We start from the raw sequence: 60,948 nt of genomic DNA on the forward strand, positions 1-60,948 counted from the left end.
CAATCTGCTCAGCTCCTTCTGCTCTATAAAATGCTGCCTTCAGCTGAGGCTTCATCTTCATCGTGACAGGTTCCCTTTAGTAGTGCAGTCGGAGTAGTGCTTTGTGCCTCAGAATTGGGGTGTCTGATTATCACTCGCTGCTATTAGTATGCATATTATCACACCTTCCACTCAGTGGGGGCTTGTGATCATTATTCTCTGCTATTAGTATGCAGATTTTCACACTTTCCACACAATGTGTATATGTGTGGGTGAGGTGTTGCCACCTTTGGCTTTTAATCATCAGTAAAAGGCACAACATACAGGCCATGAAAAAGAATTAATGTTGTCTGAAACACATTCATTGGGGGGTTATACATGCTGTGATCTGTATATTCATCTTCTTCTTCTTGAATCATCATATTTTAGGTCTTAATTTTTACAGAATTTTCAAACTAGACATACAAATAAAGAAATATCCCAATATGACATCACAACCACATAATGATATAAAACAGTAGTATTCTGTCATATCAACCATGTCACATAGAAGGATAATAACAAACTAAACACAGAAATATAGAATAAGTAGTGGCCGCAATCCATAAATAATCATTGTGTATAATGCTACAGATATGGGACAAGAAGCACAAAGTAATGTGACAAGAGTCCTAAGGATGAGAAATTCTTAAATTTAGTCCACTTCTCCCATTTTATAGAAAAGACAGCACACTGACCCATGCGTCCCAAGACCTTCGATAGTATAATTGTATTGTGCTTTTGACAAAATATTGCCAAGAGTGGACTGGTTAACACTCTTTTAATGCTTATCCACTGAGATTCAGGTCACTGTTATGTAATACTAAGGTAACATCTGAAGTAGGGAGAGTATCTAGTCTTAAAGATAAAAGAGCCACCTCAGGTGCCCAAGGGAGAGGGTATTGTAGGATTTGTCCTATTGTACGTGCAATATTAGTCTAATATTCCTGTATCCCTGCACAGTGCCACCAAATATGCATGAGGTTCCCCACTGCTCGATAACAGCACCAACATACAGAAGAAATAAGAGTATAATACTGCTTAGATCATAATTTGAAAGGAACCTTTATAAAACAATGACTTTTTAACCAGGAGAGTTGTGCTGGACCTTACCTACACTTTTAGAACTGGGAAAGACAAGGGGAAGGTGACTGAGAAAGAAAGGGGCCACCCATGGTTACCATATTGTGTTGTCTGGGATGACTTATGTAGGACCATTACGGTTATATTAGTCCTAGTCTGGGCCTGGTTCTGTGTGATATGTTGATCAGATGCCAAGCATAAATTGTGGCTCCTTCATCATCATTTGTGTTTATTTGTGTGCTGTATGTGTTTGCTGTCTCCCTTAGACATGTTACTCTACATTCTGTATACCTTTTTCAATGACAATGCTGCCCCCATAAAAGACAATTTTTCTGTGAAAATCCAGGTGTTCTGTTCAAAGAGGTTTCGTTGTATGTGGATAAAACTGATAGGGAGGAAGGTAGATAACCTACTACAGATTTGCAGTATCAGGGGTCTAGCAGATGTTGGAATCACAGCCCAGAAAGGCATAATGAACCCTACGCATAGTTATGAATCTGGAATATTCATGAGGGGAGCAGTCCCACACCCCTCTCTCTGGTGATCGATAGCTAGCCGCTATATATCTGCATACACAACAGTCCCTGATTATTGTGAGGAGAGCAGGGGTGGCGGGGGAAGGTTCTCCTCATCATTACACCAGTCTCATAACTATGGGTCTGGTGTATTCTTTTATTAGTCCGTTTTTGCCATGTGGCATAGACGGGCAGTTAAAATCCTATAGACTGCAATAGTATTCTATTGCAGTCTATGGGACAAGCTATCAGAAAATTGCATGTTCAAGTACCCTTAGGGACTAAAAAGCATAGTAAAAAAAAAAACATTTTTTAAAAATAAATAAAAATCACAAAAATATTAAAAATTCAAATCTCTCTTCTTTCCCAATTTTACATATAAAACAAAAAAATCAAGAAATGATTAAAGAATAAACATAAAGCTCCATGCACACGACCAATTCATTTCAGTTGCTCTGTAAAACCGTGTGCTGTCCTCATCTTTATGTCCATTTCGCTGTTTCGCAAAGAGATAGAACATGACCTATTCTTTAACCTGCTTACAATACGCATCCACTGTTGCAACTGGAAAAGCGCAGTTAGTGCATACACATTTTTTCCGCACAAATAATTAAATTCCACTTTGCAGGAAAAAAAATTATGTCAATTCTTGCTGTGGTTTCTGCGGCGAGATACCACAGTGGATAGCCACATATAGATTAGCTCCATTGAATGTCAAAAATATATATGATTTTTCGCCATTTGAACATGCTCTTATATTTTGGGCAAATGAAACACAAACGTTTCAGATGACTTTGGTGCAAAATCTGGAAACTATATGACTTCTGCATTGCTCACCGGTTTCCCATTATTAGGCTCCAACTCTGTCAGTTTTGCGTAAGCCCAGCTCCAGAGTGGGTGTTGATTAGCTGCTTTTATATCTCCCATACACAGTGCTCAGAGAACACTCTACATCAGCATTGAGCATTGCAGCTGTGAATCCTGCACTAGAGTGAGACAGAGCACTTACTAGAAGCAGTAGCGTCCTTATGTGTCTCTCTGCCGCTATCTCTCTGCAGCTGCTTCCTCCTTCTACCCTCTGTATAGACTTCTATGGGCAGCAACTGTATCCTGAGACTCCTGTGTATGTTTATTTTATCATTCAATTTAAAAGGAGTCATCGGTGTGGCAAGCAGAGGGTGAAGGTGGGTAAAAGAGGAGTCGGATAAGTGGTTATTTTTCTGTAATAATATATACTACAAATTTTATTCTCTTAGTTTGTACTATTAATTTATGTAAAGAAAATAAAGTTTACTCTTTAAGTTGGAAGCAGAAGAAAACAATAGTCCTACTGTCACATGAGAAAATCCCAACTACCCCTGAGGCACAAAAATTATATTGATATATACTGTTACCACAGCAAAATGCAAATGCTTTAAAAATTGAATTTTTTTGTTATAAGCAGACTTATTATAATGAAATAAATACTATATTTAAAAATATGTATTTTATAATGGTTTCTTCACAGAATCATCAAACAAGTATCATAAGAGCATCTACTGAGCCAACATTTAGCCACTCAGGCAGCTCACAATATCAAAAACTTGAGAAGTCGCAGAAGGTGGAGCAACAGTATAAACCATCACCTACTAATAATCCAGAATCATATTATACTGGATCTAACCACTTACAACACTCACAGCATCCCCCATCATATGGCTCACTCCTTTTACAAAATGAGCAGCTGTATATGAAAACCAGCTCAATACAAGAGATAAAAAATGTTGGGTGGTCCCAATACAAGCCCGCAGGTCCACTTTCTGGCCATACACCAGAACCGCAAAGGCAACAGTTTTTGGGTTTTTCTGAAATTGAAAGCATCTCTCCTAAAGCTGATTTGAGGGCAACTGGAACACAAACTGACCAAGAAACGTCGGTAAATGGTGCTGCACCATACACAAAATCTCCCCAGGAGTGCACTAATCTAAAAAGTGTTCGAGATCCCTCATTCTCTGCACCAGAATCTGACAGCAAGTCTTATACTCCACCAGAAACTATGAAAAAGGATCTCCAAAGGATACAAACACCCCCCTCAAATTCCAGCTGTTCCACCAAACAACATGCTCATTCAGAAGAACCAAATTATTGTAAACTGAAGGACTTAAACAAATCCAGTGCACCTGAGATCATCAATAATGGCTTTATTAGTTCAACTTTTAAGACGTCCCATAGGACAATATCTTCAAGGTCTGAATCTCAAAATTCCAAACCTGAAAAATCACAAACAAAAGGAATGACAGAATTAAACCAGGAAGAAAATCCTTCTGAAGAAAAAAATATACAACAATCACATCCACCACCATCAAGTTCTTTCCCAGACCAAGCCGACGGTAATCAAGAACCACAATATCATGCAAGTAGGTCTTTGTATAAGCCTGCAGGTCCTCTCTCTTGTTACCGGCCAGAGCCACAAAGCCAAATACTTGTGGATTGGTATAGTGGCACTGACAGCCCACTGTCCAAAGTCGTGCTAAAGTCAACGAGAACTGTCAGGGACGCATCAATGAATGTGGCTTCAGAATCTGCAGAGCAGAATGATAGCAACAACTCAAAAGATATGGATACACCAAAAGAATCTAAATCTCAAAACAACGTGGACGGGAATGAATGTCCACCAGGCGCTAGAAGCAGGCCTCATACTCCATCGCAACACTTGAAAATAGAATCTGCAGAGCTACAAAGAACCCCTGTAGATACTTTTCAGAACTTACCTTCCCCAGAACACATTTCATACAACCTGAAGGAATTAAACCTAGCAGATGCTTGTGAGATGCAATATAGTGATCCATTGCTTCCAGAAGAAAAATTACTGACTAAAGGAATTCTACAATTCCAGCACTGTGAATATTCCCCTGCTGATACTGCAGAATATGAAGAGGCCTGTGACACAGACATGTACCTGACCACCATGGTAGATCACATAAAGGTATGCACTACAACTGATCCCTCATGAAATACATATGCACACTTTATTAATGTATATATAGTACATTGCATATGCCATGTATTTTTATTCAGGTCTTGTGATTTTTTTTGTCTGTACTTTTTTGTCTGTACTTGCATTATTACTAAATGTAAAGTGAAGCCTTGAGTTACTTCATAATTACATTGCTTTAATTTCCCCCAGGTTCTAAGCTAAAGGTCCTATAGCCTTTCCTATAGTCGGGAGCTGCATTCAGAATTCTGCTAATGGAAACAGTCAGAAAGCTTGTCAATTGACACACCTTCATCTCAAATAGGGCTGCCACAGGATAGGTGATAAATGCCTAACAGTTGGTAGCTCCATGACACCATTCAAAATCTATGGGACCGATGGAGAAGCCATGTACAGTGCCCGACTATCTACATCAGTTCCATAATCTATGAATGGAGCCACATCACAAATGGTCGATTAGTTCTCCATTCAGACCCCTCCTCAATTAAATTGTGCAGTGATTAGGAACTGATATCTTTGGACCCCTGTTCTGGTGGGGGTCTCAGAGGTGGGGTCCACAGAGATCAGACATGTATCTCCTATCTAGTGGATGGCTGATAAATGTTAATTGTAGACATACCTTTTAATTAAAGTATTATAATAAAGCAGGAGAGTCAGTTCTTCCAGCATCAAATTACTACACCCTGCCATGTGTAATCATTTTCTGCGCAGATATTACACTACGAAAGCTCTGTTCAGATATTCAGCCTCCAAGAATCCCTTAGATGCGGTCATCTATAGTGACCACCGAATCTAAAGAGCTTAAAAAGAAGGTGGAGGCTTCCTCTGACCGCTCATGCATGACCCCTGAGGACGATGGGTTACCATGACAGCCAGGGTGGGACTGGCCCACCAGAGGATTCTCCGGTGGGCCCAACTTTTGACAATAATTGACCACTAGTAAAACTGGCCCTTAAGGTCCTATATATACAGAGGGTGGGCCCTTAGAATCATTTCTTCTGATGAGCCCAAGAGACTTCAGTCCGACACTGATGGCAGCTGAGGACCTAACAAAAGTCCACGGGTCTGCCATTAGTATCACCCTATTAGCTAGGGCTGGGATTCAAATTTTTAACAGGTTCCCCACATGGGCAACATATCTATCCCACCCTCCAATTACATCATCATTGAGCCACATATGTTTTGGCAGAGCCAGTTTTAGATACATTATAGAACTGGGCAAAGTCAAAAGTGGGCCTGAAATGCTAAAATATTGTACTAAGAATAGTCACATTCAGATGTAGGTGTGTAGAGATCTGATCTCTAGGGCTTTCAGGGGCATTGGTAGGATCTTTATGTCACCTACTGTATAAAAATGAAAACAGATTTTCAGAAATGCTAGCAAATTTATTACAAGGAAAAACTCAAATTTTGCATGGACATAAGTATTCAGACCCTTTGCTGTAACACTTGACATTTAGCCTCACATTTCTCTTGGTCATCTTTGAGAAGTTTTTACTCCTTGATTGGAGTCCACCTGTGGTAAATTCAGTTGATTGGACATGATTTGGAAAGACACAGACCTGCCTATATAATGTCTCACAGCTGACAATGCATATCAGAGCAAAAAGCAAGCCATGAAGAGGAAAGAACTGCCTGTAGAGCTCAGAGACAGGATGCAGATCTGTCTGACAAATGCATTGAAATGCCGGATCCGTCGCTCCTGTGTCATCCGGAAAAATGGATCTGGTATCATTTTTTTTTTGCATGCGCAGACAGGAATGCCGGATCCGTTTTGCCGTAACACTTAATGACGGATTCGGCACTAATACACTTCAATGTAAATTAATGCCGAATCCGGCATTCCGACAAGTGTACAGTCTTTTTGGCCGGAGAGAAAACTGTAGCATGCTGCGGTATTTTCTCTGTCCTGAAATGGCAAAAAGACTGAACTGAAGACATCCTGATGCATCCTGAACAGATTGCTCTCCATTCAGAATACATGGGGATATGCCTGATCAGTTCTTTTCCGGTATAGAGCCCCTAGGACGTAATTCAATAACGGAAAAGAATAACACTAGTGTGAAAGTACCCTAATAGTGCCCACACGCTTCTGTCCTAAAAAAATCAATGGTGTAATGGTGCTCTTTTTAGGAACCACACAATAAAAATGCTCACCTTTGCGAGTAATGCAGCCTTTATGCCCCTGACATAAGAATAATGCCCTCTTTCTGCCTTCTAAAAAATAATAACAACAATGGTGGGTATTTTATTGTGAGCATAAAGGTGGCTGTTATTATTGTTTTAGCGTAGAAAGGCGGTATTATTATTAATGTGACCTCCTCATAGTTAATAGTGCCCCCTGACAGAACATAAAAAATCTTTACTCACCTTAGGCTACTTTCACAGTAGCGTTTCTATTTTCTGGTATTGAGATCTGTCATAGGGTCTCAATACTGGAAAAAAAACGCTTCCGTTTTGTCCTTATTCATTGTCATCGGGGACAAAACGTAACTGAACAAAACGGAATGCTCCAAAATGCATTCTGTTCCGTTTGGTTGCGCTCCCATACCGGAGGACAAACCGCAGCATACGTATGTGTTTTGCGGTCTACAAAAAAACTAACGGATGACATAGGTATGCCATCCGATTTTTTTGAGGATCCATTGTAACATTGCCTAAAACGGACAAGAATAGGACATGTTTTATCTTTTTTGTGGGGCTACGGAACGGACATACTGATGCAGACAGCACACGGTGTGCTGTCCACATTTTTTGCGGACCCATTGAATAGAATAGGTCCGCACCCTATCTGCAAAAAAAAAAAAAAAAAGGAACGGACACGGAAACAAACAACGTTCGTGTGCATGTAGCCTAACTCTGACACAATAGAAAACGGATCCGTGCCCCATTGACTTTTAATGGGGTTCATGGCGGATCCGTCTTGGCTGTGTTAAAGATAATACAACAGGATCCGTTCAAAACGGATGCAGACGGTTGTATTATTAGCAACGGAAGTGTTTTTACTGAACTCTGCCGGATTCAGCAAAAACGCTAGTGTGAAAGTAGCCTTAACCTGTTGTGAACCCTGAGTGGCGCAGCTGAGGTCAGGTGTCCCATGCAGTCAGCTCAAACTAGTGATGTCATGGCGCCACCTGTACAGGGACGCTGATGTCCTGACTGCTATTCTGCAGTCCTCTAGGCCACAGGCCGATTTAGGAGGAGAATGGAAATGAAGGAAGCCTATTGCTCCGTGCCATAGGTATCACCTGTATCAGGTCCTGAGGATGCTGATAGCGGTAAAAGTGTGCATTTCTCCATGGTTCTCCGAACCAGCCACTGATTTACTAACCGGATTGGGAGAATTAGAAAGAAAGGGCCAGATCCTACCCCTGCTATTAGCCCATAGCCCATGGCGAGGGCATATCTAATCGATTACATGCCAGTGACACCCTGACAAGCATAGCTCTTTGCAATACTAAGAATTCCAGAGCATTTCGAAATACAGGTTGGGAAAAATTAAAAGGGTTATCCTGGATAATGATGACTTATCCTCAGGATAGGTTATCATTATCACATCAGCACCCCTGCCGATTAGCTGTTTCAAGGAGCCACCGTGCTCACCGAAGCTCTGGTGAGTGATTTAGGCTCCCGGCAGCTTTCCAAGGATAGCACCATACATTGTATAGTGGCAGGGCTTGGTATTGCAGCTCTGCTTATTGACTTGGATAGGGCTGAGCTGCACCTAGGCCATGTGACCGATGTACAGTGATGTCACTGGCCTAGGAAAAGGCTGCGGCGCTCAAGGCCTCTTCAGCTGACGGCAGGGGTCCCGGGTGCTACACCTCCACAGATCTGATGTTGATAACCGTCATAAATATATTTTCCTTGATAACCCCTTTCAGATAAATCTCTCCTACATAGTCTTGTTTGGCTGAAAAACCTCGGATAGATTTGGAAACGCTTGCATTTCTATTGCACTGCGGTAATTTCCAGTCTGATGGACTTTTTCAACTGACTTTCTAGTTTTTTCTGGGTACCCTCCATACAGCTGGTTAAAGGAGTTCTCCAGGACTTTTATCTTGATGGTCTATCCTCAGGCTAAGGTATCAATTTCAGATGGACAGGGGTCCGACACCCTGCACTCCGGGAGCCCGGCCTTGGAACTACATAATGAAGTGGATGGGAGCAGCGCTGCAGTAATTACAGTGGAAGGAGCTGCGCGGTTCTGGGACTACTAGTTGATCGGTGGGGATGAGGGTTTATTGATGGCTTATCCTGAGCATAGGCTAGCAATACAATCAATTTTCATTGGAAAGACATCAAAACAACTTTTTATGTGGCCGGACCGCTCCATTAATGAGCAGATAAAAAGCAGTGGCACTAATCGAGTACTTTGTGGCTACTTATCTTGCCATTGTGTGAAATTATCTGGGCACCGTGAACCTAAACCTAGAGTGCCATTTATCTGGGCATGGTACTTCCCTGTGCCGTGGCTATCACCCCTTCCCCACCACTTCGCAGCTCACCTGGCCCTGGTCCCGTCTGCAGCAGCTGGCTTCTCTGTGTGGTCCTGGTATCCTCTCTCTGCTTCAGACAATCGTATTTTTCGCCCTCTAAGACGCACCTAGGTTTTAGAGGATAATAAGAAAATAATATTTTCCATTGCACCTCAGGTCAGACCAGCAATCAGACACACAATGTTAATCAGACCTCAGATCAGCCCCCCATGTCAGCCATCAATCCCCCATGTCAGCCATCATGCCCACATTTCAGCCATCATGCTCCCATGTCAGCCATCATGCCCGCCATCAATCATGCCCCCCCCCCCCCCCCCCCCCATGTCAGCCATCAGTGCAAATAAAATAATGGAAGTGCTTCATTAGTATTCGCCCCATAAGACACAGGGGCAAAAAACACAGGGTATTTAAAAAATAAAGCTTCATTTTTTTTCCGCCCCCCCCCCCCCCCCATCTCTGCGCCCTAAGGCAGACGCTTGGTCTTCCTTATTATAGCACCGGCCCTTACAACGTAATCAATAGACATGACGTCTGTGCCCGCAGCTGGGCTCAGAAGACGTGCTCATGCCTGGCTCTGTAGCGGAGCTCGTTCAGTGCATGCGCTGTACAGGGGGGTGCACCATGAAGGGCAGTGAGCAGAGCCTCTGGGAGCAACAAGGTACAATGGTGCTGCCCTGGTTGCTCCTAGCAGCTGATTTGCAGATTATAAAACAGAGCGGGCACCTAGGAAGATGGGACCAAGATGATGTCTCAGGTGAGCGGGTTTTATTGGGACATATCTGATGACATTTATGATGAGGCGCATCCTCCGCTCATTCTGCCGATGCTGCTGTAGATTTCAGGCATCATTTACGTCAGAAAACTGCCATAAATAATGTGGGGCCCATCTACTCCTACTACTTTAATAAATGGCTGTCCACCCAAGACATTAAACAGAAATATGCCTATATTAGGAGCATTTATGGCGCAGATTGCATTGCAGAGGTCCTTTGTGCAGCAATTTGCGACTTTTCCTCGCTCACGCCAGGTCTAAAATAGTGGACGTGGCATGGGCGGGGAAGGAGAATGGCCGGCAGCCCCGTCTCATGTACCATTTTGCATGCCTGTTTTAGGTGTAGACAATGGTCTAAATGGATGTCAAACTCATGGCCCTCCAGATGTTGCAAAACGACAACTCCCATCATTCCCTGATAGCTGTAGTATGCCCAGGCATGATGGGAGTTGTAGTTTTGCAACAGCTGGAGGGCCACGAGTTTGACATCCCTGGATGTAAGACAGCTAGGAAGTTGTGTAGAGCTACTTTCTCACGTGTGGTGTTAATTCTGGTATTGAGATCCGGCAGAGGATCCGAATACCAGAAATAAATGGATCCGTTTTGATTTTACACATCAGGATGCATCGGTCACGTTAGGACGCGGTCGTGTGAAATCAAAACAGAAAAAACAGATCCGTCACTGAATACATTGACTTTCAATGGGTGACAGATCCGTTTTTGTAGGCTCCTAAAAAAAAAAAGATCCGTCACTATTGACTTACATTGTTTTCAGTGCCAGAACCAAGACATCCTGAACGGATCTCTTTCCATTCAGAATGTATGAGGACCATACGGAAATGTTTATTTTTCCGGTATTGAGAGCCTCTGCCGGATCTCGATACCGAAAACAACAACACAAGTGGGAAAGTAGCCTAACTTCTAAATGTAAGGCTACTTTCACACTTGCGAGATCCGGCAGAGGATCTCAATACTGGAAAAAAACTTTTCCGTATGGTCCTCATGCATTCTGAATGGGAAGAGATCCGTTCAGGATACATCAGGACGTCCTCTGTTCTGGCAGGACACAAAACCGCTGCAAGCTGCAGTTTCTTGTCTGGTCATAAAAATGGGGCAAAAAAGGGATCCGGCAATGAAAAAAATGTAAGTCAAAGGTGACGGATCTGTTGTTTTAGGAGCCTAAAAAACTGGATCCGTCACCCATTGACTTTAAATGTATTTAGTGACGGATCCACTTTATTTCACACCACCGCATCCTAACGGAACGGATGCATCCTGATGTGCAAAATCAAAACGCATCCATTTATTTCCGGTATTCAGATCCTCTGCTGGATCTCAATACCAGAATAAGGCTACTTTCACACTGCCGTTTCTGGGTCCGCCAAACGGATCAGTTCAGCCCCAATGCATTCTGAATGGATTCTGGTGTCCGCCTGGCGATGCGGAGCCAAACGGATCCGTCCTGACTTACAATGCAAGTCAATGGGGACGGATCCGTTAACATTGACACAATATTGGTGCAATTGTAAACAGATCCCTCCCCCATTGACTTTCCATGTAAGTCAGGACGGATCCGTTTGACTTAAGACTTTTTTTGACTGAGTTATGCAGACGGATCCGTACTGAACGGATACCAGCGTTTTCATTTATGGGTGCGGATCCGTCTGTGCAGATACCAGACGGATCCGCACCTAAACGCAGGTGTGAAAGTAGCCTTAACAACGCAAGGAGGGACAGTCCCGCTTTGGACCCAAGTCCCTCTGTGATCTGAGGTGTAGATTGGCATTACTGATGCAGAAAGTGTTGTCTGGTCCTCTCTGTATATTGTGATTACTTCATTGCTCCATGCAATTAGAATTTTAGAAAACGCAGCTTTTTACCAAGATTTCGGTGCTGAAAATCAAACGACGCACTAGATTGGAAATCCACACCACAGATCAATTTCTGCGGCACGCAGGTTTTGTAAAATCTCATCCTGTAATCCGCTGTGTATCCGTGCATGTCACTCTTATAAACCACAGCGCACTACAACTCCCAGCATCTCCTGTCAAACTTCAGGTTAATAACCAGGCCCAGAAGCCTTCCCATTACTGTTTTGTCCCTCAGTGAAATGCCGAGTTATACATTACACAAGGCTCTGAAACCTGCAACTACTCCTCCCAGCGAGTGCAGTCTGCTGCATGCTGGGAGCCGTAGTCCCTCAGTGTGCTAGTTCCTGTACAGTCATGTAAACTTCCTCTGTGACTTCTGTGCATTGGCCTGACCCTCCTCCCCGCCGGTACCTCCTTCCTCGCTGGGGTAGTTTTCCTGTCCCCTCCCAGGAAGTTTCTAAAAAAAATTCTAGGAAGAAGAAGGGAAAGGTTCCAATTTGTAAGAAGTTGGGGACTTTTCGGCGGAGCCATAAGAAGAGGCGGGAGGAGCGGGCTGTCCGGGGAGCGAGGAGGAGACATGACGGTGAGCCGGGCGCAGCTGGCAGGGAGGTCGGCTCTGGGGAGCAGCTACCTTCCGGTTCCTCCCCAGTGTCCTGTATCTCATCCGTGTATGGCAAAGCTGGGTGACATGCCCACCATTACAGCTCCTACAGGTGTGCCAGCCTGCTAGTCACCCAGTCCTATGTGGGTGCTGTGACTATGGCCCCTCTGTCATTCAGGTGGGTGCTGTACTGGTGGGCGGATGGTCCGGGAACTGAAGGGAGATCACACCCCCGCGTCCATCCAGTCTCCCTGTGGGAACGAAAGTGAGCGATCACTGATCCCCTCCCGCACTCGTTACCGGCGATTCCTCTGCCTGTGTTGGGCCTCGTTCACACTTTCATTTCTGTGAAAAAGTCTGTCAACCATCTGTGTTTGGTCCGTTTTTTGCCCTCTCTGTGTGTCATCCGTAATCCACGGACACTGCTAATCTAGAAAGTTATTTCTAAGCACCAGTGGTCAGTGAAAAAACGGACGCGCCATAATGCCCTTCGCAGGCTACTTTCACCCTCACGTTTTGGGCGGATCTGTCATGGATCTGCAAAACGGATCCGTTACAATAAGGCTACTTTCACATTGTATTATCTTTAACATAGCCAAGACTATAAGTCAATGGAGGACGGATCAATTTTCTATTGTGTCACAGAAAACGGATCCGTCCCCATACATTGTGTGTCAGAACGGATCCGTTTGGCTCAGTTTCGTCAGACGGACATCAAAGTGCTGCCAAACGTAGGACTTGTTTTGAGGAAAGCACATGGATCATCCATATGTCCGTTCCTCAGAATATATCTGCAAAATGCCGACCATGGACCCAGTGTTACTTGCTGTTGAAGTCAATGGGTCAGCAAAAAAATACGGACAGCACACGGACCGCATCCTGATTTTGCAGATTTGTGATATGTGGACCGTGAGATGGTTAAGGTCTCTGCGCAGATTCTGTGTGTAAACAGCATCTTATCCACATTTAGACATTGCAAGTTTTGGTGCAGAAACGCACGGAAATTTGTTCGGATCTAATGTGCGATCACCCACCCTTGTGTGCAGGTAGCCTTAGGGTTACACCACCCGATGTGACTGTGCGGCAGCTGCCTGAGCCTTAGCGGTCTGCAAATACCTAACTAGGACTGCACTGTTTAGTTGGGCTTTATTGTTAATAGCCAATTGGTTTTGAAGGTGCGGAGTGGGCATTGAAGGGGTTGACTGCCCTGGGAGCTGCTAACATCTAGTGTCCCAACTTGTGACCCTAAGGCCTCATGTACACGGCCGTTGCACGGGCAACATCCATGCGGCGGCCAGGACGGATCGAGACCCATTCAACTTGAATAAGTCCGTGATCCGTCCGCACCGTAAAAAAAAAATAGGGCATGTTCTATTTTTTTGCGGTGCGGAGGCACGGACAGAAACGCCACGGAAGCACTCTGTAGTGCTTCCGTGCCTCCGTTCCGCACCGCAGCTCCGGATTGCGGACCCGTTCAAGTGAAGCACACGGCTGGTGCCCGCATATAACGGACCCGCTGTTTGCGGGCCGCAATACGGCCACGGCCGGGCAACAGCCGTGTGCATGAAGCCTTAACATAAAAACCACCACTTTGGCTCAGTCCCTGCAGGAAGAGGAAGGTACCATGACCGCTGTGACCAGTCACAGGCCTCAGCAGCCGCATCAGTGTAAGGCCTCTTTCACACTTGCGTTGTCCGGATCCGACGTGTACTCCATTTGCCGGAATTACACGCCGGATCCGGAAAAAACGCAAGTGAACTGAAAGCATTTGAAGACGGATCCGTCTTCAAAATGCGTTCAGTGTTACTATGGCAGCCAGGACGCTATTAAAGTCCTGGTTGCCATAGTAGTAGTGGGGAGCGGTATACTTACAGTCCGTGCGGCTCCCGGGGCGCTCCAGAATGACGTCAGAGCGCCCCATGCACATGGATGACGTGCCATGCGATCACGTCATCCATGCGCGTGGGGCGCCCTGACGTCACTCTGGAGCGCCGCGGGAGCCGCACAGACGGTAAGTATACTGCTCCCCCGCTCCCCACTACACTTTACCATGGCTGCCAGGACTTTAGCGTCTTGGCAGCCATGGTAACCATTCAGAAAAAGCTAAACGTCGGATCCGGCAATGTGCCGAAACGACGTTTAGCTTAAGGCCGGATCTGGATTAATGCCTTTCAATGGGCATTAATTCCGGATCCGGCCTTGCGGCAAGTGTTCAGGATTTTTGGCCGGAGCAAAAAGCGCAGCATGCTGCGGTATTTTCTCCGGCCAAAAAACGTTCCGGTCCGGAACTGAAGACATCCTGATGCATCCTGAACATATTTCTCTCCATTCAGAATGCATTAGGATAAAACTGATCAGGATTCTTCCGGCATAGAGCCCCGACGACGGAACTCTATGCCGGAAGAAAAGAACGCAGGTGTGAAAGAGCCCTTACAACATGCGAGGTCCGGAGGACTGACATGGACACACTGGTGGGGGAGATGAAGGAAAACTGGCCTAGTTGTCTGTAGCAACCAATCAGATTCCTCCTTTAATTTTTCAGAGCTCCTGTGGAAAATGAAAGGTGGAATCTGGTTGCTATGGGCAACTAAGCCAGTTCTACTTTACACCAGTTTTGATAAATCTCCCCCAGCACAGACAGCACTCCAGTAATACTGGTGATGGGTTCGCGCATCGACAGGGAAATGTCCAACATCTCTATAGCAATGGATAATCCAAACCAAAGAAAATGGAGGCAGCGCTCCAACTGAAGTCTATGGGCCAAGTGAAAAATCACGGCTGGCATCCGTGTGTGGTCCATGTTTGGTCCATTTTTCAAGTGACAGCTGGTAGGAGATGCTCTGGAAATTAAATTTTAGCTGAGCAGTGTCCGTGGAATAAGGATGACACATGGAGGGCAAAAAATGGACACACAGATCCTTCACGGATGATGGATGGTTTATTTTTCACGGACGTCAGAAATGTGAACAAGGCCTTAGGATGGATGGCATCCGAACAGAACCCTCACCCATTCATTTCAATGGGTACGTGCACAATAGCGTGCTTTTCCACTGACCACCTGTCCCCTCAGCATGTTCACGTAGGACTGGTCCATTCAAGTCAATGGGTCAGTGAAAAAAAAAACTGACAGCAAAGGTACAGTGTCCTGATGGAGTCTGCTTTTCACTGATGGTTGCTGGGAGACTGTGTTTTCTTCAGTTTTTCTTCATGTGTATGAAAAACGGATGCAATCAAGATGGGAAAAAAACTGAAGTGCTGAACACAGACAAAACAGGCTCAACTTGCATGGAAAACGGTCATTTTTTTTCTCTGAACAGACCCTGACACATTGGAGATTTCTCAAACTGGGTAAAGTAGAACTGGCTTACTTTCCCATAGCAACCAATCAGATTCTACGTTTCATTTTGGACAGCTCCTTTGGAAAATGAAAGGTGAAATCTGATTGGTTGCTATGGGCAACCAAACCATTTCTACTTTACACCAGTTTGATAAATCTTCCCCATTCTGTATTGCTTCAGGTTAATTCTTTTTAGGGCCCATTCACATGACTGTATTTTTGGTCCGCATCCGATCTGCATTTTTTCACTTCACCTGTTCACTTTCGGCATCTGCATGTCCGTTCCGCAGCCCTGCAAAAAGGACAGACGTGTCCTATTCTTGTACATTTTGCAGACAAGAATAGGTATTTCTAACAAAGGGCGAAATGGCAGGTCTGCAAAATGCGAGACTTACATGGCCAGTATCCGTGTTTTGTGGCTCTGCAATTTATGATCCGCAAAAATGGATACGGTGGCGTGAATGAGTCCTTAATCATGGTAGTCTTAGTTGTGAGTAAGGCTACTTTCACACTTGTGGCAGAATGATCCGGCAAGCAGTTCCGGATCCGACAAAACGTATGCCAACTGATCAGTCTTAAAAATGCCCGATCAGTCAGAAAAATGCATTGAAATGCCCGATCAGTCTTTCCGGTGTCATCTGGCAAAACGGATCGAGCATTTATTTTTTTTCGCCTTTTTTTTTCGGTCTGCGCAGGAAGGACAGATCCAGGGCGAATACATACCTATGGAAAAAAATGCTGGATCTGGCATTCAGGCAAGTCTTCAGTTTTTTTTGGCCAGAGATAAAACCGTAGCATGCTGTGGTTTTATCTTTTGCCTGATCAGTCAAAATAACTGAACTGAAGACATCCTGATTTCTCTCCATACAGAATGCATGGCGTTATGCCTGATCAGTTCTTTTCCAGCATTGAGCCTTTTTTGATGGAACTCAGTGCCGAAAAAGAAAAATGCTAGTGTGAAAGTACCCTTAGGCTATTTTTACACTTGCGGCAGTGTGATCCGGCAAGCAGTTCCGTCGTTAGAACTGCCTGCCGGATCCGCCGATCTGGATGTGACTGAAAGCATTTGTGAGATGGATCCGGATGCGGATCAGTCTCACAAATGCATTGCAAGAACGGATCCGTCTTGTTTCTTTTTTTTTCTAATTTTTACCGATCTGCGCATGCTGGACCGGGAGGACGGATCCATCATTCCAGTATATTCCTATGGGGAAAAATGACGGATCCAGCATTCAGGAAAGTCTATTTTTTTTTTTTCGCTCGAGATAAAACCGGTACGGTTTTATCTTTTGCCTGATCAGTCAAAAAGACATCCTGAACGGATTAGGGTACTTTCACTCTTGCGTTTTTCTTTTCCGCAATAGAGTTCCATCACAGGGGCTCTATACCGGAAAAGAACTGATCAGTTTTATCCCCATGCATTCTGAATAGAGAGTAATCCGTTCAGGATGTCTTCAGTTCAGTCATTTTGACTGATCAGGCAAAAGAGAAAACCGTAGCATGCTACTGTTTTATCTCCGGCGAAAAAAACTGAAGACTAGTCTGAATGCCCATAGGAATGTATTAGTGCCGGATCCGTCCTTCCGGTCTGCGCATGCGCAGACTGAAAAAAAGTTGAAAAAAATAAATGCCGGATCCATTTTGCCGGATGACATCGGAAAGACGGATCCGGCAGTTCAATGCATTTTTTCGACTGATCAGGCATTTTTAAGACTGATCAGGATCCTGATCAGTCTTACTAATGCCTTCAGTTAGCATACATTTTGCCTGATCCGGCAGGCGGTTCCGGCGACGGAACTGCTTGCCTGATCTCTCTGCCGCAAGTGTGAAAGTAGCTTTACTCTCCATTCAGAATGCATGGGGATATGCCTGATCAGTTCTTTTTGGGTATAGAGCCCCTGTGATGGAACTCACTTTCCACTTTGCTCTGATCCTCAGCTGTGTCATGTTGTCAATCCTCTGACTCCAACTGACACAGTTCCTTATGTGCAGACGGGAAGTCAGTCTGACATTGAGGTTATTATATGAATGAAGAAACTGACATATTGTCAATACTTAAAGGAGTTATCCAGGAAAAGCTAATGATGACCAATCCTTAGGATAGGTCATCATTATCACATCTGGCACCCCCGCCGATCAGATGCCACACTCGCTAGAGCTCTGGCGAGTGGAGCCGGCTCTCGACATCTCTCCAAGCACAGGGCCATACATTATGTAGGCTTCAATGGGGCTGAGCTCCAACTAGGCCATGTGAGCAATGTACGGTGACGTCACTGACCTAGGAACTCTCACGGAGCGCCTAGCCTCTTCAAGCAGCTGATCGGTGGTCGTCCCAGGTGTCGGACCCCACCAATCTGATTTTAATGGGAACCTGTCCCCTCCAAAAACCATCCCAAGCAGCCAGCAGCGTGTTTCCGATGATCGATGAAGCAAAAGCTCAGAAAACGTCCTTTTATCCCCTGCCCGCTTAATTTTCTAGTCATGCTTGAAGTCAAGGGGACAGCGGCCTCCTTGCTTCAAGTCACGGTAACCATGCCCTCTTCCCTGCCCCTTCGCTGTGACTGACAGCACTTATGCACGAAAATTCGGCTGCCTTTGCCGAACAGCCGGCTGTCAGTCACAGGGGACGGTTACCGTGACTTGAAGCAAGGAGGCCGCTGTCCCCTTGACTGCAAGCATGACTAGAAAATCACGCGGGCAGGGGATAAAACCGTTTTCTGAGACTACTCTCAGGTACTGCTGGCGGCTTGGGATGGTTCCCTTTAATGACCTACTCTGAGTTCAATATTATCTCCAGGATAACCCCTTTAACACGCTGTGTCAGTTGGAAGGTCAGTGTTGATCACATGACACAACTGAGGATCAGAAAGGAGCAGAAAAGTCATAACTAGGGATGAGCGAATCGACTTCGGATGAAACATCCATAGTCGATTCGTATAAGACTTTGTTCCAATACTATACACAGCAGGAGCTCCGTTCAGTATTAGAATGTATTGGCTCCGATGAGCCAAAGTTATTGCTTCAGGAAGTCTCTCGAGACTTCGGGTAATAACTTCATAGATTAATTTGTACTGTGAAAAACCATTTCCTGAGCTCTGGTTCGGTTCCAAGTGGTACTTGGAAAAGGCCGAAGCACCACCAGGCCCCGTTGACTAAAATGTGACTCGATGGGGATCCGGCCTGTTTCCAGCATTAGTGCTGGGATTCGGCTGGACAAAAAACGTTGCTTGCAGCCGTCTTTTATGCCAGAAAAATGTACCTAGCTTTTCTTCGCTAAAAAACGTACTCCCCATTATAGTCATAGCGACCTGTTCCGGTCAGTTATGTTATTTTTATCATTGTGCTCCTAAAACGGGTCAGAACAATGGAAATCAGTAGTGCAAGTGTGAAAGAGGCCTAGTATGGGTTCCATGATGTTGAAGTAATAATAATAATTTATGGGTTGCTACCTGTAAACCTGACGTGATTATTAATGGGGTTAATTATTGATATGGCTGATATCAGAGCCCCATTAATAAGGTGCGGTTTAACATCATCATTAGAGACCTTAATCTTCTGCACAATGACATTACTACTCCTGCCGTGTAGTACTGGTATTTCCAGGCATTGCACAATAACTTACTTTACATCTGTCATTCATGGTTTTCATGTGGTTATTTCAGTTTTACTATGTTTGCCCATCCCGTGTGTTTTGTGTGTGCTGTCACCCCAGGCGTCTTCCATTCTGATGAGTCTCGCCTGTCTCTTTCTCTCTACAGATGTTTCTTTGAGATTCGCTCTTCTGCCGTACACGGTGTATGTTAGCGTTTGTTGTGTGCTTTACTTTGCTCCCATTTCTTATGTGGCTGTCGTGGTACATGGTCCGCCCGTACAGGTGCTTCTGCTAACCCTGTTCTGTGGTGGGACTCCATACTTTGGAAAGCATGATGGTAAAACTCACTATATTCATGAATGTTCGGAGACGTTTTTTGACCACGTCTCTGTTGTTTTTAGAACGTTTGTACTGTATATTTATTTTCCCACTGGCAATACAAAAGGGGCAGCTATAATAAAATAAAACTTAACTTTTAATAAATGGCATCTAAAAAGAACACAAAAATGCACGATTAGTACAGAAATTGGAACAATCTTACCGGTATGCTGATAATTCAATTGGCACATGAATACCGGACTGGTTGGGTTGATGCCGATGACTGGGGAGGTGGGATGGTACAATGTACATATCCTGTCCCTACCTTTCTCTGTCAGGTCTATTATGCCCTAAAGACCTCCTAAATACGGAGTCATCGCCCTGACAAAAACAGCCCCGTCTGGAACCTTGCCCTATTGCCAATCCCTAAAAAAAAACCCTACTAGGGGAAGTTGGGGAAGGGACTACCCGATATCAGTCAATACCCTAATCCAAGCCTCAAACAAATCAAAATATATATCAGAAAAGGTCCAACGCGTTTCGTCTTGATGGGTTCCCCCCTGACTCATCAGAGGACGAAGAGCAAAAATTGAAAAGGGAGGGCCGGTAGATCGCCCTACTACCTCAAAGTGTAGTAAATGAGGCAGTGTGACAAGTTCACATGTGTCTGACGGCCACATTTACTACACTTAGAAGTAGTAGGGCGATCTATCGGCCCTCCCTCAGTGTAACAGTGACACCGTACCACAACTCTGGGGATTACTGGGCATTTTATCATTCTTCACCTTTTTCAGTTTTGGCCCCTTATCCTCTGAGTCTGGGGGAACCCATCAAGACGAAACGCGTTGGAACTTATTTTGAGACCTTTTCTGATATATATTTTAATTTTTTTGTTTGAGGTTTGGATTAGGGAGGGTATTGACTGATATCGGGTAGTCCCTCCACCAACTTCCCCGAATAGGTATTTTTAGGGATTGGCAATAGGGCAAAGTTCTGGACGGGGCCGCTCTTGTCAAGGTGATGACTCCATATTTAGGAGGTCATTAGGGCATAATAGACCTGACAGGGCAAGGTAGGGACAGGATATGCACATTGTATTATCCCACCTCCCCCGTCATTAGTATCAACCCAACCAGTCCGGTATTCATGTGCCAATTGAATTATCAGCATACCGGTAAGATTGTTCCAATTTTTGTATTTATTGTGCATTTATGTCTTCTTTTTAGATACGATTTATTAAAAGTTAAGTTTTATTTTATTATAGCTGTCCCTCTTGTGTTGCTAGTGGGAAAGTCCATAAGAGAGCATAGTACGAGTATACCATCATTTACGCGTACGTTGTCACACATTTTGAGATTGGTTTACTGTGTATTTATTACCTTAGACATCTGAAACCCCGTCCTGTCATCACCATTGATACATGAGCCCTATAGCATGTGTTGAGTTGTATTAACCAGCTGCATGCTGATTTCTTTTTCTTTTTGCTACCTCTGGCCCCTGTATCCGGGTGAGGTATTAGGTGTCTGAAATCCTTATGCTGTCTCAGGGTAGTCTCACTTTACGCCAGTCTCTCATGTGGTATTCACAGGGTGAAACCGAATCTGCCATATCCTTCGGATGTCTCTCTGCCCCCCTTTGCCCTCGAACCTTCGGGACTGTGGCCAAGGGGCGGGTGTCCCCAGCGTCCCTTCTCATACAGACAACAGCCTTGTAACTGGAGATGGAAAGGTTTGGAGAGAGGGACAGAACTAAATGTCACATAAGGCTCGTGTCCCGGAGATCTAGTGGGAAAAAAATAGAAAGCGAGTCATCTCAATGTATAGATAGAACGCCTCAAGATGTGTAGCACTAGAGTATATAGGATAATTACAAGAAACGGCCAGAGCAGGCGAGCACTGTATACTGTAGGCCAGTCCTTGAGGATGTGACAGATTTCTTATAGTGCACAGCTAACATCTTGTGGCCTCCTGCTGCCATGACAGAAGAGTTGCGTTCCAAGAAGGACATCTAAGCATGAGATTGAATTAGGACACTGGTGAGGTGGTGAGACGCCCCCATGTTGCCCAGTAATGCGCCTTCTGCATCCTCGGAGCGAGGTGCCAGCTCAGACCTAGAGGTATGACATCTCTGTCAGGCATGGACAGCTCTTATCTACCCCGTGTCTGTAGAAGTGGCCTGCTGCATCCCTGTTATGTGCGGTCTTTGCTGTTCATCACTCCACCCCGTGCTTTATGTATTCACCTGTTCCGCTCTTCATCTACCACTGATGTTCAGTTGCAGTCTATGTGTGTTTTCTCTCAACAGCCCGACCTGCTGAACTTCAAGAAGGGATGGATGTCCTTGCTGGATGCAAATGGAGAGGTGAGTCTATAGCTGTGTGTTGTGCCTTTATCATTTGGTCAATCTAGAAATGCAGCCCAGTTGTGTTGGTGCCATGGCCCACTGTACAGACGTTTGCCCATGTCCACCCGGACTGTGGAAGCATCTGAGATCTATGGACAGGTATATGGAAGCGTAGTGTGTATGTGTTCTGTACAGTTGGAGGAGGTTTGTTCTTTCATGTTATGTTTGCTGTATCACTTTCATTGCCAGTTTACAAAGGTCTTCTCTGCAGCCATCGCCAGTAGGAGTAATGGATAATACAAGCTGTCAGTCCGCACTAGATCACGTCTATATGGCAGGTTTTCTCACTGCACATACTTGGCGTGTCTAGGAGAGGAGCTGTGTCTGGTTGCAGTGTACACAGAGGTGTATAGAGGAGAAGATAATGAGGATGGTGATATGTACTGGAAATATATTTCTCCTTTTTCATAGTGGAAGAAGCACTGGTTTGTTCTGACCGACTCCAGCCTCCGGTATTACAGAGACTCCAATGCTGAAGAGGTAAGGACCTGTTTTCTGAATCCTTTAAGCAGACGTATTTCATATCTTTTTCTGTAGAAGATGGTTTGCTGAATGTTGACTTTGACAGCTCTAGAATATCAGAAGTTTATAGCGAGGAACTTATGAAGCTCTGTACTCACAAAAATGTAGTTTCTTTTTTAATGTCGCTCTCGGCACTTTTCAACAGTGGGTGTGGTTAACTAGGTAGGTTAACGGTCTCGCTTCAGCAAGATGGATGACTAAAACCGCTCTAGACAAGTGTTATTCGTAACCTCTTAAGGACGCAGTCTAGTTTAGTGCTTAAAGGGGTTGTCCAGGATTAGGAAAACATGGCTGCTTTCCTCCAGAAACAGATTGTGGGCTGCATTGCAGCTCTGTTTCATTGACTCCAATAGAGCCACGCTGCAGTGCAAGACACAACCAATGGGTAGGGGTGGTGCTTGTTTTTGGAAGAAAACAGCCATGTTTTTCTAATCCTGACCTGGATAAGCCCTTTAAGGATGTGGCAGGTTTTTTTTTTTTTTTCCAAGTTTTTTATCTTATTTTTCCATTGGCACGGAGGGCTTGTTTTCTGCATGATGAATCTTTGGGGCACTAGTGTGAAAAAACAACAACAATGCGATTCTGCTATTGTTTTAACGTTTCTTTAGTGTTTGAAGTGCATTAAAATGACATACTGACATTATTCTGTGCAGTAGTATGTTTGTTTTATTGCTTTAGAAAAGATATATATATTTTTTTTAATCCTTCTTTTATTTTTCTGCCAATGAACTTATGTGAGGGCTAATTTTAATTATTTTATTTTTTTTGCAGGGTAAGCTATACGGTAGTTTTAATCAATACCATTTTGGGATACATGAAACTTATTCATCGTTTGATCGTTCATTGTAGCATTCACTACACACGAAAAATAACATGATATTTTAAAGGGGTTCTGCAGTTTGTTTAAACTGAAGATCTATCCTCTGGATAGATCATCAGCATCTGATCGGTGGGGGTCCGACACCCAGGACCCCACCGATCAGCTTTTTGAGAAGGCAGCGGTACTCCAGCAGTGCTGCGGCCTTCTCACTGTTTACCGCAGGCCGAGTGACGCCACAACTAGTATCAACTGGCCGGCAGTTCACATCCCCGACATCGACAACTGGATGGCCGACTTCCTCAGCCGGGAGCGTCTCTATCCCGGCGAATGGGCTCTTCATCCACAAGTTTTTCTAGCCATCTGTGAGCGATGGGGTCGGCCGGACGTGGATACCATGGCCTCCCGCTTTAACCTCCAAGGTCAAGTACTTTGTCGCATGGTACAAGGATCCAATGCCCCTGGTGTACGACTCCCTTGTGATTCCGTGGAGTCAGTTCACGTTTCCTTACGTGTTCCCTCCTCTTTCCCTCATTCCACGTCTCCTCCAGAAGATCAGGTCCGAAGGTCTGCCAGTCATTCTCGTGCCCTCCCCCCGATTGGCCATGCCGAGTGTGGCACGCATCTATAGTCACCCTCCTCGCCGACGAACCCTGGCTTCTTCACCTTTTGGGAGGATCTCTTGTTGCAGGGACCGATCTTCCACCCGAATTTAGGGTCTCTACATTTAACGGCTTGGCTGTTGAAGCCGCCGTACTAAGGGCTTGGAGTTTCTCAGATGCTGTTGTGCAGACCATGATTCGTGCCAGAAAGCCGTTGTCTTCCCGAATTTACAACCGGACCTGGAAGTCCTATTTTAGTTGGTGCTAGCGTCACCAGCTGTCTCCCATTCGTTTCTCATTGCCTTGACTTTTGTCTTTCCTGCAGTCGGGCATGGACTTGGGGCTGGCTCTTAGCTCCCTCAAAGGGCAAGTTTCGGCTCTTTTTATTCTTTTTCATTGGAACTTGGCTTCGCTTTGCACACTCTGCACCCCCTTTCTGTCCTACGTTGAATCCTTGGGATCTTAATCTAGTGCTCAGCACTCTCCAGTCTTCACCGTTTGAGCCTTTGCAGCAGGTGTCTCTTCGCTGTTCTACAAGGTGGCCTTTTTGGTGGCAATCACTTTCCTCCGTAGGGTGTCGGAACTCACGGCTCTTTCCTGTTGGTCGCCCTTCCTGATCCTCCCTCAGGACAAAGTCATCCTTTGCCCAGTTCAGTCCAGTCCTTCCTTCCGAAGGTTGTCTGCATTCCATCTCAATGAAGATATCATTCTACCTTCTTTTTGTCCTGCCCCGTCTGATCCTCGTGAGCAGTTGCTCCACACTCTGTATTTGGTACGAGCCGTTCGCATCTATCTGTTCCAGACGTCGTCTTTCCGGCGGACGCATTCCCTGTTCGTAATTCCAGAGGGGCCAAGACAAGAGCTGGCTCTGTCTAAAACTTCCATTTCCTGATAGATTAGTTTGGCCATTGGGGAAGTGTACTGTGTCAGTAACTGGGTGCCACCCTTCCGGGTTACTGCTTATTCTGCTCGGGCAGTGGGGCCTCTTGAGCAGTGCATCATGGGGCTTTAGGTATGCAAGGGGGCTACCTGGTCGTCTTTGCACACCTTTTCCAAATTTTACAAAAAGCACACACCTTTTGTGTGTTCTGATGCTTCTCTGGAGCATAGAGTTTTACAGATTATCTGATTGGCTGAAGGGTTCTTGTTTATGCCCACCCTTGGGACTGCTCTGTAACATCCCGTGGTCAAACCTGTGTCCCCCAATGAACGGAAGAGAAACAGTTTTTACGGTAAAAATCTAGTTTTTACATACAGAAACATATTGCATGTATGGACAGATTAAAGGTGATGCACACCTGGACATTTCCATTTTTGTTAGATGAACAACAATGAACTGATTGCAGGGTGCTGCTGGAACCCTCAATGATCAGCTATAGTATATGAGAGAACCTGGATGGACATGTTGGATCCTTGTGAGTGAGATGCTCTTTGATGTTACTCTCTATTTTGGCTAATAGATGAGAGTACTGAGTGGGGAATGACCCTCTCATCTTACCAAGGCTCCTGGAGGAGCGGGTAAGGTCAGTCTTGGTAGAGTTTTCACAGATTCCTCCTGTCCACACGGGCACAGAGAGGCATCAGCCCGGAAAGACTTCCACCAGTTCCTTGTTTGATATAAGCCCGGTCCGTTAACGGGATTATATAGGGTAAGAAACCAACCGGTGGTAGCGTATTGCTAGGCCGAAACAAGGACGTGGGGATTAGTGATCGAGATACAAGACAGCACAAGCTAAAATTATATTTAATCGTCTTAAGGGCACACTAGAAATAACACTATACACACAAGGAATGTGGTCTGAGGTTACAAATACAGGTGGTAAGCTACAAACAGGGTTAAGCAGAACAAGTGTCAGTTTACCGGATGGATGAGTCCTTTTGGTTTGTGATGAGTTCTTAGCTGTATTCACATGGAGGGCAGTGATGTCAGCAGGTTGCAGGTCCCTCAACGCATGGCACGATGTGACCCTTCAGAGAAAAGACACGCCTGCTTGCTGGCACAAGCCTTTTAAACTGTAGCTGACCCCTCCTCTTCCCGCCCTGGGAAGGGTCCCCCCCCTCCCTGCTGATCCTGGCAGCTCAATGACCCACAAAACCCTTTAGGCTGGGTTCACACAGGCATTGTGGGAAAAGATGTGGGTGCGTTGCGGGAAAATGCACGATTTTTTCCGCATGAGTGCAAAGCGTTTTAATGTGTTTTTCACGCCCGTGAGAAAAATCGGCATGTTTGGTACCCAGACCTGAACCCGGACTTCTTCACAGAAGTTCGGGTTTGGGATCGGTGTTGTGTAGATTTTATTATTTTCCCTTATAACATAGTTATAAGGGAAAATAATAGCATTCTTAATACAGAATTCTTAGTAAATTAGGGATGGAGGGGTTAAAAAAAATAAAATTAAAATTAAACTCCCTTCATCCACTTGTTCGCGCAGCCCGGCTCGTCTTCTTTCTTCTTCTTTGAGGACCTGGGAGGAAAAGGACCTTTGGTGACGTCACTGCGCTCATCACATGGTCCATTGAAATGAATGGGTCCGGATTCAGTGTGGGTGCAATGCATTCACCTCACGCATTGCACCCACACGGAATTCTCGCCCGTGTGAAAGGGGCCTTAGGGTTCATAGCTACAGACCAGAAGGTCACAGGGAGATGGTTCTGGGACCAACAGACCCGCCTGGGTTCCAGCTACAAGTAGAGTCCAGGCATGGTACCATTATTTAGTTTCTGTGGGGAGATATGTATATCTCCCTTCCCTGGCATCCCACCACCTAACCATGACCACGGGCTTGTTTATAGTGGCTACAGGGTCCCATTAGCAGGGTTCCTGGCTGGCTAAATGGAAGTTTTGTAACTGGTGGACTGCTAGTGGTCCTCTGCCATGGCTGAAAGTAAATAATAATCCATATTCCTCACAGGTTCCCATGGACAACACGATCTCTGGTCATAAAGTGGTAGCGTACATATAGTGTTCTAATTTGTATAATGGTAATGCTTGCATACTAATTTGTGTCTACCCTTGGAACAATGGGGGGAATTTATCATGAGGGAAATTTCTGAAGTCAGTTTTTAGCACATCTGTAAAAATAGCACTTTTGTCTAGAGATGTTACTCCATTTTTTTCACACCACCCACCTACTGGAGTTTGTGCCTTTTTTTTTTTTTTTTTTTTTTTTTTTTTACAGCTAATAGTCTTATTTGATAAATCTTGTATACACATACTTGCTGAGCTAATCATGCTCACTTTCACACACACTTTTCAAAAGTGTCCAGAGCTGTGTAAAATCCAGAAAAGTCACAAAAATGGCAGACGCCAAAATGTGGAGGAAACAAAATGGTTCAGTACTGCTCAACATGGTAAACTGCAGTCCCCGTGTCCACGGTGAAGCAGGCTTGTGCAACTGTTGGCAAAAATTCCAGAAACCGTTATTACGTCATAAAATCCACATTTTTATTTGTGCTTACTGGTACATTAAAAACATGGTTAAAAATGGACATCAATTGTACAAGCTGAATGTACCATGGATGTCCATGTTTAACCATGTTTTAATGTGAGGACAAATTAAAAAGTTCTAGTGGTTACTGGAATTTTGCATAAGCCTACTTGACCAAGAATGTGCCTATATTTCAAGAAGTATTTCTTTAGAAAGAAATGCCAATTTAGAGGAATGTCAGTTGCTTACATTAGCTTGTTCTTTTGACCTGAGGCCTTCTGAAGCTCACCTCCTCTGGTTTGATCCTCTCGTCATCAGTATATGTGTAGAAGATTTCCAGTGGCCCTACAGTCACATACGTCGGCCGTAGGATCCCATAATAAAAATTAATAAAAAAACATATTTTCTGCTGTATCTGGCAAACACGGATCACTAAGCATTATTAAAAAGCTTCATACAATTTTATGAAGCACACTAACATGTGACTCAACGTCAGCAATGTACCCTTCAGGCCACTGCCATACAGTAAGTCGATTTCTATCTAGATCGCCGCTTGAAGGAATTTCTGCAACTTTGAAGGGCACGGTTTTGAAGAATTCATCCATCAGGATGGCAGAGAAGTAGAACATAAACAGTCATTATGGAGGTGTGCAAGAAATGCAGGGGGAGGATTATGAGAGGGTTTGATACACTAACAGTGGTACCAAGCTGTATGTTCTGCCCCCCTCCCCCTCCCCAGTTTAAATTCTTGCATACAAGAAGCCGCAACAAAAAGTATATATTTCCCTTTTTTTTTTTTTTTTCTTTTTTTTTTCTGTTAGATGCTGCTGGCAGTACGGCAGAAGGGTGCTTAGTTGGGCTATTCTTTGTATAACACAGTAAACAGGGGCGACCTTCAAACAATGTCAGGAACAAGCCATTGATATGCTACTATGACATAAGACTGGTTGAAGTCATTACTACTACTACTACTACTACAAGTAGTTTCTGTAGCGTGGCAGATTTATGTTTTAAGGCCTCTTGAACAGAAATGTGTGGGGTTTTTTTTTTTTTCCCAGTTTCCGTTCCGTTTTTTGCCTGTATATGGAACCATTCATTTCAATGGATCCGCAAAAAAAAAACACAAGTTTCTTCATATGCATTTCCGTTCCGTTCAAAGATAGAACAAGTCCTATTATTGTCCGCATAACGGACAAGGATAGTACTGTTCTATCAGGGACCAGCTGTTCCGTTCCGCAAAAAACTGAATGCACACGGCCGTCATCCGTATTTTTTGTGGACCGCAAAATACTGAAAAAGCCATACGGTCGTGGGAAAGGGTCCTAAAGAAACAATAAATCAGCACCATCTCTTCTTCCTTTTTGTTGCTTTTTTATATGCAAAGAACAAAGCGTACAATGTGTAGATATAATAGTCACAAGGTTATACAGGTCATTCGGATAGAACAGGATGAGTCGTTCAGAAATCCATATGGAGATGCTGCAGGCGAGGAATGTGCGCAGGTGCGTGCTGATGCAATGCTCCTCAATGCACAGAAGAAAAAATGCTGAAATATGCTTAACCGGAATAACTTACTACATACTGTATATACGGCTCAAGAAAAAAAGTAACAACATTGCTCACTGATCCCTCGCTGCTGCTGTTCTGATGCTTAGGCTACTTTCACACTCGTCATGGACGGATCCGTTCAGATAATACAACAGCATGCATCTGTTCAGAACGGATCCGTTTGTATTATCTTTAATATAGCCAAGACGGATCTGTCTGGAACACCATTGAAAGTCAATGGAGGACGGATCCGTTTTCTATTGTGCCATTTTCTGTCAGAGAAAACTGATCTGTCTGCATTGACTTACATTGTGTGTCAGGACGTTTGGCTCAGTTTCATCAGACGGACACCAAAATGCTGCAAGCAGCGTTTTGGTGTCCGCCTCCAAAGCGGAATAGAGGCTGAACGGAGGCAAACTGATGCATTCTGAGGGGATCCTTTTCCATTCAGAATGCATTAGGGCAAAACTGATCTGTTTTGGACTGCTTTTGAGACCTGAACGGATCTCACAAACGGAAAGCCAAAACGCGAGTGTGAAAGTAGACTACTGATCCCTCTCCACTTCCTGCTCCAGTGCTCCTATCTCCACATGCAAGAAGTTCCTGGAGATGCCTGGGGTGCGTCACTGCTGCAGCCAATCACTAGCTTAGTGGCCATCTCCTGCCACTCTCTTTGAGTCATATAACATTCGTAGGGCTAATGGGAATCGCAGAACACCCATACCATCTGTTTTGTGGTTTATTATTGCCCATTTCCTTGAATAGGATGAAGCATGGGTAAAAATAATAAATGACCAATCCGCATTTAACTACATACTGATCATGCATTGTACATGTACGCGTATGATACTGAGCTTTAATCCAGAGCGCTGTGCATGTAGTCGGGGGGTTTAAAACCTCTACAATCCACCAGAAGTAGGTCGGGTGCCTAGGCTCTGTATTGCGGTTTCTGGTTGCCCCTTTTCTGTGTACATTGCACTCAATGAGTGCTGTGCAGTGAAAAGAGGAAACTGTAAGGCCACGTCCTCTATTAGAGCTGGCGATCACATGGTTGTTGGCTCTTCTCTGGCCACAGCAGAACTTCTGGGTCTTAGCAGACCCAGATCAGCTCCACATGTGTATAAAGCCCCCAAAACGGTTGTATATATAAAAATGACCGGTACAGCATAGAGATTTTAATCATTTATTTTGGTGTACATTTGCAGAAGTACAGAATAAAGGGCTATAGTTTGAAAAAAAATTAATAAATAAAAAAGTAACTTATTTTTTTGTACTTTTATTCCTAAAAAGTTTTCCCAACAACATTAGAATTAAAATCTATAAAGCATATTCATAAAGAGCACTTTATCATGTAATAAAAATGATTTTTGTGAGGCTACTTTCACACCTGCGTTTAGGTGCGATCCGTCTGGTATCTGCAGAGACGGGTCCGCACCTAAAATGCAAACGCTTGTATCCGTTCAGAACAGATCCGTTTGCTTTACAATGAACAAAAAATGCAAACGGATCCGTTTTGACTTACACTGAAAGTCAATGGGGGACGGATCTGTTTTAAATTGCACCATATTGTGTCAGTGAAAACGGATCCGTCCCCATTGACTTACATTGTAAGTCAGGACGGATCTGTTTGGCTCTGCATCGTCAGGCGAACATAAAAACACTGCAGGAATGGAGGCTGAACGGAGGCAAACTGATGCATTCTGAACAGATCCTTATCCATTCAGAATGCATTGGGGCTAAACTGATCCGTTTTGGGTCGCTTGTGAGAGCCCTGAAACGGATCTCTTAAGCGGACCCAGAAACGCCAGTGTGAAAGTAGCCTAACCCAACGAATAAATTGTGTGCAAACGCACAAAAAAAGTGTCTGATCATTGAAGGGGTAGTCTCACTTCAGCAAAATGAAGTTTATTATGTACAGAAAGTTAATACAAGGCACTTACTAATGTATTATTATTGTCCATATTGTCTCCTTTGCTGCCTGGATTCATTCTTCCATTACATTATACACTGCTCGTTTCCATGGTTACGACTACCCTGCAATCCATCAGTGGTGGACGTGCTTGCACACTACTTGAAAAAGCACCAGTCTATATGTGCTCTCACAGTCCCGGGCTCCAGAGTGACTGGTGCTTTTTCCTATATTGTGCAAGCATGATGACCACTGATAGATTGTAGGGTGGTCGTAACCATGGAAACGAGCAGTGTGTAATCTGATGGAAAAATCAATCCAGCCAGCAAAGAAGGCAATATGGACAATCACAATACATTAGTAAGTGCCTTGTATTAACTTTATCTACAAGATAAAAGCCATTTGTTGAAGTGAGACAACCCTTTAAGGGCTTCTCAGGCCTGGTCATTAAAGGGCATCTGTGAACAGGATCAACCCTATTAAACCACCCATATTGCCTGGTAGGGCTGCCCCAGCCTATTGAAAACATACTTTTTTTTATTTTTTTATTTTAAATCTATACAAATTAGCCCCCAGCTGCACCTTAGCTCTGCTTCAGTGGACACCCCCCCCCCCTTCCACCTGGATGCCTGGCCCTGTCAATCAAGTGGAGGGGGAGTGTCCAGGGAAGCAGTGTGGAAGACGTAATTAGCACTGAGTGGCTAGGGCCCTCGTTTGGTACACTTAATACCTAATTTGCGTATTTTTATGAACACTTATTTCTCCTAATCAAAGCAACCGATCAGGGTAAGAAAGGTAGGTTTTTACTAGCAGGGTCAGCCCTACTAAGTTTGAGGTTACAGCTACATGGCGACATGTGTTGCGTGACTTTTTGATGCTGAAAAGTCACGTGACATTTTTTGTAATAATAGTCAATGGTGTCACAATGCATCACCATAGTGTGGCCGCTCCCTTCATTTCTAAGAGCGTTCCGGAGATGAAGCTGAGTACAGCGCTCGCCTAGCTCCGAAATTCTCATAGAAATAAATTGAGCAGCTGCACATATATGTGACCGACCGCTCAGATAATTTTAGGGAGGCTGTATGGGGCCCATGATCTGTGGGGGTCCCAGCGGTAGGACCCCCACCAATACAATAGTTATCTCCTATCTAGTGTTGAGCAAACTTGTATCTCTATCTAAGAATTCCATTATGGATTCCGCTACCAAACGACCATAACTTATGGTCCGTGGTAGCAGAATCCATAACTGAATTAATAGATAACCCAACCCTTGTACGCCGAACTTGAAACGCAAAGCTCACTCATCCCTACTCCTGTCCTGTGGATAGGAGATAACAACCGGAGTACTCCTTTTAATCTTTTTTTTTTTTTTTTTTTTTTTTTTTTTTTTTTTTACCTTTTTACAGCTTTGCACAGCACCAGCTTCTGGTGTGAATGCAGCCACACTCGGGATGCTTTTGTTTATTACCTTTTTGTGTGTTGTAGCTATGAGCAAGATGAGCTTTTACTGTGATGTGTAGCTGAGAAGGTATTTAGGGTCTGATATGGTTTCTCCTAACACCATATAGGTGTATGTCCGCCGTCCTATACTGCAGTGTTGTGAGCTTAAAGAGGACCTTTCACCTAAAAAAAAAAAATTTAAACTAAGACTATAGCGTTACTTACATGCCCCCATGATATCTTGAACGTTAATTCTTTTTTCATTCTGTGCCCCTGTTTGTCCGCTATGTCCCCCAGAATAATTCCCGCCGTTTATGCTAATGAGCCAGCCTCAAATGGGCTGGCTTTAAAAGTTCTCCCAGTCGTGCCTTCCATCTTCTCCCTGGCACGGAGCGCATCCAATCAGCGCGCTCCGCTCTTAGCCAGGGAGAAGACGCTCCAGTTCTCGCGAGACTTCAGAGAACTGGAGCGATTTCGTCTATCCAGCGGGAATTATTCTGGGGGGCATAGCGGACAAACGGGGGCACAGAATGAAAAAAGAATTAACGTTCAAGAAATCATGGGGGCATGTAAGTAACGCTATAGTCTTAGTTTAATTTTTTTTTTTTAGGTGAAAGGTCCTCTTTAATTCTGCATTATTGATGTCTAGGGCTTTGTGCTTGAATGTGCACACAGAAAGCAGGTTTGTAGGGAAATATAGAGTGGATGTGAGGAGTAATAGTGCAGGTTTTAACAGATTTTTCTTTTCTCCTTAGGCAGATGAATTAGATGGAGAGATTGATCTTCGAACTTGTACTGACGTGCCTGAATTTGCTGTACAGAGGAATTATGGATTCCAGATTCATGTGAGTTTAACATTAAAAATTCTACTGGAATTGGGCTACTTTCACACTGGCGTTTTGGCTTTCCGTTTGTGAGATCCGTCATGGGCTCTCAAGCGGTCCAAAACAGATCAGTTTTGCCCTAATGCATTCTGAATGGAAAAGGATCCGCTCAGAATGCATCAGTTTGCCTCCGTTCAGTCACCATTCCGCTCTCTGGAGGCGGACACCAAAACGCTTCCTGCAGTGTTTTTCTGTCCGTCCTGGGATGCACAGCGAGACGGATCCGTCCTGACACACAATGTAAGTCAATTGGGACGAATACGTTTTCTCTGACACAATAGAAAACTGATCCGTCCCCCATTGCCTTTCAATGGTGTTCATGATGGATCCGTCTTGGCTATGTTAAAGATAATACAACCGGATCCGTTCGTGACTGATGCATGCGGTTGTATTATTGTAATGGATGCGCTTTTGCAGATCCATGATGGATCCACAAAAAAACACTAGTGTGAAAGTAGCCTTAGTTGTTCATATTATGTCAATGTAATACATTATTTTATGTACCGGTAGGTGTTTGCTGACAGTAAAAATGAAGCCACTAGAGGGGAGGTTTATTAACTCTACGCCAGTTAACTATTGTCAAAAAGTTTTATAAACCAAGGGTTTGCAACTTTTTGAACGCCAGTTGCACAAAAGGCATTTTTACACTACCCTTTGTCGCTTTCATATTACACAAGATAAACCCTTAAAATAAAACTTAGCGGCACATGTATTAAGATCAACGTTTTAGATGCCTGTCTTAATAAACCTCTAAGCTTACCGCTTTCTAGCTGTCTTACATTTAGACCTTTTTCTACGTCTAAAACAGGTGTCGAAAATGATGAATGAGATGGCCTACCGGCCCATCCCCTTCCTCGCCCGTGCCACGTCCACCATTTTAGACCTGGCGTGAGCAGGGAGAAATTGCAGATTGCGGAGCAACTAACCATTGCGCTACAATCTGCACCTGACATCCTCCTAATATAGGTGTATTTCAGGTTATTAAATGACCCCCTTAGATTTTATGATTACCGGTTAAAAAAAACACGAATTGGTGATAACCCATAGATCAATAGTACGATGAAACCAGATGTCAATGGGCACATAGAGAAATAACAGCCACCAGGGATTGCACTGAGCAGCTCCGATGCCTCCTTGTGCACTGAAGCAGGATTACATAACCGTTTCATTAGTTAAACGACCTACAGTTGCAAGAAAAAGTATGTGAACCCCATTAGAATGATATGGATTTCTGCACAAATTGGTCATAAAATGTGATCTGATCTTCATCTAAGTCACAACAATAGACAATCACAGTCTGCTAAACTAATAACACAAAGAATTAAACGTTACCATGTTTTTATTGAACACACCATGTAAACATTCACAGTGCAGGTGGAAAAAGTATGTGAACCCCTAGACTAATGACATCTCTGAGAGCTAATTGGAGTGAGGTGTCGGCCATCTGGAGTCCAATCAATGTGATGAGATTGAAGGTGTTGGTTACAGCTGCCCTGCCCTATAAAAACACACACCAGTTCTGGGTTTGCTTTTCACAAGAAGCATTGCCTGATGTGAATGATGCCTCACACAAAAGAGCGCTCAGAAGACCTACGATTAAGAAATGTTGACTTTCATAAAGCTGTAAAGGGTTATAAAAGTACCTCCAAAAGCCTTGCTGTTCATCAGTCCACGGTAAGACAAATTGTCTATAAATGGAGAAAGTTCAGCACTGCTGCTACTCTCCCTAGGAGTGGCCGTCCTGTAAAGATGACTGCAAGAGCACAGCGCAGTCTGCTCAGTGAGGTGAAGAAGAATCCTAGAGTAGAGTTGTTGCGATACCAAATTTTTTATTCTATTTCGATACCATAAAAAAGTATTTTGATACAATTCGATACCATGCGAAAAAAATAAACCAAAAAAGCCACGTGCATTCCGCATTTTAAAAAATAGCGAATCGCGCAGTTTTTATTTATTTTCTGTTCCGGCGTTTACCGCATTCATTATTTTTTATATATACAGTGTGTATGTGTGTGTATGTATGTATGTGTGTGTGTATATATATACATACTGGCTGGCTGCCGTGGTAACTGATCAGAAGCTGCCACTGCCACCAATGAAGAGGAGCAGAGGGGACCCTGTGGCCACTGCCACCAATGATTTTAATACTGAGGAGGGGAGGAGGCGCACTGCGCCACCAATGATAATTACCCCTTAATACAGGAAGTGGGCGCCAGCAGCAGATCAGCGACAGTTAACCCCTCAGGCGCCGCACCTGAGGGGTTAACTACAGCTGATCGCAGCTCCCTGTCAGAGGCAGGGTGGAGGCTATGCCATTCTGCTGCCGGCACCTGCCTCCTGTATTCAAGGTTAAAGACCACCTTATATGTGTCCGGACTTTAAGTATTAGGCTACACAGAGTGGCGCCCAGAGATGTCCCAGCACTTACTATTATTCCTGGGCGCTGCTGCGTTCGACCCGCTGTGTGCCTGTGCCCCATTACTGTCTCCTGCTCCATATGCTAATTACTATGGAGCAATGGGGAGGAGACATCGGCTTCTCTCCTGGACGTTCCTTCTCCCTGCGCTGCGATTGGACAGCGCTACAGCGCAGGGAGAAGGAACGTCCAGGAGAGAAGCTGATGTCTCCTCCCCATTGCTCCATAGTAATTAGCATATGGAGCAGGAGACGGTAATGGGGCGCGGGCGAACGGGCGCCCAGGAATAATAGTAAGTGCAGGGACATTTCTGGGCGCCTCTCTGTGTAGCCTAATACTTAACAAAGTCCTTGCGCCCGCCCCTCTCTCCGTTCATTGGTGGCAGCGGCACAGGGGGAGGGAGAGACTGCTTCCTTCTCCCCTGTGCTGCTGAGGGAACATAAGTGCGCTGACAGCAGCGTGCTCATGTTCAGAAATACTAGACTGCGCAGCTCAGTATCGAAAAAATTAAAATCCCGGTATCATATAGATTCCAGGACAAAAGTATCGATTGGGTATGGAAATTTAGATACCTGCAACAACCCTATCCTAGAGTGTCAGCTAAAGACTTACAAAAGTCTCTGGCATATGCTAACATCCCGGTTAGTGAATCTACAATACGTAAAACGCTAAACAAGAATGGATTTCATGGGAGGATACCACAGAGGAAGCCACTGCTGTCCAAAAAAAACATTGCTGCACGTTTACAGTTTTCACATGAGCACCTGGATGTTCCACAGCAGTACTGGCAAAATATTCTGTGGACAGCTGAAACCAAAGTTGAGTTGTTTGGAAGAGGCACAGCACACCAACATCAAAACCTCATCCCAACTGTGAAGTATGGTGGTGGGGGCATCATGGTTTGGGGCTGCTTAGCTGAGTCAGGGCCTGGACGGATTGCTATCATCGAAGGGAAAATGAATTCCCAAGTTTATCAAGACAATTTGCAGGAGAACTTAAGGCCATCTGTCCACCAGCTGAAGCTCAACAGAAGATGGGTGTTGCAATAGGACAACAAACCAAAGCATAGAAGTAAATCAACAACAGAATGGTTTAAACAGAAGAAAATACACCTTATGGAGTGGCCCAGTCAGAGTCCTGACCTCAACCCGATTGAGATGCTGTGACATGACCTCAAGAAAGCGATTCACACCAGACATCCCAAGAATATTGCTGAACTGAAACAGTTCTGTAAAGAGGAATGGTGAAGAATTACTCCTGACCGTTGTGCACGTCTGATCTGCAACTACAGGAAACGTTTGGTTGAAGGTATTGCTGCCAAAGGAGGTTCAACCAGTTATTAAATCCAAGGGTTCACATACTTTTTCCACCTGCACTGTGAATGTTTACATGGTGTGTTCAATAAAAACATGGTAACATTTAATTCTTTGTGTGTTATTAGTTTAAAGGGGTTCTGCAGTTTGTTTTAACTGATGATCTATACTCTGGATAGATCATCAGCTTCTGATCAGCTGTTTGGGAAGGCAGCGGCGCTCCAGCAGCGTTGCGGCCTTCTCACTGTTTACCGCTGGCCCACTGACGTCACGACTAGTATCAACTAGCACTAGAGCTTAGCCCTGCCCACACTAGTTGATACTAGTCGTGACATCAGTGGGCCGGCGGTGAACGGTGAGAAGGCTGCGGCGCTGCTGGAGCGCCGCTGCCTTCTCAAACAGCTGATCGGCGGGGGTCCCGGGTGTCGGACCCCCGCCGATCATCAGTTAAAACAAAGTGCAGAACCCCTTTTAAGCAGACTGTGATTGTCTATTGTTGTGACTTAGATGAAGATCAGATCACATTTTATGACAAATTTGTGCAGAAATCCATATCATTCCAAAGGGTTCACATACTTTGTCTTGCAACTGTATATGCAGGGGTGGACCCAGGACCACAATGTTCTTTCCGTCCAGTGTCCTTCAGCAACCCCTGCTTACAAGTGGAGTAACTGTCCCAACAGGGGTCACCCCATTTCTCAGTGGCTTAACCCTGCGCTATACATACATAGCCCTCTAGAAAGATTACTTTGTTCATAGTCCCATAGTTTACCATATGGTAATTGGTTCATCAGGAGACGAAAGTGCCCCTTCATGATGTATTGGCGTCTGTTCCTGGAGTGGAGCCCATGGCTGACCCCCTCCTTCTGTTAGCATTTTCCGTCAGTCTTTAGTATGGGAGAAGCTGGATTTGCTAAATACTCTAACCACTGCGCAAGCGCTACTCCTCTAAGCATATATGGTATATACCTTGTACAACATCTGGAGGCCCCCGGGAACACCATACAGACTAACTTGGGCATGTGTGAGATATCACAATTACACATAACCCTTAAATTCATATTAGCATGACAAGTGGCACCTATGCAATTAATATCCAGCAATTCTGATGTTGCTAGACCCTCCACTCACAGAAATATAGAAGAAATTGACCCCTCTCAGGCCAATACAGTTTAGGCTACTTTCACACTAGCGTTCGTCGGTCCGCTCGTGAGCTCCGTTTGAAGGAGCTCACAAGCGGACCCGAACGCAGCCGTCCAGCCCTGATGCAGTCTGAATGGAGCGGATCCGCTCAGACTGCATCAGTCTGGCGGCGTTCAGCCTCCGCTCCGCTCGCCTCCGCACGGACAGGCGGACAGCTGAACGCTGCTTGCAGCGTTCGGGTGTCCGCCTGGCCGTGCGGATCCGTTCAGACTTACAATGTAAGTCAATGGGAACGGATCCGCTTGAAGATGTCACCATATGGCTCAATCTTCAAGCGGATCCGTCCCCCATTGACTTTACATTGAAAGTCTGAACGGATCCGCGCAGGCTACTTGCGCACTTGCGAATTTTTTTAAAGTTATTAATGCAGACGGATCCGTACTGAACGGAGCCTCCGTCTGCATTATTATGAGCGGATCCGTTCAGAACGGATCCGCCCGAACGCTAGTGTGAAAGTAGCCTTAGTTGCAGTCTTCCATATGTCTGACACAACTCGTAGTCTAAATAGCTAGGTTGGCCCCTTAAATGAAACCATTAAAGTCCCTTGCCACTTTCCAAAAAGGGGACGTTTCGTGGGGGCATTGGCCCCAGCAGATTTATAATTTTCGCTAGTTTTCCGGGGTGATTACTGAAATTTTACCCAGATCTTGTAGATTGGCGTAGATTTAATTCTAGGCCTGCATGCTGTCAGTGGTTTCACTTCATCTATGACAAGGTGTGCGCCAGTTTGTAACTTAAGAGCGACCTCTGGTGGTCAGTGTTGAGAAATCTCCCCCTAGATGTTTTTGTTAGATTTCTCTCTTACCAGTCCGCAGTATACAATACCTTACCCGCTGTTTGGCAGTAATCCTATAAGGCTCCGATCCCTATACCATCAAGGCTTTGTGACTTCTTATTTCATCTGATCACATCACTGGGTGGTGATGCTTGTACTAAACAGAATTCTCTTCTTACTCTTAGACAAGGGAAGGTGTATTCACACTTTCCGCCATGACATCTGGTATAAGGAGAAACTGGATCGAAGCATTGAGAAAAAATGTCCACCCTGTTTCTATCCCTGATGTGACAAAGTAAGCCACTGTGTTGCTTTAGATCTTCTGTTATGGTTACTTAATTTATATTATCAGAAATATATAAGAGTAAATGTAATGTATGGAGAATCTTTTGACAAGATGAACCCCCTTAAGTTAAAGGGGTTGTCCAATGAAAAATATTGTACAGTTTTCAAACCAGCACCTGGATCTGAATACTTTTTTGTAATTCTATGTAATTTAAAAATTAAATTACCGCCACCTGCTGTTTTTATATTTTTTATTTCTTTGTCCGGTTTAGGGTACTTTCACACTAGCGTTTTTCTTTTCCGACGCTGAGTTCCGTCCTAGGGGATCAAATCCGGAAAAGAACTCATCAGTTTTATCCTAATGCATTCTGAATGGAGAGTAATCTGCTCAGGATGCATCAGGATGTCTTCAGTTCAGTCTTTTTAACTGATCAGGCTTTTCAGAAAACCGTAGCATGTTGTATTTTTACCTCCAGCCAAAAATCCTGAACACTTTGACTGAACGCCGGATCAGGCCTTTTTCCCATTGACTTGCATTAACGCCGGATCCGGCGCCGTGTGTTCAGTCAAACCGGATCCGGCTTTTGCATGTTAAACCCGAAAAATGTGAGAAAAAAAAAGTTTAAGTCCATAAATGGCGGATCTGTTTTTTCCAATGCATTTTTACATTGTAATCAAAATCCTGATCAGGATTAAAATGTAATCCGTTTTCACACGTTTTTCCGGATCCGGCGGGCAGTTCCGGTGTCGGAATTGAACGCCGGAATTAAACAACGCTAGTGTGAAAGTAGCCCTACTGAGAAGGCCACACAAGGTCAGTTTCATTCTTCAACTGCCTCCTGAGCTGTGTTAGGGAAAGAGCTGCAGCAGAAAGGACATGCCCCCCCCCCCAGCTACAGCAGAAAGGACACCCCCCCCCCCCCCCCGAGCTACAGCAGAAAGGACACGCCCCTTGAGCTGTCCACTTGATATAGATCTAGCAGAGCAATAAATGTGGAGATCTCTGGGCTGGTTCTAGCTTTGTTAGACTCTCTCTGATTTTCAGTTTTTTACATTAGTCATAGGATAACCTCTATAAATTAAATGCTATTTTATTTATTGTAGATAAAGATTTGTGCTGATTTTTATATTTTAATACATATTTATAGTGATGAGAGCTCAGTTTTTCTGATACAGAACTCTAAGGGGGAGAGTTATCATCTCCCTATGCCAGTTTTCTGGCTAAAGTCACAAAGCTCATGTCCGCAACTTTTTAAACGCCACTGTGACTACATTCATTCTCAGGTGACATTTCTACACAGTCCTCGCCACTTTCTGGGCAGGGGGCATGCCCAGCACATGTATCTTATTTTACACCATTTTTCTGGTGTAAATGAAAACTGAAATCTAGAGCAGCTGAGACCGGCCCAGATTTCAGTTTAGGCACAGACTGCTGCATGTTGCACCTAATTTATGATGAAGCCTGTGTCTGGCCATAAGTTAAGCGCATCCTCTGGCCGTGCAGGGGATATATTCTTGTCAGTTTTGCTGCATGGGGAAACTCCGTAGAGACAAAACCCGTAAAACTGTGGTGGAATAGCGTTTTTTATTTATTCTTTTCCAATTCCTTTCCACTACATTATATGCCATATTACATGGTGGCATTAGAAAGTACAACTTGTCCTGCAAAAAGCCCTCATACAACTATGTGAATGGAAAAATTAAAAAGTTTTATGTCTCGGGGAAGGCATGGAAGTAAAATCAAAACTCAAACTGGAAAAAAAAACTCCATTATCCAAGGGGTTAAAGACCAAATTCAGAATATCACAGGATACAGCTCATTGCTGGAAATGAGCAAAGCAAATGCTAAGGAGTTGTCCAAGGCAACCAATCCTTCCAGTTTTCATTATTCAAAAGCTCTTTGGCAAATTAATAAGTTACCCCATTTCTGAAGTCCCCCAGGTGTGTTTACCAGCATATATGACGACACTGGTCTCAACAGTCACCTACCATACTGAAGACACCCTGGAAGAAACTGGAAACCCCTTTTAACATGTTTGAATGGCGAAGGCAAATTCAGTTCACCAGTTAAAGGGAATCTGTCAACCACGAAGCACTCCCGAAACGCGAGTATGCAGTGCATAGTGTAAGTGGCGCACAGTCCGGCTGTGTGATTTTTATCTTCATACTTGCATTCTGACACTGGTCTGACAAGCCAGCAGTAAAATGCAGTGAGAGGACTCCTGAGCTCATGCACATAATGGAGAGGAGTCCTGTCAATGTATTTTACTGCTGGTTTCTGGGAGCACAGTGTCAGAGTGCAAGTTATTCTGAAAATAAAAATTACATAATCTGACTTGGCATCACATACTAGTTTGGGTGGGGGGGGGGGGGGGGTTGTGTAGTTGACAGATTCCCTTTAATTGTTATGGCACATAGAGGGCCTTCTATTAGCTACAGAGTGCTGCAAACAGTAGCTCTTGGTGTGACGTCAGTGTATTACACAGATGCCCATTGATTTTGTATGTCTCTTTATAGGCTGTCTGAGAGCAATAAGGAGAATACATTCGTTCCCACACGGCAGAATCCAAGGCCGGAAGAACTCCGGCTTGGCTCAGAAGTCAGAACGAGAAAAGTGGAGCTGTCAGCATCTCGACAAGGTTCCTTTGATTATGTGGAATTGTCTCCACTGTCCCCAGGAGAGGAGCGGGATCAGCGATCGGAGGAGCGCAGACGCTGGTTTGAAGCTCCCCCTGGAGGAGACTCCTCTTCTGCACGTCGTATCACACAGACGCCAGTCACAGAGGAGCAAAAACAACGCCTCAGCGAGGACATTGAGGCTAAATGGAAGGAACTGGAGAGGCTACCCTTGCGAGAGACAAAACAGACGCCGCTTACATGTTTGCTTGGTGGAAGCCGAGGCAAAACTGGGGGAGAAAACACAGCAGCACTTGAAAAACAGGTATGTACACAGCATGTCAGATTCTATTGTTTCCATTGTGCATATTACCTGCGCTTTTTACAAGATTTCATGACTGGTTTGTACAGGTGGAATACATGGGACCTGTCCATGGTCATCCTAGTATATATCCTGTCCATAGAGAGGAACCAGTCAATAAACTCTGTATGGATGTCATGTATACAGGCAAAACCTCCCTGCAGCCTTGAACCCTGGCCACATGTGGACCGTATATTTTCTGCCAGCTCGCTTTTGATGGGAATCGTTGGCACTTGTAGCAAGAAATAAACATGTCCTATAAAAGTGTGAATGCAGCCTGGGTTAATGCATTAGATGGCCTTGACCATTTTAATCCAGAACCCCAGAGAATCTGATGGAACAGAACCGTGATGCCAGTGTGAACAGATCCTTACTTTAGTTATCAGGAGTAGGGGGTTTAGTTGAATAAATGACTCTGCATTCCCATATCTAGATACAGAGTTTAAAGATGCAACTGGAGAAGGCTCAGAAGGGAGGAGGCGAGGCGGCGTTACCCAACGGTTACATATCTCAGGTAAGTCCCACATGGACCATAAGAGGTCTGTTTCCTTTACTTCTCCTTTGTTTTGTTGGTATGTGACTGCAAGTGTCTAACAGAGACTGGGGCAAATTTATCAAAGTCATACTTTTATGTTGCAATTATAAGTTGGCAGAATTATGCAAATTTCACCAAATTTATCAAAACTGTAAAGTGGTGTAACAAGTTTCTCCCTTACACCACATCATGGCTGGCGTACTGTACACCATTATGAGCATGTCCATAATGAGTTGTTAAGACATGCACAAAATAGTAGTTCTGGAATTTTTTCTCGAATTCATTCTGACAAGTAGGGTTCAGTAGAAGAGCTTCCTTACCTCACCTATGGGAAAAGATTTAGGCTGTCAAATTGAAAGAGATTTTATATACAATAAATGACAGGCACAATATTCACAACTAATGACTGACGATTTTCCGGGGCTTTTCTGGGGCCCCTGTCAGAGAAGAGCTCCAATGTTCATTCATTCTTCAAGTATGTTGGGCAGTTTATTGTATTGGGAATACCGCATAGACGCCCTCACAGATTACTGACAACAGCGCCACCTGGTGCTATAAGTAAGGAAAAAAAGTTGTCAAGTATGTGTCAATAGTTCACTGGCAACCGCTGTGTTTTGACTTTTACCCTCTTCAGGGGGTTTACCACAAATTGCATGCATCGCCTATCCACAGGTTAGGTGATAAATGTGTAAATTCTCGGATCCATCTGCTAGAACCTATACCAGACACTAGAGTTTCCCATAGCTCCTCATCACACGACCACAGAGAACAGGAGTTTGAATAGTGGGCAGTCGAGTATGCAGCTGAGCACAGCGGTAGTATGTTACATCTTCCAAGCCTTTCTGCTGCTGTCTTCCATTTTTGGCTGCTTTCTTTTCATAAGGAAAGTAACAACATTAAGGTAGAAATAGCCAAGTTTCTGGCCTTAATTATGGCAACCAGAAAGCCTCTCTTACTACATGAGGTTAGAATCCATGTAATCTATGCACATCCCGTATAATCACAATTCTGTTAGGCTACTTTCACATTAGCGTTCCTTGTGGCTCCGTCATGGATCTACAAAAACACTTTTTGTTACCATAATACAACCGTATGCATCCGTTATGAACGGATCCGGTTGTATTATGTCTTCTATAGCCATGACGGATCCATCATGAATATCATTGAAAGTCAATGGGGGGATGGATCCGTTTTCTATTGTCAGAGAAAACCGATTCATCCCCATTGACTTGCATTGTGTGCCAGGACAGATCCGTCTTGCTCAGCACCACATGGCGGACAGAAAAACGCTGCAGGCAGTGTTTTGGTGTCCGCCTCCAGAGCGGAATGGAGACTGAACGGAGGCAAACTGATGCATTCTGAGCGGATCCTTTTCCATTCAGAATACATTAGGGCAAAACGGATCCGTTTTGGACCGCTTGTGAGAGCCCTGAACGGATCTCGGAAACTGAAAGCCAAAACGCGAGTGTGAAAGTAGCCTTACCTGTAAGCACATCATCCACCCTATAGTCTTTTATTGTATATTACAGGAGGCATGTGAACACAGTCTCTCTCAGATGGAGAACTCGCACAAGCAGCTTTTGTCTGAGCTCCAGAGACACCATGATTGGGAGATCCAGAGACTGCGACAAGAGAAGGATCAGCTGTTGGCAGAGGAAGCTGCAGCTACAGCATCTGGTAGGGAAAGGGACAAAGCCTTAGGCCTCATGCACACGACCATATGTATTTTGTGGTCCGCAAAAGATGGATCTGCAAAAAATACGGATGAAGTCCGTGTGCATTCCGTATTTTGCGGAATGGAACAGCTGGCCCCTAATAGAACAGTACTACCCTTGTCCGTAATGCAGACAATAATAGGACATGTTCTATTTTTTTGCGGAATGGAAATACGGAAACGGAATGCACACGGAGTACCTTCCTTTTTTTTTTTCTTTTTTTTTTCGGACCCATTGAATGAAATGGTTCCACATACGGTCCTCAAAAAAAAAAGCGGAATGGACACACAATGAAAATACGTTCGTGTGCATGAGGCCTTAGGCCTCTTGCACACAAACGTGTGCCTGTGGCCGTATTGTGGCCCGCATACTCACTTGAATGGGTCCGCAATCACGGAGATGCGGAACGGAAGCATGGATTGGAACCCCACAGAAGCACTACGGAGTGCTTCCGTGGTGTTTCTGTCCGTGCCTCCGCACCACAAAAACATAGGGCTTGTTCTATTTTTTATTTATTTTTTGCGGTGCGGACGAATCACGGACACATTCAAGTTTAATGGGTCTCGATCCGTCCCGGCCGTTGCACGGACGTTGCCCGTGCATTGGGGATCGCAAATTGCGGTCCCCAATGCAGGGAACAGATGCACAACGTTCGTGTGCAAGAGGCCACAGGGTCCATTCACAGGTCCGCAACTTGGGTCCGGATATGTTGCACAATTTTGCGGACCAATTCATTTTTAATGGGGCCGAAACAGATGCTATGTGCTGTCTGCTTCCGCAATTCCGTTCCTAATAAAAATAGTCCTATTCTGCGGACAAGAAAAGGCTTTTTCTATTATAGTGCCGGCAATATGCGGTCCACGAAATGCGGAACGCACATTGCCGGTGTCTGTGTTTTGCAGATCCGCAAAACACCTATGGACGTGTGAATGGACCCTTAGACTGATGTACAGCATGTGCGCTTTCTTTTATTGCAAGTTTTACTGATCAAGATCTAAGGGGTCTTAGGCTGGGCCACCAACTTTTCACATAAAAACTGCTCTCCTGCTCTAATAGCCCGGACCGGCAGGAGCGCCGATCGGGGCGGTTTAACCCCTTACGTGCTGCAGGCAATAGCAGCCACCGTATGTAAGCAGTTACAGAGGGAGTAGACTCCCTCTGTCTCCCGTCGGCATTCTGCATATGAGAACGCATGGTTCCCATATGTGTATAAGCAGGCTGCGCCTCTCTGGAAAAATAAAATCTCCCCCACATGTTTAGTATCGCCATGTCTGTAATGACCTGCACTACACAAATATAATGTAAATTATCCCCTACCTATGGTGAGCACTAAAAAAAATAAAAATTGCCTGCTTTTTGCTTAGTCGCCACCAAAAAGTTTAATAAAAAGCAATCAAAAAGTGTTATTTACCCCAATTTGATACCAATGAAAACTTCAAGTTGTCCTGGGTTGAATGCTGTGGCAGTCATGCGTGGTGCCGTCCATTCAATTCTATGGGACTGCCAAAGAGAAGCTGAGCACAGCGCCTCGTTCTTTTGATCGTTGGTGGGTCCCAAAGGTCTGACCCCCACAGATCAGATAACTAACTTTTCCCTTTATCTGTACATAGGGCATGTTCCTATAACAAACATGGGACAAACAAGTATAATTCTGGCCATACACAGTCTGTAGCTGTCAGCCAACAGGTATAGTCTTCCTCCTGGCCCCCCATACACAGTCCGTAGCTGTCAGCCGACAGGTATCATCTCTTAAAACGCAGGAAAACCGCTTGCCCACAGGAGCAAAAATCCAGCTCATTTTAGAGATTCCAGCTCCTCTTAAAATCCAGAATCTTTATTCTGGATTACAGTCCAAAGTCTTGTGTGTACATGTTGTGAGCAAGAACTTTCGGAGATTAAAACGCGTTGACTTTGAATTGTATTCCCTGCATTTATTGACATTTAATAAAGATTTTGGATTTTAAGAAGCACTGGAATCTCTATTTTGGATGAGTTTCTATCTACCCCTTTCACTAATTGAATTTAGTGTGTTTATAACAGGAATGTCAATGGATTCCTAGCACCATGATTACCACATTCTGTGCAGAAAAGAGTAAGGATCTGAAAAAACGCTTTGTCATAGATGCCAGGCACAATGCAATGTCATCTGATCTGTCATTCCCAGAAGACGCATCTAAGGAGCGAGGATTCTAGGAAAGTTAAGGTGATCATTCAGGAATGTGAGATTCTCGGTCTTAAAGGGAAGTGTTCTAGAGCAAGACCAAACAGAATGGATGAAAGTGCCGAGGTCCGGCGTAGAGGCCCCAATTCTGTTCAGTCTCTTAGGCTACCACAAAGTATTCCTAGTTCACATCTAGTATGATGTTTGGATTCCTCATCTTTATTAAAATCTAAGACAGAACTTAGCTCAAGGCGTAATGTAAACTGTATAAATGCACTGCACCCATCGAAACTGATTCCTGTGTGTTATGCCAGACTTCTGCACACTGCACCCTTAGGACTATTTTCTTTTGACGCCTTGAATATGTTGCTAATAATTTTAAATTCTGAAATGCTTAGTTGTATATTATGCACATATGGATTTTCCCCTTTTGCTCTCCCACAGTGATTGAAGCCATACGAGCTTCTCACAAGGAAGAGTTACAAAGAGAAGTGGAGAAGGCGCGGACATTCCAACATGGTGGATCCTCTTCAAACGAGATGCTTCGGCGGCAGCACCAGTATGCTTCCTTTTTTCCTTTCTTGATTTTCTTAAAGGGGTTTGCCCGGGACCCTCATACAGACAATACTTGCGTGGTCCCTGATGCCTGGCTCCTCTTGGATACCTCCATTGACGGTGCTGCATCTTCCCCGCGTGCAGATCACAACATCCAGCGACGGGGGTGCAACCAATAGCAGGCTGCGGTGATCCGCTCCCCTTGTGTCACATGTTGTGATCTGCGCGACAGGGAGATGCAGCAACTGACGTGGAGGGATCCAGGAGGACACGGGCATCGGGGACCAGGTAAGTATTCTCCGTATGAGGGCCCCAGGCATTTGGGGGGGCCCAAACATTTGAGTAACCCCCTTTTTAACCTTGCATTTCAAATGGGGGCGGGGGCAGAGTTCTGGCGGCATCATAGACTAAAAGTACAACAGGCAGTACTTTTTAGTCCGGCTGCCTCCAGAGTTGTAGTCAATGGGGCCGGAGCAGCAGTCCGGGGGCACACGTGAACTAACGACAGGACGGATCCGACAGACTGTTCACCCGCCGGAACAGCCTGCCGGACTCCCCTGCCGCTAGTCTGAAACTAGCCTTATTTACAGATTTTATTAACCCCTTTGTACCTTTTCAAAGGCTTCCGCTGACCCCCACAGATTTTTATTTTTTAAATGCCCTTTTTATCATTATTTTACTGCCCTTTTTTATAGTAGCCATGTGGGGTTTAACTTAAGCCATTTATACTTGTTAAAGCTCTCTCCTTTATCCGGTGTATTATTCTGTGACCATAGCTGCTCCCAGTCTATGCCCTGAAATTCTGCCATCAAACTGGGGAAATTGTCATTTCAAAACTGTGTTTTTTGCTCTATTGTGGTCACTGTTACCAAGTGTTTCACAAACAGTGGCATTCCCAACAAGTTTTGCATTGTTGGGAAATACCAGATCCAGCAGAGCATCGCCCGTAGTGGGATCTTCTACAATATGCATGCAGTGGTCCTGCAGCAGGTTGAGGAATTTTCTCCCTTTTGCAGTTGAGGTAGACCCATGACCCCAGTCAATATCTCCCATTATGACCACTGTACCCACCCGTGCAGCCCACTCTATTTTTGGTTATACAGCTGAACATCTATCTCCTCAGTGATGTTAGGGGGTCTATAGATTACACCAAATATATTTGCAGTGTTTGCTCTGCTTTGTAATTTCACCCATACAGTTTCAACATCCTCACCATCTCTAGCCATAAGTGGTTCTTTCACAATCTCCTTCAGATACACTCCACCTCCTTTCCTGTTTGCCCCCTTTCCTAAAGCGTGTAAAACCCTATGTCAGCCACATCAACTACGTCTATGTGTTCCTCGAGGACAATGCGCTCCAGCTTCCCTATTTTGCTTGTTTGACTTCTGGCCTTTGTGAACATACATTATAATTTGCTATTTAATTTTCCCAATTCAGTTCCTGGAATGTAAATTCTTGAGGTTTACCAGTGGTCCCTCAAGATACAATGGTCGTCCTGGAACCAATTAATATTGTATGTTAAAACCATTGTAAGTTGAGTAATCGGTTTCAAGGCCCCAGAATGTCACCCAAGATGAAAGAAAATTAAAATTTAAGAAAAATATGAATGGCTGATAACTAGCCACTAATACAGCTATTATACCGGAGAAGTGACCTTGATTGGTTGGATCTGAGTCTGAGACATTGTATGTTGAGTCTGGTTTCCACTTACAGTGGTCTTTTTTGACCCATTGTATGTTGAAAATATTGTATCCTGAGGCCATTGTATCTTGAGGGATCACTGTAGTGGGCATATTACTCTGCAATGTTAGTTTGTAACATGAGGATCTCCCTATCCACTGCCCTATCCCTCATCGTCCATTTCTCCATCCACCAATGTCTTCTGACCCCTCTTTGATATATCTACCGCTTTTCTTTCTGCCTTACCCTCCCCCCTCATTCCTAGTTTAAATATTCTCTCCCCCAGCACAGCAGATCCCCTTCCATTTAGGTGCAATTCGTCCCTAAAATACAGTGTGTAACCTACTAGTTTTGTCTTCATGCTTGTTTAGTATGCTTTGTGACGTATCATGATGTCAAACTGTCATGTAGGTTGCTCAGATTTCTTCTTTTTCTTTTCTGGGTAGATCTGAGATGGATGCTCTAAGACGGGAGCTGCAGACTTTGTCAGAACGTTACTCACAGAAGTGCTTAGAGATTGGGGCAATGAACCAGACTGCATCCGAGCGGGACAGGGAACTGCAACGATATCAGCAGGAAGCCAAGGAGCTGCTCAGACAGAATCAGGCAAGTTTAGGCGGTTTCCCAATGTTTAATGACCCATTGGTTGATCAGCGGGTCATGATAGAGCCACATGAATGAGACTGAAATCGGCAAGATCCCAAGATTTGTACCAGTGACTTATGATGTATCCTTTAGATAGGTGATAAAACATTGTGGTAGAAAAACTTACTTCAGCACCGGGCTGTCAGCTAATGGGAGTGAAACAAAGGGAGTCCCATCTCTTCATTTTTATTTTTTTGTAATACTACTTGAAAGGTACTGTCAAATGTCTTCTGTATTTGGAATCTATATAGTTAAATGACCAGTAACAGCGGGAATGCAGCCGTCAGTCACAGCTACTACCCCGCTGGTTTTTCTTATGTAACATGGAGCCACTGGGAAAACCATGTACAGCTACATCATAGTACCCCAAGGGGTTAAGTAGACATCATCAAATTTACAAGTGTTGCTCATGTGTTCTTTTCTTCATCTTTCTGGAGAGGGAGACCTCCATGTGTTAGCTGTAGCATCTTCTCCACCACTTTTCTCTGATTATGATTATCATCTTATCATTTACAGGGATTTTTTTCACAGTGGCCATTTATCATGTATTTACAGGGAAGGCAAAATCAGTCAGTTAGTGAGTTGTCGTTTTAACTTGTGGGGTTATCCAGAACGTCTTCCTACATGGACCATTCTTAAAAGTCTAGTCTTTAAAAAAAAAAAAAAAAAAAAAAAAAAGTCTGACATCACAGCTTTTTATGCACGTGTAGTATTTTACATGAGTGTACCTTCCACCTATTTTTTATAATTTTTTTTAAATATAGGAAAACGCTCCTTACAATTGTTTTCTGTGATACATTACGTTCAATTTAATGTTAACAGGAAATAGTAATTTACTTTAGTTTAGTGTTTAAAGGGATTTTCCGTAACTTGGATATAAATGACCTAGGTTCAGGATAGGTAATCAGTATCCGATTCATGGGTTCCAACACCTGGAACCCCCACTGATCAGCATACTGCAGCCCAGCGCCCATTCACTTGAATGGTGACTACACAGTAGATGGAGCCTTCTATTTCTAGCTCTATCCACTGTGTAGTTTTAGGTGTCGGCGACTGCTGCGAGCAGCTGATTGGTGGGGTCGCTGGGTGTTGGACCCCCATGATTTGATAGTGATGACCTCCTAAGTCCCAGAAAACCCCTTTCACACATGAGCTCCAAACAACACTATACCCAACTAAGTTTAGTTCTTACAGAGTTTCTAGTCATCAGTGACAAGTTACACGAGTGTTTGCTTCCCAATCAGTTAAAAGAATTGACTCCAGTCATTGTGCAGTATTTTACAGTGTCCGCGGCTTTGGAAGGAGTCATACAGTGGTTTGCTGGATTGTAACGTTGTAAATTGACAATTACAGTGTTAATTTAGGAGCACATTTTCCTGTGACTCACAGTAACCAATCCTTTTTTATATATAATATTGTCAGTACGTGATAATGACATACATTTCTTGGTATATGTTTTTTTATTTATTTTTCATACATCCTCATGCAGAATAAATGTGTTCTTTTTAAGGCCCCATTCACACAATTGTATTTTTGGTCGGCATCTGATCCTTATTTCAATGGGTCCACAAAAAATGTGGGCAGCACTTTGCGTGCTGTCTGCATCCCTATGTCTGTTCCACAGACCTACAAAAAAGATGGAACATGTGCTATTCTTGTCCCTTTTGCGGACAAGCACGGGCATTGTTACAATGAATCCTCAAAAAATAAAACAAATGCAGCACGGACGTCATCCATATTTGTTGTGGAACCGCATTTTGCAGACTGCAAGATACATACGGTCGTGTGAATGCACCCTGAATCACATTACTTTGGTTTTATTTCTAGGAATTAAACAACCGACTTTCAGAAGAAATTGCAAAATTGCGGACCTTTATGGCCGGGAATGGGCCAAGTGACGGGCAGCTACGGGCAGGACAGAAAAACAATGCGGAGCTGGAGGTGAATCACACGGTAGAATGGATTGCAGGATGACGTTTAACACATTGCTCACATGCTTACTACACTAGTGCACTTGCCTGCATGACTTTTACTATAATATCTCAATTTTGGGTGGGGGGAATAATGAGAATGTAGAAGTTATACACAAGTATCACGCTCACTCCAAGGTTATGTGCACAATGTAGTAGGGCAGATTTCAGCTATCAGTTATCGACAGCATGTTGTAAAATGACAGAAATGAAGTGATTTGATGGTCTCTACAGACAAACCAGAAACGGTTTAGTCTTTAGTCACATATTGTAGGACATACATATGCACTTAGTGTCTGCCACAAGGTTACCGGCATATAGCTAAAAGGAGAATTTCAGTCATCCATAGTATCACTGCTGTTCAACTATGTCTAATGTGTATGGCCACCTTTAAAGGCTATGAACACCTTCGGAAGTAATTTTTTTCTTCTATGATTGGATTTTACTCATTTTGTGCAAAAAAATTTTTTTTTTCCAACTGCTATTTATTACATTTTTTTCACCAGTTTTAGCTGTCGGCATCTTAAGGTGAATTTACATGGGCCGATATTTGGACCGTTTATCAGGAACGCTCGTTCCCAATAATCTGCCTGTCTAAAGGTGCCACAGATCATCCGAGGAATGAGTGAAATGATTGGGAGTGCAGACACCTTATCGTTCCCGGGCAGCAGATTGAGGTCTAAAAAGCACTCTGCTGCCCAGGAGCAATGATTTTCTATGGGGACAAGCTATAGCAGCAGCAATCATTTGTCCTTATACTGTGGAGGTGATCGCTGCTTGTAAATACAGTGCATCACCTCCACTTAACGAGCAGCCGTCTGCCGGGGAGGAACACTTCCTTCCCAACAATCAACTTCTCCTCAGAGCGTGTAAATACACCTTTACTTTCACTTTGAGTACTTACCTGCCCAGTATGTATATCCCTTATCTTTGAACTACTAACAGCCTTAAAGGATGGGTTCACATCGTGTTTTTGTCTTAAAGGATAACTGTCACACTTAGACCCCAATTTCAATTTTCATATATGTAGTTACTAATAACATGATATTCCAGAACCAGTTACTATTAGACTGACTTATCTGACTTATCATATATTTAATATACTGACTTATCATATATTTAATAAGATTCAGCCCTTAGCAACCAGTCTGCATAAAACTGCAATTTCACTATTTAGTTAAGATGGCCGCCACTGACCTCACCCTGAGGCTAATCACTAGCCAGTAACAATAGCCCCCCAAAAGTGTCAGTAACCAGAGCCCTCCCCCCTAAAGGCTTAATCTCCTGCAGCACAAAGGGGTCCTCTTACCACATGTTGCTTTCATTTATACACTGAGCAGATGGCAGATCTCCCTTCCCTGGTCTGCACTGCTCCAACTCTGCATTCTCCAGCTCTGCTGAGTGAGGGAGCGTCTGCCAAGCGCAGGGACAGGGAGAAGTGCACACAGCCCAGGCACTGTTATCAGCTGCTGGGGAGGACCTGGCTTTAATCATTTACTTACAGTCCCTGGCTGTCTGTAATCTGACCTTGCACGCTGCGTGCTTCTGCGTCCTCCGTCCTTCAACACATAGACGGACCCTGCATAGCAACCTGATTTTAAGCACAGGTAAAAGTAGGCCGTACAGGGAACAAAACTGTGGAATTAAGGGGTAATGGAATACACAGTGAAAAGTTGAAATAGGGCCACCAAGGAGATATTAATCACCACAATCCAATACTCCTCAAAAAAATAAAATAAAAATACGACAGTTATACTTTAAGTTTAACATACAGATGTAGCAGGGTTAACACTCGAGCTCTCAACTTAAATTTCTTAACTCATTGCGTTATCTTGGAAAAAAAAAAAGCCATTGAAAAGCAATTGGAGGTGTTTGCTTAACGCATTTAGTTTAGATAACACGTCTCATAAAGCATGAGTGGTAACTCTACTACAACTGTTATATTATGTTTAATTATTATTAAAGGGGTATTCCCATCTCAGACAATTGGGGCATAACACTGGGATATGCCCCCATTGTCTTATAGCTGCGGTTCCACCGCTGGCACCTGCTGAAAATAGCTGAGCTCTGGCTCGGCTATTGCTGTCTGCCCCATAGAAATGAATGGGAGCATAGTGCTCCTCCAGCCACAGCGCTCCCCACTCCGTTGATACAGGTGCGGGTTAGGACCCGCACCCATCAAACAATGGGGGCATATCCTAGTGATATGCCCCCATTGTCTAAGATGTGATAACCCCTTTAAGTATACGTTAACTCGTACGTTTTTTTGGGAGGACTCTGCAGGATGGAAAAGCGAAATGTATCCTTTTGTTTTTTTTGCCAATGTATATGTTAAACCCGATGTGAAACCAGCCTAATATGTTTCTGTTAGTGGAGATGTCATTATGGAAACGTTGATGGCCTCCGTAATGTGTACTTCATAGCCTACAACATTCAAAAATAACTTCCATTAACACTTGCCTGTCACACATTTTAGACAGAAGTGTTCATGTACTAGAATTCTCATCATCTTTACTGAGAGGTGTTGATGTGCTTGTCTTTCTTTTCACATATGGCTTTTTTTTTGCTGTGTTTTACTGTAAGAAGCTGAGAATGAGCATGGATAGTCAGTATGTAGAATGGGAGGCGTTGCATTGTGTCAGTATTTCAGGATAGGTTCCCACTACACGCCAATATGAGAAATGTGCAGTTATTCCTAGTAGTAGTGAAAACTACTTTCCTATTTTCCATGTTTGTGTTTCTGACCTGAGTGCTTCCACTTCAGGTTTTACTGCGAGTGAAAGAGAATGAGTTGCAGTACTTAAGAAAAGAAGTCTCCTGTCTGCGTGAGGATCTCCAAAACATGCAGAAGGTAAGGCTTTCCATGTTGTAACTGTATGAGTGATTTCACGCGCAGCGTTTTTTTTTATTTTCCTGAATTTTTCCTGGGATTTTAGTGGATAGTCGGGAGCACCCCAGTAGCTGAAAACAATAGATCCGGACAACCTTTATCCTGTGTGTATGTCCAGCTTTAGTCTTTTATCTGCTTTCACCTTTTATGAATGGCCGATAATCCTTGTTGACTGTGCATCTAGTACAGGAGGACTAACACCCAAACTAGTCATACATAGTAATTGAGAAATTTCCTTTTATATTCTTACAGAGATGTTGGATTTTGTTCTAGTAACCTTTTAGTCTATTTTCTTGGAAACGGATGGTAAAACTTTGACCACGTGATGGTTAAAGGGGGTTATCCTGGAAAAGATAATGACCTATCCTCAGGATAGGTAATCATGATCACGATGGCGGGGGTCCCAGCACTGCTGTTTCAGTGAGCACCATGGCCTCCTGCCAGCTTACTAAGCACAGTGCCGTACATTTTATTGCAGCTCAGCTCCGTTGACTTGAATGCGGCTGAGCTGCAACTATGCCACGTGATCAACGTACAGTGATGTCACTGGTCTAGGAAGAGGCCGTGGTGCTCACAGAGTGCCTGGCCTCTTCTAACAGCTGATCTGCGGGGGTCCTGGGTGTCAAACCACCCCCAATCTGATATTTATGACCTATCCTGTGTATAGGTCATTAATATTATTTCCCGGATAACCTCTTTAAAAAGGACTTTTCATGGGTCCAGACATTATAAACTAAGTATCAGGATACGTAGGGGATAGTGCAAGGATCTAACTGCACTTACTATTTTTTCTGGGCGCCGGCTGTGGCCCCCGTTGTGTTCTCCCGCCTGGTATGCTAATCTTGGCACTAGAGCAATGAGGAGGAGACTGAGTCTCTCTCTGTGGGCGTCTCCTTCTCCCTGGCTGTAGCGCTGTCCAATCGCGGCAGAGAGCGTCACAGCCAGGGAGAAGAAAAAAGCTCACCCTCTCCCTGGCTGTGACGCTCTCTGCCGCAGCCAGGGAGAAGGAGATGCCCACAGAGAGAGACTTGGTCTCCTCCTCATTGCTCTGATGTTAAGATTAGCATACCAGGCGGGAGAATACAGCGGGCGAACGGAGCGGCGCCCAGAAAAAATAGTAAGTGCGGTTAGATCCCTGCACTATCCCCTACGTAGCCTGATACTTAGTTTATAATGTCTGGACCCATGAAAGGTCCTCTTAAACCATTTGTTTCTGAGAAACCCGTTCAAAAGTGGCAGGCACTACTGCGGCATTTCCTGCTGCTACTTTCTCAAAAATGACCACCACAAAAAAGAAAAAAAAAAAAAAAATGCCAATATCGAGGTATGTGAAACATAATTGCCAGACTGTGGCCATTGCTGTAGCCTCTGATTTACTACTGTATGGCTAATTGTGTGCATTGGGTGAAAACCATCATTAAATATGTTCCCAAACAGATTCTAAAACGTTCTGCTTTCCACCCCTTCTAGGATAAACGATATGCATCGGAGAAATACAAAGATATTTATGTAGAGCTAAATAACATCAAATCTCGGTCAGAGCGTGAGATTGACCAGTTGAAAGAACACTTACGACTTGCCATGTCGGCTTTACGAGAAAAGGCTGCAATGCGCAACAGCGTAGGAGAGTAACGGTGAGAAATGTGCATGTTTACTGCTATCTTAGCACATAAAAGGCTATGGCTATCTTCACACTGTGTGTGTACCTATATTTCTCAATACCTCCGACATATGCCACTGTGTAGGTGGACAGTATGTTGCTGACCCACTGTAAAAATACTAAACCTAAATTTTGTACACCAAAGTATACTTTATTTTTTATTTTTTTGGGGGATTACTTCTATATGGAATAGTGCAATGTAATGCAATATTGCTTACAATTAAAAAAGAAAAACGTACGCTAATGCCTACTGAAAGGACACTGCGTTGGCATCCTTCATCAAGTCAGTAGGGCCCCATGGATATATACCATGTAAGCTTTCAGAGCATCCGCCAAATGCAACCTGCAAACATAGCCCACGTGGTGATATTTATGTTTTTATAGAGGTATAACTTGACATTTCTGGGTCCCCAAGCATTGCATGCCATTTGTACTGGTGTGCTTTTATGTGCCAGACAGACTGTTCGAACCCTTCGAATGCCAGGGTTCAGGGGCTTCTGCATCCTAAACCTCTCCCCTTGTTACACCTCTCTATATATCTGTATGCAGGAGTGCACCTATCCTTTATGCTGCCTGAGGCGAAAACTAAAGAGGCGCCCCAACCCCCAATGCCAATTTCTTAACCTAACCCCTTCCCTCCAGCCCTACTGTTAAAGACCTACTTGGAAAACATTCTATACAGAGCTACAAAACACACAGGATAATATAGCGCCACATACTGTGCCCACTGTTCTTCCCAATACTATACTGCAGAAACGTATAATCCCCCTTCTTACCCCTACCTGGTGCTGCCTGAGGCAATCGCCTCACCTAGCTTCATTGGTGGTGCACCCCTGTCTGTCTGTATGTACACACTTCCTATACGTTGCCTTGCTGTGTGACATATTTTCTATATTCCACTGACTTATTTGTATATTTTATGCTCTGTGCAGGTTAATGTACTGCCTCTGTTATTACGGAGATGGATATTACACACGTGCCGACAATGTGACGTCGCTGAGTCTCCATCCACCCTGCTCCACACATCTGCTCTGTTTTATATGTGAATCACAGAATTTTATACCACTCATTATTAATATTATGTTATTATAAATGGGGATTCTTTCACGTTTCCCAGACGGTGGACAAGGTCATATAGCTCAAATTGAGGTGTCCACAGGTCTGGAGCACTCTAACATATCCTACCTTTTACTGTTACGTATGGGGAAATGACTGTATTTAAAGTTCACCTATGTGGACATGCGAGCAGAGAGGGTACATGTGCGGGGACTGGTAAGGTTGAGCTGTTATACTGTATGTGCACTGAATGTGAGCACTGCCTGTAATGTAGCAGGCTTATACAAAGTGGAGACTATAAGAATAGATGTGTATAATAAGTTTATATAGAGAAGAGAGTAAAGCTTTGTACAGATGTGCATTGTGTTGCTAAATGCAGTGGTGTACCCAATAGTTCATATTCGTGAACAGTGTATGATTGTGAAAGGTGAAGTTCAGTGCTTGTGGATTAGAGATATCAAGGTTGGATGCCTACGGCTATAGTTAAGCACATATCCAGTTAGCATTGAAGGGTTTTAATATTGATGACCTATCCTCAGAATAGGTCATCGACATCAAATTGGCAGGGGTCCAAACACCCGCACCCCCGCCGATCAGCTGTAGGAGGAGAAATCACGTGCCACGCACGTGTACCGTCTCCTTTCTCTCTTCCTGCTTGCCGCTGATCGGCGGGGGTGCTGGGTGTCGGGCCCCCACTGATCTGATATTGATGACCTATCCTGACGATAGGTCATCCATATTAAAAACCTGGAAAACCCCTTAAATTCTTCAAAAGTTATTCATTTTTAAAGATTCTTCACATGTAGTCCAGTATTGCTATAGTGTTCGGGTCCATTCACACATCCGCAATTTTGTTCCGCATTTTGCAGAATGGAATTGCGGACCCATTCATTTCTATGGGGCAGCACCATGTGCTGCCCGGATACGAAATTGCGGACCCGTACTTCCAGGTCCGCAATTCTGTTCCCGAAAAAAATAGAACATGTCCTATTCTTGTCCACAATTGTGGACAAGAATAGGCATAGTCTATTAGTGCTGGCAAAATGTGGAACGCACATTGCCGCTGTCCATGTTTTGCGGTTACGGACATCTGAATGGAGCCTTAAGCTGACCCAACCTGCAGTGTGATCCATCAGCAGTTAGGGCATCTATACATTAGCAGGCTGGTCACCAGTGGTCCGGGAGACTTGCAGCCATCTGTACTTTACTGGCACATGATGCTCCCAGTAATCTGCTTATTTATATGAAAAAGGAGATTAGGATTTCAAACATGTAATGGCATCTCTGTGCTAAAAGTGCCATCTACATCGCCCAATTCGCACACAGTTGGTAAAGGGTTTGTTCAATGTTAGAGCTGACAACTCCTACAGGCCTAACCTGTGCCCCATAACAAAAAAAACAAAAAAAAACAAAAACACTGATCAATGTTGTTTCTGGAAGCACCCTGGTACCATGATTGCTGCCGTCAAACACTGGTGAGTGTTTTGTTTTTTAAGGGGCACAGGTTAGGACTGTAGGGTTGTCTGGTGCAAGTCAGACACCCCTTATAAAGGGAATGTGTCATAAGAAAATGATCTAGTCTTTAAATCCCGTTTTTATGCTTAACATATTTTTTTATATATTTTTTTTAATTTTCAATGTCTGTATTTAAACAAAAACCATAAAACCTGCAGTATTTACACTGACCACTAAAGAACCCTCTACACAGACGAGAATCCAGCAGATAATCGCTAACGAGCGTTCATACGAATGCTCGTTAGCAATTATCTGGCAGTGTAAAGGTGATGCCGATGAATGAGCAAAACACCCATTCATTGGGTAATAGATTATTTATGCGGACACACAAATTGTTTTCCGGCAGCAGATTGTGCTGTGTAAACAACAAGTCTGTATGGGGACGAGTGATGGCATTAGCGATCGCTCCTACCCATACTGTAGAGGAGATTGCTGCATGTAAATGCTCCGGTCTCCTCCACTGACGAGCAGGCGCTTGTTTGGAAGGAATGCTTCCTTCCTGACAATTGCCTGCTGTATCATCCTATCTAAAGGGACCTTAAATAATAGGCGCCACTTCTTGGTCTGTACAGGTTACTGCAGTTAACTGCTTATCAGTCATATTAATCCTTCCTGTAATGATATCACCTCTTTGCATAGATGAGACAGGTTCCACAATAGGTGATTGTCAAAGCTCATCTATTCTTTCCTTATATCATGACCTCTGCACAGAGCATACCTAGAAAACTCTCCCATAGAAGTCAGTGAGGGCCCCCCGACCATTGTGTCTCCTGCCCATGTGGCTGCCGTAAAGCAATTTTATAAATGCTGTTAATAACGGCTCAGGCAAGATGGCCGCCCCCATAATTATGCTCAGGAAATAGAATGAATAAATCTGCAATCGGGAAATAAAGAGCGATCCGACTGTCCATTCACCATGTTTTGTGCCTTATTATTCCTAGTAAATGAATACAGATTGGACTGCAATTTATGAAAAACTTGTAAAATACATAATAGCATCGGAGGCAAACTGATGTGTTCTGAGCGGATTTATTTTCCATTCAGAATGCTTCAGGGCAAAACTGATCCGTTTTGGACCGCTTGTGAGAGCCCTGAACAGATCTCCCAAACGGAAACCAAACCGCCAGTGTGAAAGTGGCCTTACATTTTCCAGTCAACCTTAGAAAGCAGATGAGCTGTAATATAATAGGGAACCTTTCTTTTACCCTCAGCTATTGTAAACTAATACAAATGTCAGATATCGAGAGGCTGCCAGCATCATACACAAAATAATATTGCTAGAAGTTTTTCATGACATACTGTACTTAAGGGTACGTCCACGGGGGATGGAAAAAAATCCACTGTGGATTTAGCAGTGTGTTACATCTAGATTTTGTTGCAGATTTGCAAGGCTTTTAACTTATGCATCACAAAGGGTGTAATCCACACTGAAAGTCCTCAGAAAAAATGCACGTTGCATGCCAATTTGCACCTGTAAGTTTTCCACAGCCTGTGGATAAGATTTGTTAAGCTCTTGTCTACTACTTGCTGCAGGTGGATTTTCTTGCCTACAAATCTTAAAGGAGAATCCACAGCATTTCCCCCATGTACGGATGGACCCTAGGGGGATATGTACCCAGTGCATATCATGTGCAGATTTTCATGTGGATAATGTGCAGTGTAAGATATGATCTACCAAGTAGATGAGATTTTCAAAATCTTATGTACAATGAGAAATGTTCTGCATGAAAATTGACCTGAAATGCAGATTTTGAAATCCTCAGTTTGTCTACTGTTTGTGCAGATATCACCCTTTGCAATGCGAAGGAGAAAACATGGGGCAAATCCACGCCAAAATCCACAAGTAACACATGCAGAATTTGGTTAAGAAACACAGCAAAAAAACGCAAGAAAATCTGCATAAACGACACTGCCTTGTGCATATACCCTAAGGCTACATTCACATGGTGTTCATTATCCGCAAAGTTTCATGCAGAAGATCCATAGCGTAATGTTGTACCTGTTAGGCCCCTTGCACACGAAGGTGTGCTTCCCGTTGCCGTATTGCAGACCGCATTTGCGGATCCACAATACACGGGTACCGTCCAATGGACATTCCGCATCACGGATGCAGACCCATTCACTTGAATAGGTCCGCAAATCCGGAGATGCGGAACGGAAGCACAGAACGGAACCCTACGGAAGCACTATGGAGTGCTTCTGTGTGGTTTCGCCCTGTACTTCCATTCCGCAAAAAGATAGAACATGTCCTATCTTTTTGCAGAACGGCAGGATCGCGGACCCATTCAAGTGAACGGATCCGCGGGCCGCAGCACGACCACAGGGTGCACACGTTCGTGTGCAGGGGGGCCTTAAGTTGATTCGATTTTCAAAATCTTATCTGCACAGTGTGGAAATTGACCTGCAGAGTGGATTTTGAAATCTGCTTCGTCAGTTATTTGTGCAGATTTTCAGTGGGGATTTC

General features: G+C 44.1%; 1 protein-coding gene across 4 annotated transcripts; it reads left to right on the top strand.

Moving 5' to 3' along the window:
- Positions 1–11,972: 11,972 nt before the first annotated feature.
- Positions 11,973–57,918, top strand: LOC122943922 (TRIO and F-actin binding protein). Of its 4 annotated transcripts, XM_044302056.1 has the most exons (15): positions 11,973–12,315; positions 19,429–19,465; positions 21,885–21,941; positions 22,395–22,463; positions 33,005–33,094; positions 39,026–39,135; positions 41,643–42,066; positions 42,536–42,616; positions 44,167–44,314; positions 46,958–47,072; positions 49,195–49,354; positions 51,221–51,334; positions 54,128–54,214; positions 55,724–55,887; positions 56,846–57,918. In XM_044302056.1, exons 3-14 carry the CDS (start codon positions 21,915–21,917, stop codon positions 55,883–55,885), a joined length of 1,587 nt encoding a protein of 528 aa, XP_044157991.1. In that variant the 5' UTR covers positions 11,973–12,315; positions 19,429–19,465; positions 21,885–21,914; the 3' UTR covers positions 55,886–55,887; positions 56,846–57,918. The 4 variants fall into 4 exon arrangements, with proteins under 4 accessions (XP_044157991.1, XP_044157989.1, XP_044157990.1 ...); XM_044302054.1 differs by lacking the exon at positions 19,429–19,465 and having other exon boundaries at positions 11,974–12,315; XM_044302055.1 differs by lacking the exons at positions 11,973–12,315; positions 19,429–19,465 and adding an exon at positions 19,538–19,599.
- Positions 57,919–60,948: the final 3,030 nt, after the last annotated feature.

The sequence above is a fragment of the Bufo gargarizans genome, chromosome 7 (genome assembly GCF_014858855.1).
Source record: "Bufo gargarizans isolate SCDJY-AF-19 chromosome 7, ASM1485885v1, whole genome shotgun sequence".
In the NCBI taxonomy this organism is placed as follows: Eukaryota; Metazoa; Chordata; class Amphibia; order Anura; family Bufonidae; genus Bufo; species Bufo gargarizans.

Excerpts from the sequence above, each read along its gene's own strand:
- LOC122943922 (XM_044302053.1), top strand. The coding sequence starts at position 21,637 with ATGTTGCCCAGTAATGCGCCTTCTGCATCCTCGGAGCGAGGTGCCAGC. Across the intron at positions 42,067-42,535 it reads CAGCAGCACTTGAAAAACAG|ATACAGAGTTTAAAGATGCA; the intron begins GTATGTACACAG and ends TCCCATATCTAG. Across the intron at positions 47,073-49,194 it reads ATGCTTCGGCGGCAGCACCA|ATCTGAGATGGATGCTCTAA; the intron begins GTATGCTTCCTT and ends TTTTCTGGGTAG.